This window comes from Salmo salar, chromosome ssa14 (genome assembly GCF_905237065.1).
Source record: "Salmo salar chromosome ssa14, Ssal_v3.1, whole genome shotgun sequence".
Lineage (NCBI taxonomy): Eukaryota > Metazoa > Chordata > Actinopteri > Salmoniformes > Salmonidae > Salmo > Salmo salar.
The window spans coordinates 7,696,276-7,755,985 of record NC_059455.1 but is presented as its reverse complement, the minus strand read 5'-3'; the positions used below and the strand labels follow the sequence as shown (position 1 = coordinate 7,755,985).

Genomic DNA, 59,710 nt, shown 5'->3' with positions numbered 1-59,710 from the left:
AGCAGGCTCGTTGGGCTCTGTTATTCACTCAACTCAATTTTACCATCTCCTACCGCCCTGGGTCCAAGAATGTGAAGCCTGACGTCTTCTCCCCCTGTATAGTTCCGCTGCTACACCATCTGACCATGAGACCATCCTCCCTACCTCCTGTCTAGCAGCAACACTAGTCTGGGGTATTGAGAGCCGGGTCTGCATGGCGCAGCATTCCGGGTGGGGCCCAACTAACCGGATGTTCGTCCCAGATTCGGCCCGGTCCTTGGTCCTGGAATGGGCCCATTTCTCTAAACTAACCTGTCATCCCGGCTCCCGTCGGACCCTAGAATTCATCCCCCAACATTTTTGGTGTTCCACCATGGTTCCGGACATCTCCGCATTCATCGCCGCCTGCACTGTGTGTGCACAGAACAAGACCCTGCGGCAGGCTCTAACTGGCCTCCTTCACTCCCTGTTCCTCATCGCCCCTGGTCCCATATACCCCTGAACTTTGTTACTGGTCTCCCTCCATCAGATGGCAACACCACCATCCATACTGTGGTGGATAGGTTTTCCAAAGCCGCACATTTCGTTCCCCTTCCCAAGTTACCCTCAGGCAGGAAAACGGCCCAGTTTATGGTGGAGCACGTCTTCCGGATCCATGGACTTCCGGTCGACATGGTCTCCGATCGGGATCCTCTGTTCTCGTACAGGTTCTGGAAGGCATTCTGCAACCTCATTGGGTCATCGGCCAGCCTGTCCTCCGGGTTTCATCCCCAGTCCATCGGCCAATCGGAGTGAGCCAATCAGGACCTGGAGACTGCTCTTTGCTGCCTCATCTCTGCCAACCCCACCACCTGGAGCCAACAACTTGTGTGGGTACAGTGCACCCACAACTCCCTTCCCTGCCACTGGACTCACGCCCTTCGAGTGTTCCTTGGTTTACCAGCCCACGCTCTTCCCTGAGCAAGAGGAAGAGGTCAACATACCCTCTGCCCAGATGGTCATCCGCCGCTGTCGGCGTACCTGGAAGAGAGCCCGGTCCACTCTACTTAAGACCACCTCCAGGTATCGGTGACAGGCGGATCGCCACCCCGGCTCCCCACTATCGGCCCGGGCAGAGGGTATGGCTGTCCACCCGTTATCTGCCCCTCCGGGTGGAGTCTCAAAAACGTTCCCCTCGTTTTGTTGGTACATTCCCTAAGTTCTTAGCCCCTCTGCTATTCATCTTCTGTTGCCCCGTATGCTCTGTATACATCCCACTTTCCATGTTTCTAGGATTAAACCTTTGTCTCACAGCCCTTTGTCTCCTAGTTTTTGTTTTCTAGTCTTTCCGGTGGTTCCAACCTTTCTGCATGCCCTTACCCTGAGCCTGCCTGCCGTTCTGTCCCTTTGGGACTTTACTTGGACTACGAACCTCTGCCTGCCCTTGACCTACCCTTTTGCCTGCCCCTTGGTTATAATAAATATTCTGATAACCGAACCATCTACCTCCTGTGTCTGCATCTGGGTCATATCCTGAGTCGTGATAACCAGAGCTCTTGCAGCATGAACTGACATGTTGTCCACCCAATCAAAGTATCAGATAATTTTTCACTTTCACTTACTTAGCAAGCGAATGGAGCTAGCTAGTTTAGGGATGCTAATTTAGCTAGCTGGCTATGGTTATCCAAAACTGGAGCTCTTCCAAGTCAAGGTAAGCTTTTGGTTATTCATTTATTGCTATGTATTGTGTAACTGCTAAACTGTTTGCTGCTGACTGTACACTGTACTGCATGATTGTAGCATAGTTCTAGTAGCTATGTTGACTATGTTTCATAAATTCAAAAATAGCGATTAAATATTCACTTACTTTTTGAAAATCTTCCTCTGATTTGTCATCCAAAGGGTCCCAGCTATAACATGTAGTGTCGTTTTGTTAGATAAAATCCTTCTTTATATCCCAAAAAGTCAGTTTAGTTGGCGCCATCGATTTGAGTAATCCACTCGTTCAACATGCAGAGAAAGGAATTCGAAAATCTACCCCTAAAATTGGTTTCAACAAGTCAAAATACATTTCTATTCACTCCTCAGATACCCTAAAATGTAATCAAACTATAATATTTCTTATGGAAAGAAGTATGTTCAATTGGAAACCGATTTTAGCAGGTGCGTCCTGTCTTCATGGCGCGCGCAAACACGAATTTCCAAGACTGTGTCCCTGTACTAAAACTGATATTTCGTATTTGTTTTTGAAGTTACAAGCCCCAAACCTTGAACATAGACTGCTGACACCCTGTGTAAGCCATAGGAATTGCATCCAGGGAGCTAATTTTCAATATGACCTTATACTTGCCATTCTAAGAGGATGGTCTCTCTCCCCCCAAAAAATCCTGTTGGTTTTTCTTTGGATTTTCTCGTACCATATCTATTGTGTTATATTTTCCTACATTATTTAACATTTCTACAAACTTGAACGTTTTTTCTTTCCAATGGTACCAATTATATGCATATCTTGGCTTCAGGGCCTGAGCAACAGGCAGTTTACTTTGGGCACGTCATTCAGGCGGAAATTGAGATAAAAGGGGCCTATCCCTAGTTAAATTGGTTTACATCACATTTTCAACTCTAAAGATGGATTTTGTAGATAAAATTTTGCATTATATAGCGCTAGCCAACAGCTCAGATCGGGTATAGCCAAGCCTGCATCGTTAGGTTAGGGTATAGCCTACCTACATGATGAGATTTGAATGGACAAAAGAGCAAGATTATTTTATTTGTCAAATGGCAGCCAAGCTTCGATCATCATGTCACCAGAATAAGACCCTCGATATTTATTAGAAAGGAGCATCAAGCTCATCACCATGCACTTTCACCACCCTGTAAAGTTCATCATAATTTAGAGTGAATTCGGAAAGTATTCAGACCCCTTCCCTTTTTCCACATTTTGTTACATTACAGCCTTATTCTAAAATGGATTAAATAAATCATTTCCCTCATCAATCTAAAAACAGTTTTTTAGAAATGTTTGCAAATGTATTAAAAATAAAAACAATTATAGGCAGAGATCTGGGGACCAAGAACTCAATGGTCACTCTGACAGAGCTCTAGAGTTCCTCTGTGGAGATGGGAGAACCTTCCAGAAGGACAACCATTACATTTACATTTTAGTCATTTAGCAGATGCTCTTATCCAGAGCGACTTACACTAGTGAATGCATACATTTCATCCATTTTAATTTTTTTTGTACTGGCCCCTCGTGGGAATCGAACCCACAACCCTGGCGTTGCACACACCATGCTGGCGTTGCAAACACCATGCGCTACCAACTGAGCCACATGCTCTACCAACTGAGTCACAGGGAAGACATCTCTGCAGCACTATACCAATCAGGCCTTTCAGTGGCCAGACTGAAGCCACTCCTCAGGAATTGACAACCCGCTTGGTGTTTGCCAAAAGGCACCTAAAGGACTCTCAGACAATGAAAAACAAGATGCTCTGGTCTGATGAAACCAAGATTGAACTCTTTGGCCTGAATGCCAAGCGTCACGAATGGAACCATCCCTACGGTGAGGCATGATGGTGGCAGCATCAAGCTGTGGGGATGTTTTTCAGAGGCAGGGACTGGGAGACTAGTCAGGGTCGAGGGAAAAATGAACTGAGCAAAGTACAGAGAGATCCTTGATGAAAACCTGCTACTGAGCGTTCAGGACCTCAGACTGGGGTGAAGTTCCACCTTCCAACAGGACAACGACCCTAAGCACAGAGCCAAGACCGCAGGAGTGGCTTCGGGACAAGTCTCTGAATGTCCGGACTTGAACCCGATCGAACATCTCTGGAGAAACCTGAAAATAGCTGTGCAGCGACGCTCCCCATCCAATCTGACAGAACTTGAGAGGATCTGCAGAGAAGAATGAGAGAAACTCCCCAAATACAGGTGTGCCAAGCTTGTAGCATCATACCCAAGAAGACTCGAGGCTGTAATCGCTGCCAAAGGTGTTTCAACAAAGTGCTGAGTAAAGGGTCTGAATACTTATGTAATTGTGACATTTCAGCTTTAGTTTTTTTTAATAAATGTGCGCAAAAAAAACGTTTTTGCTTTGTCATTTTGGGGTTATTGTGTATAAATGGATCAGGAAAAACCCTATTTTATCAATTTTAGAATAAGGCTGTAACATAACAAAATGTGGAAATAGTCAAGTGGTCTGAATACTGTAGCCTGATAAACTGCATTCTTTCCTGAGTCGTAGTGGGAGGACCACAACTTATCATCGCATGACTCCAAGTTTACTTCGATAAGATGGTTATTATATCAATATTTGTGCATTAATGTGTTTCCCCCCCCTGGCCAAACCCTCCCCTAACAGCGCTGGGCCAATTGTGCACCCTCCTATGGGACTCCCGATCACAGCCGGTTGTGATACAGCCCAGAATCGAACCCGGGTATGTAGTGAAGCCTCTAGCACTGCGATGCAGTGCCTTAGACCATTGCACCACTTGGGAGGCCTACTCAGAGTTTTCTAAAGCTAACTAGCTTCAGTTGGCTTCACATTCCAGCTCAGGCTTCAGCCGTACTACGACGGTGGATAATACTTGTCCGCCTGCCGTTAACTCTAGCAGGCTTGTAACTGGACTACCGTAATTTCCGGACTATTAAGCGCACCTGAATATAAGCCGCACCCACTGAATTAAAAAATATATATTATTTTGAACATAAATAATCCGCACATGTCTATAAGCCGCACGTGCCTACTGGTACATTGAAACAAATTAACTTTACACGGGCTTTAACGAAACATGGCTTGTAACAAAAATAAATAGGCTTTAACGAAACATGGCTTGTAACAAAAATAAATAGGCTTTAACGAAACACGGCTTGTAACAAAAAATAAAAAATTAGCAGTAAGCTTTAGTTGTCTTTTTGCACTGAGTCAATTCCTCACGCTGCTGTTTCCAACGTCTTATCATCGACTCATTAAGACCAAGCTCCCGTGCAGCAGCTCTATTTCCTTTTCCAACAGCCAGATCAATCGCCTTCAACTTGAAAGCTGCATCATATGCATTTCTCCGTGTCTTTGCCATGATAAGGGTGACAAAATGACTACCGTAATCAGAATGATGGGAAGTTTGAGAGCGCTCAATTTAATCTAAACAGTAAACAAAAAAGTTGTTTGACCTTAACCCGTTCGGCAATTTCATTGGTCTAATGAAAGCTTCATGCCGCCAAAAAACTGAGCATGTCACAGAATGTGTTTTTTGGAAAAAAAAATTGAAAGCGGGAAAAATCCATATATTAGCCGCGTCATTGTTTAAGCCGCGAGGTTCAAAGCCTGGGAAAAAAGTTGTGGCTTATAGTCCGGAATTTACGGAAGTAAAATGCCAAACTCTTCATTGAGACAATGCTGAAACTTCAATCCGTGGGCAAGTCAGTGCCACATTTTAATTTGCGGCAAAATATAAATGTTATTTGGCAAATTTGCGGAAAAGTTATTTGGCAAATTCTGCAGGCTATGGTGTGAAAAGGGGTTTTAGAAGTGCCATCTTTATTTTATTACTTATCGTTGTCGTGTCTTTAGCATCATTAAAGTGAAGACTTATTTTATCAAATCAATTCTCTGTAATTATTATTACATGATTAAACTAATCATGCAAATGTAATTAACTAGGAAGTCGGGGCACCAAGGAAAATCTTCAGATTACAAAGTTATAATTTTCCTAATATAACTTTTCAGATATTTTAATATCTGATCAATTAGTCTTCTAATTAATGAATTACTCTTTACCTCTTTAGTCTCATTCCAAACGTTGTAAATGGTTGGTTATCTGCACGAACCCAGCCTACACTATGAATCATCCATACATCAATTGTCTTAATCATTTATTTACTAACTAACTAAATAATCACAGAAATGCATAAACAAACAAACAAACAAACAGTAGATATGGTTACAAGGAAATGATAGGGGATGTGCCCTAGTGGGTTAAGCCAATATGGCGGCTTGGTGGACAAAAGGAAGTGGTTGTGTACTGAGAAGGGCGCGAAAGACAAAAGTCACTACACAGTTGATAAATACACTGCTCAAAAAATAAAGGGAACACTTAAACAACACAATGTAACTCCAAGTCAATCACACTTCTGTGAAATCAAACTGTCCACTTAGGAAGCAACACTGATTGACAATACATTTCACATGCTGTTGTGCAAATGGAATAGACAACAGGTGGAAATTATAGGCAATTAGCAAGACACCCCCAATAAAGTAGTGGTTCTGCAGGTGGTGACCACAGACCACTTCTCAGTTCCTATGCTTCCTGGCTGATGTTTGGTCACTTTTGAATGCTGGCGGTGCTTTCACTCTAGTGGTAGCATGAGATGGAGTCTACAACCCACACAAGTGGCTCAGGTAGTGCAGCTCATCCAGGATGGCACATCAATGCGAGCTGTGGCAAGAAGGTTTGCTGTGTCTGTCAGCGTAGTGTCTAGAGCATGGAGGCGCTACCAGGAGACAGGCCAGTACATCAGGAGACATGGAGGAGGCCGTAGGAGGGCAACAACCCAGCAGTAGAACCGCTACCTCCGCCTTTGTGCAAGGAGGAGCAGGAGGAGCACTGCCAGAGCCCTGCAAAATGACCTCCAGCAGGCCACAAATGTGCATGTGTCTGCTCAAACGGTCAGAAACAGACTCCATGAGGGTGGTATGAGGGCCTGACGTCCACAGGTGGGGGTTGTGCTTACAGCCCAACACCGTGCAGGACGTTTGGCATTTGCCAGAGAACACCAAGATTGGCAAATTCGCCACTGGCGCCCTGTGCTCTTCACAGATGAAAGCAGGTTCACATTGAGCACATGTGACAGACGTGACAGAGTCTGGAGACGCCGTGGAGAACGTTCTGCTGCCTGCAACATCCTCCAGCATGACCGGTTTGGCGGTGGGTCAGTCATGGTGTGGGGTGGCATTTCTTTGGGGGGCCGCACAGCCCTCCATGTGCTTGCCAGAGGTAGCCTGACTGCCATTAGGTACCGAGATGAGATCCTCAGACCCCTTGTGAGACCATATGCTGGTGCGGTTGGCCCTGGGTTCCTCCTAATGCAAGACAATGCTAGACCTCATGTGGCTGGAGTGTGTCAGCAGTTCCTGCAAGAGGAAGGCATTGATGCTATGGACTGGCCCGCCCGTTCCCCAGACCTGAATCCAATTGAGCACATCTGGGACATCATGTCTCTCTCCATCCACCAACGCCACGTTGCACCACAGACTGTCCAGGAGTTGGCGGATGCTTTAGTCCAGGTCTGGGAGGAGATCCCTCAGGAGACCATCCGCCACCTCATCAGGAGCATGCCCAGGCGTTGTAGGGAGGTCATACAGGCACGTGGAGGCCACACACACTACTGAGCCTCATTTTGACTTGTTTTAAGGACATTACATCAAAGTTGGATCAGCCTGTAGTGTGGTTTTCCACTTTAATTTTGAGTGTGACTCCAAATCCAGACGTCCATGGGTTGATAAATTGGATTTCCATTGATTATTTTTGTGTGATTTTGTTGTCAGCACATTCAACTATGTAAAGAAAAAAGTATTTAATAAGATTATTTCATTCATTCAGATCTAGGATGTGTTATTTTAGTCTACCCCTTATTTTTTTGAGCAGTGTATTATAATTGAAATGCTAATCCTTTGCACATGAACGGTCACTCATTCGGGAATAATTGCAATCAATATATATATTTACGCTCAGTGTGTCGTCGTGATCTCTGTTGGAATCGTCCGTCTTTCTGTTGGAAAGTTCAAAGTCTCTCTCTCTCCCATGAAGTCTTTTGTGGTTAGAATGGATACTTCAGAGTCCCATTCAGAAATGTTCTTATAGAATAGATGTTTCGGCGGTTGTCAGTCTTCACATTTCAGGTCGACATAACTTTTAGCTGCAGACTAGTAATTAGTATCGAAGATTTGCTCTTATTCTGTCGGAATTGATAGTCTCAGAGTTTCAACAACCATTACAACCTTAGCTTATAGGTTTTTATGGCCTATACCCAAACCTTCACCCCTGTGTGATCGAGGTATGATCTGAAGGGAATTCCTTCAGGTGGGGGTTATATTCGTAACAGTAGAAAAGGGCTGTCCCATGACGCCAGATCAATGTCTGTGCTCATGGGGCGGGCCAATGACTTAGTTATACTTTAAAGGGAATACAATTCTCTCACATTAACGGTTTAAAATCACATTACACAATTTCACAAATAGTTTCATCTTTACTCATTCATTTTATACAATAATTAGATGCAAGCCGCATAACGGAGGCTCCTGTATAAACAGAGTTATGGTAATGTAGCTGTATTGTCTTTCCTGAGGTCACAATCATAAAACAAAACAGACCAGTCGTAGCTGGTTTCTCCACCTCAAATGATGATGACTCTATCTTTGAGAGAGGGAGGGAATCTGATTTCATTGGTCCTCAATTCACGGCTCAGATACTTTATTCAGGATAAGTGGAGTTAGCCCTGAGTTAGCCTGTCCCAGAGCAGGTTAGTTCTGAAGGATTCGGTGAGCCATATTCTTATAACTGATTATCCTGAGTTGAACTCAGAGTTGACCGAAGTTACCTCACTAACTCTCAAACCTGATTAGTGGGATACCTCTCTGGATTCAGCCAGGTCTCATACACTAGACGTAATGAATAAAATGTAAATCCGGGACACTCACTTGTATGAAATTTTACATTTGATATGATTACATAAGACAGAAGGTGCTTTAAGGCAAAAAAGAAAGTAGGGTGGTTGGTCAGGGTGGATGGGTAGGCATATAATGTGAATATCTAGCAACCCACAAAGGTTTTGTGTTCGAATCTCATCACAGACAACATTAGCATTTTAGCACTTTACAACTCTTACTACTTTTTAGCTACTTTTCAACTACTTAGCATGCTAGCTAACCCTTCCCCTAACCTTAACCCCTTGCCTAGCTAATGTTAGCACCGAGTTTATGTTAGCATTAGCCACCTAGCTAACATTAGCTACAATTGGAATTTGTAACGTATACATTTAGCAAATTTGTAACTTATTGTACGAATTGCAATTCGTAACATATTGTACAAATTGTAATTCGTAACATCATACGAATTGTAACTCATAGCATATCATACAAAATGGATGATGGACAACAACAAATGAATAAATACAATATTATGACACGCCACTGCTAAATTAAAATAGGTGAAACACTGATGTGTGTTGTGTGTGTGTGTGTCTGTGTGTGCGCATTTTGGGTACATGTGTTGTGTGTGTGTGTGTTTGCGCCTGCGTATCTGTGTATGTTTCTAAACACAGACATGTCATGTTGCGTTGTAGTCTTTAGGGTTCATCTAAAGCCAGTTCCAGGAGAGCGGCATGCCACCTGGGGTGACAGATGGGCCATTACCATGGTGACCGAGGCCCCCATGCAAGCTCTTTCAAGTCATTGGAGCAGAACACGCCTCACAGGTTCAGTGCATCTGGCACAGTCCACTAGTTCCAGGTCAGCTCCACCGACACACCAACACAGGTAGGTAGGTAGGTAGGTAGGTAGGTAGGTAGGTAGGTAGGTAGGTAAAATGGAGAATGTAATGTAATGCATTGGACACATTCATATTTACCATTAAAGATGCATTGGTGTTGCATCTGCACTGAGCATTGATAAAGGCTCTCCCTGTAATTGGTTGTGATAAGCACACTGCAAGGAATCAATTAAATCATTTCAGATTAGTGTTAAAAATAGCCAACCAAATTGGCAGGATGTTTGTTTCTATGTTCTATTCATTCCTTTTCTATGCTGACTGCAGTACAGACTACAAGTCGGCATCCTCTTTTCTCCTTCACAGTCTTTTCTCACCACCTAGTCCTACATCATTATCCGACCCCCCTATAATCACAGATTACTGTAATAATACTGTACCCTAGTGGTATCAGATCTACCTATTTCATTTCTATACTCACAGTATGTTCCAGTGCATACAGGCCTTGGGACAGCAGACTCCTCATGCTCCCTCCATTTCATCTTCCTCTCTTGTAATCACCACAACCTCTTATGGCCTTATGAATATTTCATGGCCATCGGGTGCTTCATCTACATGCCTTACAACTGGGGCCTTTCTGACAGTAGCAGTAGCAGCACTACTAGTAAAGCATTCATCCTCACTCTCTGATTGCGTTCCAAATGGCACCCTATTCCCTATATAGTGCACTACTTTGACCAGGCCCCATAGGGCTCTAGTCAAAAGTGGTGCATTATATAGGGAATAGGGTGCCATTTGGGACGTAGAATCTATGTTCCCACAGGATTCTTTAGATTTCCTTCCCCCCAAAAAAACTGACAACTGGTTTTTAGAATAAATAATTGCAATAGCTACATCTGCAGTATTTGGGGCAAGTTGCACATGTATTCAAACAATGCATGGTTACATCAGTGTACTTAGCAATGTGAGGAAATCCTATGCTCAATGGAGGGGGTTCTGCTCATGTTACCAGAGAGGAACGACTGACTAACCAGGTAAGTATGGTATCAAACTTCCTCTCTGCCTAACACAGAACCCAAACCGGCTGCGCGCGTGCGCAATTGTGCGCCATCGTGCCATCGTGTGCCATCGTGTATAAATGTACTTTGTTCACCTACACCAAACGCAATCACGACATGCAGGTTAAAATATCATAACAAACTCTGAACCAATTACATTAATTTGGGAACAGGTCGAAAAGCATTAAACTTGCTAGCTAATTTGTCCTATTTAGCTAGCTTGCTGTTGCTAGCTAATTTGTCCTGGGATATAAACATTGAGTTGTTATTTTACCTGAAATGCACAAGCTCCTCTACTCCGACAATTAATCCACACATAAAACAGTCAACCGAATCGTTTCTAGTTATCTCTCCTCCTTCCAGGCTTTTTCATCTTTGAACTTATATGGTGATTGGCATCTAAACTTTCATAGTATTACTACAGCGACCGGCAACACAGTTTGTCTTTCAATCACCCACGTGGGTATAACCAATGAGGAGAAGGCACATGGGTACCTGCTTCTATAAACCAATGAGGAGATGGGAGAGGCAGGACTTGCAGTGCGATCTGCGTCAGAAATAGAAAGGAGTTCTATTTTAGCCCTTGGCAATGCAGACGCTTGTTGATGATTGCGAGCAGTGTGGGTGCAATAATTGAATAACATAGATTTCTACATTTATTTTGCATCGCGAGCGCACACGACGCAAGCGGTGTGGTCAGCCTATCAGACACCAGGTTCTATATATCTCCCCAGGACGCAAAACATTTTCCAAAATAATACATGTTTTTTAGATTTGCAATTCATATAAATAAATAAATCCCACACATATGAACATGGATTGACCAGACAGGGCGATGCGATACTGAGCGCCTAGCATAGCTTGAACAAACCACTGAATGAATTACTGGCTTTAAGATGTCGCCGAAGAGGATGGCTGACGTTTTACCTTCTCCTGACCAACTGTGCTATTTTGTTAGTTTATTTGCATTGTTTGTAACTTATTTTTTTACTTATTATGTACATAATGTTGCTGCTACTGTCTCTTATGACCGAAAATTACTTCTGGACATCAGAACAGCGATTACTCACTTCGAATTGGAAGAAGCTTTTTCCTTTAACGAGTCTGACGAGAAGGATATACTGCTTTCCCAGGAACAGGCCCAAATCCCCATCATTTGCGTGAAGAAAAGACAGAGAAAAAGGGGATGCAGGTCAGGCTACCTTCTGAGAATCCGTAGGCGAGCGAGTAAACTCTCACTGCCATCCGTTCTATTGGCTAACATGCAATCATTGGAAAATAAAATTGATGACCTACGATTAAGATTATCCTAACAATGGGACATTACAAACTGTAATATCTTATGTTTCACAGAGTTGTGGCTGAACGACGACAAGGATAATATAGAGCTGGTGGGATTTTCCATGCACTCACTGGCAGAACAGAGAAGCTACATCTGGTGAGACGAGGGGCGATGTCTAATATGAAAGAAGTTTTGAGGTATTGCTCGCCTGAGGTAGAGAACCTTATGATAAGCTGTAGCCCACACTATCTACCAAGAGAGTTCTCATCTACATTATTCGTAGCCGTCTATTTACCACCATAGACCGATGTTGGCACTAAGACCGCACTCAACCAACTCTATAAGGTCATAAGCAAACAAGAAAATGCTCATCCAGAAGCGGCGCTCCTAGTGGCCGGGGACTTTAATGTAGGCAAACTTAAATCAGTTTTACAAAATGTTTACAAGCATGTCACGTGCAACCAGAGGGAAAAAAACTCTACACCACCTTTACTCCACACACAGATAATCATACAAAGCTCTGACCATAATTCTATTCTCCTGATTCCAGTGACTCGCTCCACACGGAAGTGGTCAGAGGACGCGGATACTATGCTACAGGACTTTTTTGCTAGCACAGACTGGAATATGTTCCGGGATTCATCCAATGGCATTGATGAGTATACCACCTCAGTCATCGACAATGTCGTCCCCACAGTGACCGTACGTACATATCCAAACCAGAAGCCATGGATTACAGGCAACATCCGCATTGTGCTAAAGGCTAGAGCTGCCGCTTTCAAGAAGCGGGACATTAATCTGGACGCTTATAAGAAATCCTGCTATGTTCTCAGACGAATCATCAAACAAGCAAAGTGTCAATACAGGACTAAGATTGAATCCTACTACACCGGCTCTGACGCTCATCGGATGTGGCAGTGCTTGAAAACTATTACGGACTACAAAGGGAAACCCAGACATGACCTGCCCAGTAACGCGAGCCTACCAGACGAGCTAAATGCTTTTTATGCTTGCTTTGAGGCAAGCAACACTGAAGCATGTGTAACAGTATAGCTTCCGTCCCTCTCCTCGCCTTGAACCAGGGACCCTCTGCACACAGACAACAGTCACACTCGAAGCATCGTTACCCATCGTGCCACAAAAGCCACAGCCCTTGCAGAGCAAGGGGAACAACTACTTCAGGTCTCAGAGTGAGTGATGTCACCCGATTGAAACGCTATTAGCGCGCACCACCGCTAACTAACTAGCCATTTCACATCGGTTACACATGTACGAGAGCACCAGCTGTTCTGGATAACTGTGTGATAACGCTTTCGGTAGCCGATGTGAGCAAGACCTTTAAACAGGTCAACATTCACAAAGCCGTGGGGCCAGACCGATTACCAGGACGTGTACTCAAAGCATGCGTGGACCAACTGGCAAGTGTCTTCACTGACTTTTTCAACCTCTCCCTGACCGAGTCTGTAATATCTACATGTTTCAAGCAGACCACCCTGTGCAATAGGAAGCGAATGTAACCTGCCTAAATGATTACCACCCCGTGGCACTCACGTCGGTAGCCATGAAGTGCTTTGAAAGGCTGGTCATGGCTCACGTCAACAGCATCCGGATACCCTAGACCCACTCCAATTTGCATACTGTCCCAACAGATCTTACAGATGACGCGATCTCAATCGCACTCCACACTGCCCTTTCCCACCTGGACAAAACGTTGGCGATTTACGCAATAAATTACTGGGAGTTTATATATGGAGTGTGTGACTCTCTTTATTTTATAGCTTATAGCTTGCTTGGTCATGACATAAAATATTTAGAGAGACCTACGATTTTTTGCTATGTACTGTATTTTGTCTATGTAAATTAGGATAGCGTTCATCTAAAAGCCAGAGACTCAGTAAATCTAACTGTGCATATTACTGTGTGAGTCTCAACATTAGACAACTTTTGACAACTTTTAAGGTCTGAGAACATCTGACAAACTAACTTCAATCTCAGTATCTGAGAATAACAAGTATGGAAAGTATATGTTTAAGCTATTGTAATGTCAGTGATATAATTAACAAAGTTACCACATAAAGCAGAATTTGCTGAAATATTCAATGTGTATGTTGTGTATTTGCCACTATATAGGTTTGGTTTACCTTTAGCATAATCTTGACACAATGACAGAGGACGAGACAGAGCAAGAGACGCAATATTCATCTGATAAAGTCATCACTGATGCCCAAAAGGTCACAAGGTAAAGGGGAGCTGGATGGGTACCTTGCCTGTGTGTCAGACAAGATAGACTTGCTTCATTCCTTTCCATCCATAAAGAAGCTGTCTCTCAAACTGAACACAGGCCTGCCTGCCTCTGCCACCTGTGAGAATCTTTTTAGCCGTGCTGGACAGCTATTCACTGCAAAGCGAGCCAGGATAGACTTGATTCTCTTTGAAAATCAGCGCCTGCTGAAACTGAACAGCAAGCTCAGAGAGAAGTGAAGGCATTTGAACAGAAGTCCTTTGTTTTTGCTGAAGGAACACTACATAACCTAACGTACTCTGTACATTTAGCCTACAGTGCCTTCAGAAAGTATTCATACCCCTTGACTTATTCCACATTTACAGCCTCAATTCAAAATGGATAAACATTTATTTATCTTCTGACCCATTTACACACAATATCCCATAACGACAAAATGAAAATGTGTTTTTATAAATTTTAGCAAATTTATTGAAAATGAAATACAGAAATATCTAATGTATATAAGTATTGACACCCCTGAGTCAATACTTTATAAAATCAAATAAAATCAAATTTTACTGGTCACATACACATGGAGAACACCCTGTCGTTCTCCACTAACATCAAGGCGGTGACCCGATCCTGTAGGTTCATGCTCTACAACATTCGCAGAGTACGACCCTGCCTCACACAGGAAGCGGCGCAGGTCCTAATCCAGGCACTTGTCATCTCCTGTCTGGATTACTGCAACTCGCTGTTGGCTGAGCTCCCTGCCTGTGCCATTAAACCCCTACAACTCATCCAGAACGCCGCAGCCCGTCTGGTGTTCAACCTTCCCAAGTTCTCTCACGTCACCCCGCTCCTCCGCTCTCTCCACTGGCTTCCAGTTGAAGCTCGCATCTGCTACAAGACCATGGTGCTTGCCTACGGAGCTGTGAGGGGAACGGCACCTCCGTACCTTCAGGCTCTGATCAGGCCCTACACCCAAACAAGGGCACTGCGTTCATCCACCTCTGGCCTGCTCGCCTCCCTACCTCTGAGGAAGCACAGTTCCCGCTCAGCCCAGTCAAAACTGTTCGCTGCTCTGGCACCCCAATGGTGGAACAAGCTCCCTCACGACGCCAGGACAGCGGAGTCAATCACCACCTTCCGGAGACACCTGAAACCCCACCTCTTTAAGGAATACCTAGGATAGGATAAACCCCCCCCTTAAAAGATTTAGATGCACTATTGTAAAGTGGTTGTTCCACTGGATATCATAAGGTGAATGCACCAATTTGTAAGTCGCTCTGGATAAGAGCGTCTGCTAAATGACTTAAATGTAAATGTAAATGTTAATGCGAGTGTAGCGAAATGCATGTGCTTCTAGTTCCGACCATTCAGTAATATCTAACAAGTAATCTAACTATTTCACAACAACTACCTTTTACACACAAGTGTAAAGGAATGAATAACAATATGTACATACAAATATATGGACGAGCAATGGCTGAACGGCATAGGCAAGATGCAGTATATGGTATAGACTAGAGTATATACATATGAGATGAGTATTGTAGGGTATGTCAATATTATATGAAGTGGCATTGTTTAAAGTGACTAGTGATACATTTATTACATCCAATTTTTTATTATTAAAGTGGCTAGAGATTTGAATCAGTATGTTGGCAGCAGCCACTCAATGTTAGTAATGGCTGTTTAACAGTCTGATGGCCTTGAGATAGAAGCTGTTTTTCAGTCTCTCAGTCCTAGTTTTGATGCACCTGTACTGACCTCGCCTTCTGGATATTAGCGGGGTGAACAGGCAGTGGCTCAGGTGGTTGTTGTCCTTGATGATCTTTTTGGCCTTCCTGTGACATCGGGTAGTGTAGGTGTCCTGGAGGGCAGACCTCATTACCCTCTGGAGAGCTTTACGGTTGTGGACGGAGCAGTTGCCGTACAAGGCGGTGATACAGCCCGACAGGATGCTCTAAAAGTTTGTGACTGTTTTTGGTGACAAGCCAAATTTCTTCAGCCTCCTGAGGTTGAAGAGGCGCTGTTGCGCCTTCTTCACCACACTGTCTGTGTGGGTGGACCATTTCAGTTTGTCCGTGATGTGTACACCGAGTAACTTAACCTGTTATGGCTAGGGGGCAGTATTTTCACGGACGGATAAAAAACGTACTCCTGCCCAGAAACTAGAATATGCATATAATTATTTGCTTTGGATAGAAAACACTCCAAAGTTTCTAAAACTGTTTGAATTGTGTCTGTAAGTATAACAGAACTCATTTGGCAGGCCAAAACCTGAGAAGATTCTGTACAAGAAGTACCCTGTCTGACCATTTCTTGGCCTTGTTGATTATCTCTATCTATTACAGGGGATCTCTGCTCTAACGTGACACTTTCTACGGCTCACATGGACTCTCAGAAGGCGGCAAAATGCTGAATCGTGGCTTTGCAGGCTCTGGCTGAAACAAAGTAGCGCGTTTGGATAGTGGCTGGTTACAGTACTGTGAGACTCAGGCTCGTGCCCGCGTCGACCGAAAACTTTGTTTTCTTTCCTCTGTTTAGCTAAACGGAGATTCCCGGTCGGAATATTATCGCTTTTTTACGAGAAAAATGGCATAAAAATGGATTTTAAACAGCGGTTGACATGCTTCGAAGTACGGTAATGGAATATTTAGAAATCTTTTGTCACGAATTGCGCCATGCTCGCGACCCTGATTTACCATTTCGGATAGTGTCTTGGAACGCATACGAACAAAACGCCGCAATTTGGATATAACGATGGATTATTTTGGACCAAACCAACATTTGTTATTGAAGTAGCAGTCCTGGGAGTGCATTCTGACGAAGACAACAAAGGTAATGAAACTTTTGTAATAGTAAATCGGAGTTTGATCAGGGCTAAACTTGGTCGGTGTCTAAATGGCTAGCCGTGATGGCTGGGCTATCTACTGAGAATATTGCAAAATGTGCTTTCACCGAAAAGCTATTTTAAAATCGGACATATCGAGTGCATAGATGAGTTCTGTATCTATAATTCTTAAAATAATTGTTATGTTTTTTGTGAATGTTTATCGTGAGTAATTTAGTAAATTCACCGGATGTTTGCGGGGGTATGCTAGTTCTGAACGTCACATGCTAATGTAAAAAAGCTGGTTTTTGATATAAATATGAACTTGATTGAACAAAACATGCATGCATTGTATAACATATTACTATTTTACACCATTTTAAAGACAAGACTCTCGTTAATCTAACCACACTGTCCGATTTCAAAAAGGCTTTACAACGAAAGCAAAACATTAGATTATGTCAGCAGAGTACCAAGCCAGAAATAATCAGACACCCATTTTTCAAGCTAGCATATAATGTCACATAAACCCAAACCACAGCTAAATGCAGCACTAACCTTTGATGATCTTCATCAGATGACAATCCTAGGACATTATGTTATACAGTACATGCATGTTTTGTTCAATCAAGTTCATATTTATATCAAAAACCAGCTTTTTACATTAGCATGTGACTAGCATCTGACTAGCATTCCCACCGAACACTTCCGGTGAATTTACTAAATTACTCACGATAAACGTTCACAAAAAAACATAACAATTATTTTAAGAATTATAGATACAGAACTCCTTTATGCACTCACTATGTCCGATTTTAAAATAGCATTTCGGTGAAAGCACATTTTGCAATATTCTGGGTAGATAGCCCGGCCATCACAGCCTAGCTATTTTGACACCCACCAAGTGTGGTACTCACCAAACTCCGATTTACTATTAGAAAAGTTTGATTACCTTTGCCGTCTTCGTCAGAATGCACTCCCAGGACTTCTACTTCAATAACAAATGTTGGTTTGGTTCAAAATAATCCATAGTTATATCCAAATAGCGGCGTTTTGTTCGTGCGTTCAAGACACTATCCGATGGGTAAAGAAGGGTGATGCGCCCGACACGTTTCGTGACAAAAAAATCAAAATATTCCATTAACGTACTTCGAAGCATGTCAACCGCTGTTTAAAATCAATTTTTATGCTATTTTTCTCGTAAAAAAGCGATAATATTCCGACTGGGAGTGGTTGTTTTCGTTCAAAGAAAGAGAAAGTAAACATGGTGTCGGCTCGGGCACGCGCCTCCAGTCTCATTGTTCTCAGATCGACCACTTACAAAATGTGCTAATGTTTTTCAGCCAGGGCCTGCAAAGCCACCATTCAGCTTTCTGGCGCCTTCTGAGAGCCTATGGGAGCGTTAGAAAATGTCACGTCATGCCAGAGATCCCCTGTTTTGGTTAGAGATGATCAAGAAGGCCATGAAATGGTCAGAGAGAGCGCTTCCTGTTTGGAATCTTCTCAGGTTTTGGCCTGCCAAATGAGTTCTGTTATACTCACAGACACCATTCAAACAGTTTTAGAAACTTTAGGCTCTTTTCTATCCAAATCAAGCAATTATCTGCATATTCTAGTTACTGGGCAGGAGTAGTAACCAGATTAAATCGGGTACGTTTTTTATCCGGCCGTGCAAATACTGCCCCCTAGCCCCAACAGGTTAACTTTCAGGAAATCACAAGTGTAATACATCAAAATAAAGCTTAACTTGTTTTTAATCCAGCCGTCGTGTCAGATTTCAAAAAGGCTTTACGGCAAAAGCAAACCATGCGATTATCTGAGGACAGCGCCAGCACACAAAACATTACAAACTGTTACCATCCATGTAGATTAGTCACGAAAGTCAGAAATAGCAATACAATTAATCACTTACCTTTGATGATCTTCATATGGTTGCACTCACAAGACTCCATGTTACGCCATAAATGTTCGTTTTGTTTGATAAAGTCCCTCTTTATGTCCAAAAACCTCCGTTATGTTGGCGCGTTTTGTTCAGTAATCCATTGGCTCAAATGCGGTCACAACAGGCAGACGAAAAATCCAAATTGTACCAGTAAAGTTGGTAGAAACATGTCAAACAATGTTTATAATCAATCCTCAGGTTGTTTTTAGCCTAAATAATCGATAATATTTCAACCGGACAATAGCGTTGTCAATATAAAAGAAAAGAGGTTGTTTAGCCTCTTGACGTTACCCTAGGATAGGGGGCGCCACAGCGCATTTTGGAAAAAATTCGTGCCCATTTTCAACGGCCTACTAATCAGACTCAGAAGCTAGGATATGCATATAATTAATACCTGTGGATAGAAAACACCCTAAAGTTTCTAAAACTGTTTGAATGGTGTCTGTGAGTATAACAGAACTCATATGGCAGTCAAAACCCCGAGACCGATTGAACCAGGAAGTGGAATTCTGAATTGTGGACTCAACTTCACGTCGTCGCCTATTATTAACACCGTGAGATATCGTTTATTGAGCACTTCCTATTGCTTCCACAAGATGTCGCCAGTCTTTACAAAGTGTTTTGAGCCTTCTACTGTCGAAACTCAGTGAATGAGACGCGTTGGAAATTGGTCACAGCGGGAGGGCCATCACCATTATGACGCCGGCGGCCCTGTCTACCCCCACCTTTGGAAAACGTTTTGAAACACATTGAAATCGTCCCCCTCGAATCTTATTGGCTCTCTTGTTGAAACAGGCCCTGAAGATTTATGTTATACAACGTTTGACATGTTTGAACGAACCTAAATAAGAAAAAAATGCATTTTGTTGACAGAGTAGCCCCGCGCTCTTCGGAACTTTTGGTGCAGCCTTCAGAACGCGCTAACAACAACAAGCTAATGGAACATAAAGGATGAACTTTTTCGACCGAAAATACATCTGTTGTGGACCTGGGATTCCTGGAAGTGCTTTCTGATGAAGACAACTAAAGGTAAGGGATTATTGACAATATTATACAACATTAGATGTGATATGCGATTGTTCCAAGATGGCGCCGAACTGTATTTACTAGCTCATTTTCTGAGTATCGCATCCCCTTTTATCGCTAAGTGTGATTACCCAGTAAAGTTATTTTTAAATCTGGTATGACAGGTGCTTTCAAGAGATATTCATCTATAAATCTTAGAATGACAATATTACATTTTAAACATGTTTTCGAATAGTAATTCAGTAAATTGTAGCACTGTTTCATCGAATGCTTTTGACGGGATAATAGTTAGTCAACGTCAGACGCCGATGTAAAATGCTATTTTCATTTATAAATATGAACTTTATTGAACAAAAGAATGCATGCATTGTGTAACATGATGTCCTAGGTGTGTCATCTGATGAAGTTTGTAAAAGGTTAGTGCTGCATTTAGCTGTTTTTTGGTTATTTGTGATACATGTGGTTGGTCGGAAAATGGCTTTTTCAAATTATTAAATTTTGTTATGCTAATGGCGATATGATTTTTCGCTGGATTTTGATCCCGCTGACGGGATGAGACGCTGAAGAGGTTTTAATTTGTCTAGGAGCAAGACATCGGGGTCGGTGACGGGGCTGGTTTTCTTTTTGTAGTCCATGATTGACTGTAGACCCACATACCTCTCGTGTCTGAGCCGTTGAATTGCAACTCTACTTTGTCTCTATACTGATGCTTAGCTTGTTTGATTGCCTTGCGGAGAGAATAGCTACACTGTTTGTATTCGGTCATGTTTCCGGTCGCCTTGCCCTGATTAAAAGCAGTGGTTCACGCTTTCAGTTTTGCACGAATGCTGCCATCAATCCACGGTTTCTGGTTGGGGAAGGTTTTAATTGTCGCCGTGGGTACAACATCACCAATGCACTTGCTAATAAACTCGCTCACCGAATCAGCGTATACATCGATGTTGTTGTTCGACGCTATCCGGAACATATCCCAGTCCACGTGATCGAAGGAATCTTGAAGCATGGAATCAGATTAGTCGGACCAGTGTTGAACAGACCTGAGCATGGGCGTTTCCTGTTTTAGTTTCTGTCTATAGGCAGGGAGCAACAAAATGGAGTCGTGGTCAGATTTGCTGAAAGGAGGGTGAGGGAGGGCTTTGTAAACGTCGCGGAAGTTAGAGTAACAATAATCCAGAATTTTGCCAGCCCGGGTCGTGCATTCGATATGCTGATAAAATTTAGGGAGCCTGGTTTTCAGATTAGCCTTGTTAAAATCCCCAGCTACAATAAATGCAGCCTCAGGATATGTGGTTTCCAGTTTACATAGAGTCCAATGAAGTTCTTTCAGGGCCATCAAGGTGTCTGCTTGGGGGAGGATATACACGACTGTGATTATAATCAAAGAGAATTCTCTTGGTAGATAATGCGGTCAGCATTTGATTGTAAGGAATTCTAGGTCAGGTGAACAAAAGGACTTGAGTTCCTGTATGTTGTTATGATCACACCACGTCTCGTTAATCATAAGGCATACACCCCCGCCCTTCTTCTTACCAGAGAGATGAATTTGAGCCAATCAGTTGTATTGTGACAAGGTAGGGGTGGTATACAGAAGATAGCCCTATTTGACCAAGTCCATATTATGGCAAGAACAGCTCAAATAAGCAAAGAGAAATGTCAGTCCATCATTTCTTCAAGCGCAGTCGCAAAAAACATCAAGTGCTATGATGAAACTGGCTTTCATGAGGACCACCACAGGAAAAGGAAGACCCAGAGTTACCTCTGCTGCAGAGGATAAGTTCATTAGAGATAACTAGACATCAGATTGCAGCCCAAATAAGTGCTTCACAGAGTTCAAGTAACTGACACATCTCAACATCAACTGTTCAGAGGAGTCTGCGTGAATCAGGCCTTCATGGTGGAAATCTGTCCTTTGGTCTAATGAGTCCAACTTTTTGATTTTTGGTTCCAACCGCTGTGTCTTTGTGAGATGCAGAGTAGGTGAACGGATGATCTCTGCATGTGTGGTTCCTACCATGAAGCATGGAGGAGGTGTGATGGTGTGGAGGTGCTTTGCTGGTGACACTGTCTGTGATTTATTTAGAATTCAAGGCACCCTTAACCAGCATGGCTACCACAGCATTCTGCAGTGATCCGTCATCCCATCTGGTTTGCGCTTAGTGGGACTATGATTTGTTTTTCAACAGGACAATGACCCAAAACACACCTCCAGGCTGTGTAAGGGCTATTTGACCAAGAAGGACAGCGATGGAGTGCTGCATCAGATGACCTGGCCTCCACAACCAAATTGAGATGGTTTGGGATGAGATGGACCGCAGATGGAAGGAAAAGCAGCCAACAAGTGCTCAGCATATGTGGGAACTCCTTCAAGACCATTGGAAAAGCATTCCTCATGAAGCTGGTTGAGAGAATGCCAAGAGTGTGCAAAGCTGCCATCAAGGCAAAGGGTGGCTAATCTAAAATATAAATTGTATTTTGCTTTGTTTAACACTTTTTTGGTTACTACATTATTCCATATGTGTTATTTCATAGTTTTGATGTCTTCACTATTATTCAACAAAGTAGAAAAATAGTAAAAACAAAGAAAATGAATGAGTGAGTAGGTGTGTCCAAACTTTTGACTGGCACTGTAGCTCAGACCATGCATGGACATTTTTATGACATGGTGCATAGAGCTAAGATATTGAAGGTACCAGCTGAAGAAATCGTTTACCTATTGCCAGAGGCACGGCTGCATCAGATGCTGGAATGTGGCAGGGGCATTACACAGAGCGACGGGCATCCGTTCGATCTTATAGAGATCAAGAGGCGTGGTGAAGGCTGTCTTCTCTTGGTCTCTCGGATCCACCCGGACCTACCAATATCCACTGGCCAAGTCCAGCGTCGAGTTCCGCAGGGATTCTTTCAGGCAGGGCAAGGGCTCCTCTATCCTGGGTAGAGGGAAGGCATTCTTGTGAGTCAAAGCATTCAGTTTGCGATAGTCTTTCTTACCAGGGCTGCCCAGGGGCTGGCGCTTTCCTTCACCACCTGTCCAGCATACCTTGTACTGTAGTAGAGCACGGAGCTCCGCATAGAGGCTGGGAGGAATGGGTCTGTACCGTTCTCGTACTGGCGGGGCATCATCAGTCGGGATCTGGTGCAACACTTTTTGCAACCGCCGATTCCAACCATTAGCCTGTGCAATTGACGTGGGGCTGAACTACAGCAGTTTTTGTGAGACAAGGGTGGATCCCGAAAACGGTTCTTCTCACAAAAACGTCTGTAAAGTCGGAACGGTTTGAGCTACAAACTAGTCGCACAAAAATAGTTAGGAGGTAAGGGGTTCTTCTACATAGAAGATCATAGGAAATCCCAGGACATGGTGTCTATAATACTGTAATAAGCTCACATAGTTGCTGTCACAACTCCAAACTCCACACAGTTGTCACTGACTAGTTGGATATTCATTTCACACTTAGAAAACAATTTCTGTACCTACAGCATTCTTATAAATGCTTGTTTTGCTGTTGGAAGCCTCGAGGGCATTTTCATCACATCAGTGTCTAGGTGTCAAAGACAGACACTGTTTTAATTATAAAGCTTACCTTGATAATTGATAAGTTATAGGGCTGTCAACACATCACACAGCTAGCTTTTAAAGCAAATGAGACGTCATACTGAACGTGATTTGCATCTACATGATCACGTCTTGGAGATGTTACCCCACATCTAGTTTATAGCTATATCGTAATTACAATCAACATACATCTTTTTTAAATTCATTTTTGATATTCATCGACACAGCAGTGAAGAATAAAGAAGATCTGATACTTAAGTTGACAATTGGTTAATCAGCCATATTAAGGTTAATCAGCCATAATCATGCCCTATTATGTAATTGTTTGTTAGCTGCGCTTTTATGGGGACATGATTATGATTTGATTACATTATGATTTTATTTCAATATTAGATTCAATATTCATGTCTGCCATTTTTATTTTACCAGGCAAGTCAGTTAAGAACAAATTCTTATTTATAATGACGGCCTAGGAACAGTGGGTTAACCACCTTGTTCAGGGGTAGAACGACAGATTTTTACCTTGTCAGCTCAGGGATTTGATCTAGCAACCTTTCGGTTACTGGCCCAACGCTCTAACCACTAGACTACCTGCCGCCCCATTTTAAATCTAGTCTAATTTCTTATTTAATCAACTGTTCACAGTTTAACAGTGGCAGGCAGTGATCAATCACAATGCCACACTGGTAAATGTCACCTTTCTCCCAGATAGTCCAGCTGCAGGGGCTTGATTAAAAGAGCTGCCGATATTGCAGGGGCTTGACTAAAAGTGTGTGTGCCGATATTATTTACTGACAGAAATGTCTATAGAGTGGGTATCAACAAACCTTTCCATCGGTTATTTAGACAAGAGATCAAGAATAGTTTTTTTTTTTTGGACCAACTTTTTATATAGTTTTTTTCAGAAGACGGTTATAGATATAGATATAACATTAAGTCATATTAATTCAGATATATTCAAATATTCAGTTATCATATTTGCATTTCATATTTTCACATATATTCTTGTACCTGTGGTAAAAATAAAATATCAGAGAAATGCATACTAAACATTATAAGGGACACCTTCCTAATACTGAATTGTAGCTAGGGCTGGGGTGAACATGACATTTTGTCAGCCGGTGATTGTCAAATAAATAACTGCTGGTCTCTTGGTAATTGACCATTAATTAACATAAACACATTTATCATCTCCTGGTTTCCACACATAGCCTACAAGCCACTGATGCATACCTTTGGAACATTACATTTTAAAAAGTCTAATAAATTCATTTAATATAGCCTACACCATCACAATAAATCCATTTTTTTTTTACAGGTCTAAAGAAACATGATATGAAGAAAAATGTAGTCAATTTCAGAAGAACAGAATAGCATACTCTGAGTTGTCCTTATGTTAGGCCCTGATCTGGCTATGCCATATGCCTGTGGGCTACACTAGTTCATTTAGCAGACATAATTTGCTTAGAATTCCATGGCATTATTTTATATTATTTTATAGTATGAAGAATACAATTGAAAATAGCTGAACAAAATAAGAATGATATTTTATCCAAAAGATTTGATGTGCGGCTCTTTTGTGTTGAACAGTATGCTTAATTTACAGTTATTTATGTAACTGTAGTTGTGATACAAATGTTGGGCTATATGTTTAGATTTTCAATACATTCTAAGGCTCCATGATGCAACTCTAATGACGATTTGAAAAAAGTTGCATGAAAGGCATGAGCTCTGCTTTGTTTTTTTTGCACAGGCTGTACACACTTCATCAGTCTCTCATTCACAATTTGACAAGCACTTGATAATGCCTTGACATTTCCGGCTACATCCCCTTTGTGTGGCCGTAATGCCACCTAAAAAAATCCATGCCTTTTGCGGCCATTGTGCCCTTAGGTTGAATATAATAATTATAATTCATTTCTCCTGGCTGTGTGCCGAAGCACCTCTCACTCACATGGCTCTCAGTCACGTGTCCGGGTCTTTCTCACAGGCTATAAGTTACGAGGAGCATATTCCGAGGAGCATATTGATGATATTGGAATAACTGTCCACATTTACTTTTGTCAGCCAACAAGATAAGTAGGCCTAACGAACAGCAAAAGCACTAGCCTATGTCAATCTACTATCCCCCATAGTACAAAAGTTGACATATTCTGTGCGAGAAATACATTTTCCAAACATAGTCTGGGACAGTTGTGGGATGCGATAGATCCCAGATGAATACAACCACTAGCATCAAAAAACATGTTTTAAGCAATGAGCCTGATGCAACAGATGTGAACGTTTAGCTTAAAATGTTGATAAACTATAAGGCTATTTCTTCACATTATAAGCACAACAATGCCCACACGGCAGTAGGCTATAAGCGCAAATTTCCCATTAGCATGAAAACACCATTCTCAAAAGGGACCACAAATGCGATTATTATAAAAGGGAATTTTTATGGTGAAAATGATCTTCCCCTAACTTGAAACTCACAAGCCGCGTATGCATGCCAATTAGCCTCTACACCCGTTGTTAAGCGGATTAATGTTATTTACCACTTTAGTTGATACAAACCTTATCAAAATATATCGGCGTTTTGTTCGATAAAGTCGCAAAAAACAGCATGTGAAGTTTGCCTTAAACTGGGCATCATTCACAAGTGATAATATATAATTCATAAGTGATATGCTAATATCACACTATTATTGATTTTATCTTGTCTTTACATATACTGTAGGAGAGTTAAAAAGGTTATTCCATCAAACTTCAAGTTATTAGAATAGTACACAACGCAGAACAGAACAACCAGGTTAATAAGGGTCAGTGGCCAAAGCCCGCGAACAGGAATATTCCAAGTTCAGACAGAAGGGGGGAGTCAGCTCGCTCTGATCGCCAGGAACTTTACTTTTGGTGTCTATTTTTAATTGTCGCACTATTGGTGCTGACTGTTGATGTTAGGTAGGCAGCTACAGTAGCTGAATGATGTTAACATCTTCGGGTTTTGTTTCATTAAATGCATTTAATTTCATCTGGGTGCTTGCGTTACCTACTAACACCCTGGTACCCGTAGCTCCCGTTCTCCTCAGTCCGAGAAAACACTGAGAGAAAGGTATGTGTTGCAGATTACTCCTTTGTAGAAGTCCATAACGTGAAATAAATAAAACATCCCAAGATTAATGCTGTATATATTGTTATAAGTTAGTGTGAGATTATTGAAACATGTAACTTTCAGAGTTTTATTATTGTTATTAATATAGTTTACAAAGTGCTAAAAGTGCTGCTGTTGCTAGCTAGCATGCCTTTCTGTGATGCAGATGGTTAGCTGAGCTGTCGACTGGTGCTTGCGTTGCATTATGGGAGATGTAGTTTTGGCCCTCTAAGGTCTGAATGGGAAAGAGACAATTTCACGTTTTACTTGTTTGTGTTGCAGTGTTTTTGTACATGAGTTGTATTTTGGTACTGTATTTTGGTACTGTCAACACTGAAAGCACCTAGCAATGTATTGGGTATGTGTTTTACCTTTCTTCATGCTCCTGTGTAGAACAACTTGTCAGATGGTGCATTGGAGACTGATGTGTTCCTGTTCTGTCTTTTCATAATACCATTGCAGGTATGGTTCTATTGTCTAAGAATTAAGATTATACATTTGTTGTATTAAGGACTGGTTATTATTTTATACTATACATTATGGCTTTATGTATGAATGTGATTTGTGTGAGTCCGAGAAAACACTGAGAGAGAAAGAACAACTTGTCAGATGGTGCACTGATGTGTTCCTGTCCTGTCTTTTCACAATACTATTGCAGATCAACATAAAAGCCAAAAAGACAGCCGTGGTGTCGCTCTTCATTTCTTGGTTCTCCTGTGGTACATATAAGACCCGCTACAATACTAAATAATATATGTGTGAAATTTCTTATGATTTAAAATGGACCATTATCATGCACCTGTCTCGAAACAGGGGCAGCGGAAAAAAATACATGTCATATATGCAAATTGGAGGACGCTTTTCCCGTGGTTCATTTTCATGCCAGCCCGGTAGGCTATACTCTTGTTGTAAAGAGAAGCAATGTGCTTAATATTAGGAAAGTTGAGAAATAAATATAGTAGGCCTAGCCTATAGAAAGCTGACAGCCTATAGAAATGTTGCGCAACATGAGCTCATGGGCTCTCATGAAGTGTTTGATTAGATTTTCAATTACATTTGCATTGATGTCAGAGTGATTAGAGGGACAATAGAGTGCGGAGTACCAGTCAGTTAGCAAGTTTGGTAGGCTACATATGGCCATCAGCAGCATTAGAGCTTGGATAAGCCTGATTACTGTTACTAAACCGTGTAATTTGACCTGTGGAATTTGTGCGGCGGTAATATGGTCATAACAGCCATAGTTGCACCCCCTTTATGCCCTCAGAACAGCCTCAGTTTGTGGCATGGACTCTATAAGGTCTCGAAAGCGTTCCATAGGGATGCTTGCCCACTCCAACTCTGTAACTGTTTTAAAATCACCATTGGCCTCATGGTGAAATCCCTGAGGTTTCCTTCCTCTCCGCAACTGAGTTAGGAAGGACGCCTGTATCTTTGTAGTTACTGGGTTTATTGATACACCATCCAAAGTGTAATTAATAACTTCACCATGCTCAAAGGGATATTCAGTGTCTGCTTTTTTTTATTTTTACCCATCTACGAGGTGTATGACTTCTTTGCGAGGCACTGGAAAACCTCCCTGGTCTTTGTGTTTGAATCTGTGCTGGAAATTCATTACTCGACTTCATTACTTACAGATAATTGTATGTGTGTGGTACAGAGATGGGGTTATCGTTCAAAAATAATGTTAACCACTATTATTGCACACTGAGTCCGTGCAACTTATTAAGCAAATGTTTACTCCTGAACGTATTTAGGCTATCCATAACAAAGGGGTTGAATACTTATTGACTCAAGACATTTAAATGTGACATTTTTGAAATGAATTTGTAAAAATGAATATTAAAAAAATCCACTTTACGTTGTGGGGTATTGTGTATAGATCAGTGGCACAAAATCTTGATTGAATCAATTTTAAATTCAGGCTGTAACACAACAAAATGTGGGAAAAGTCAAGGGGTGTGACTACTTTATGAAGGTGCTGTAACATAATGGTTGAAGACCATTGAATATTTAAATGTATGCTCTTTAAAATGTATTTTTGTAACTTTGTCCCAAAAGCATTTAACTGCAGGGAGTCATGTAAAAATCTTCCCAGCTTGAAATAGTTTCCAATCGTTCTGATTGTGTTGTGATTGTGACGTCATGTTGTAAAACATATCACAGCTTAAAAATGCTCCCAGTCAATAATTGCAAGCGCGTCTCTTTGTGTGCATGGCTGAGAGTGATCGAGGCCACTGTGTTCTTGGGGACCTTCGATCCTGCAGAAATGTTTTGGTACCCTTCCCCAGATCTGTGCCTCGCCACAATCTTCTCTCGGAGCTCTATGTACAATTCCGTTGATCTCACTGCTTGGTTTTTGCTCTGACATGCACCGTCAACTGTGGGACCTTATGTAGACAAGTGTGTGCCTTTCCAAATCATGTTCTATCAATTCAATTTACCACAGGTGGACTCCAATCAAGTTGTAGGAACATCTCAAGGATGACCAATGGAAACAGGATGCACCTGAGCTCAATTTCAAGTCTCATAGCAAAGGGTCTGAACAAGGTACTTCAGATTATTTTTTTTTTGCCAACATTTCTAAAAACCTGTTTTCGTTTTGTTATTTTGGGGTATTATGTGTAAATTGATGAGGATTTAGTTTTATTTAAACAATTTTAGAATAAGGCTGTAATGTAACAAAATGTGGGAAAAGTCAAGGGGTCTGAATACTTCCGGAATGCACTGTGTCATACTCTGCTTCCACCGGGCATTCCACTGATTTTAAAACTCTGTCCTTCAGCAAGACTTATGCAGTTCTTCGTAATTTGTTTCAAAATAGCATAGTTAGAAAGGATTACCTACACATCCTGAGCAGCTCATGTTATAGACAGAAGCGTGCAACATGGGTTCCTTTCTTCCTGTCTTTTTCAGTGTCTAAACCAACTAGGCTCGTATTAACAATTTTATTAGTATTTACAGATGGCATACAAGTTTGTTGTTGAGGCACATGAAAGTTCACATTTTCCAGAAGGCATTTCTGCCAAAAAATGCATTATGCAAAATAAAATATTGTTTACATTCAAATGCCTCTCCTGTAGAGTAGCGACGCAAGACATACGCTTAGTTTCCTGAAATGAGTAACAGTTGTCAAAAGTACAGAGATGTGATCAATGTATTCGTTCATACAAGCACAAATGACTCCATCAGGTCAGATCTAATCCTGCTTGCCCAGTTCTGGCACCCGTATCCAGACAGAGGTTTGGTGTTTGCAGGGATGGTACAGTAAATGGGGGGCCACCTCGTCCCCCAAAAGCCTACGGGGGGCACCGCTGAGACATTTAAATGCCAAACACTTTTCGGAGGGGGAAATTTGCCAGGAGTCCATGGTTTGGAGGGATGGAGTCACACGTCACACATTCTGTGGCATGTCACAGATCACATCAGGCCCCATTAATTGTATGTCTTTTCTCAACATCCTATATACAATTGTAGGTTAATGATTTCTTAACAGATTATTTGGGCCTGACATTTATAGCATGCTAAATGGGGTTTAGTATATGACTAACAATCAAATGTAAAGACACAGATATGCAATTTGGTTGTATTATCCCTGTATCATTGTTGAGAACAGAGCATTTATTTATTAATGTGATCAGCAGATTCTTTTAACTCTTCTGCAAGCTGCTCTGTGGATGTTGTTGGTTCATCAGATTCTGATGACACTGTTACTCTGACACAAAGTCCTAGCAGAAACAGGAGAGCAGAGGAAGATAGTGCAGCCAAAGTAAGCCTTTCATTATTTGCTTTGATTGTCTTTTTTATCATTCAAAACTGTATTGATCTTCCTGAGGTTCCATCTTTGTGATGTTGGGTTGGCCTACTCCCGGTGAGTTACATAGTATGTAGGCTTTTTTCAGTCCTGCTCTTATCGACTTAAATCATCTTGGAAGATCCTAATGTGCAGCTTAGTGATATAGCCACGTGTTGGAGCAGGGCTGAAAGCAATGCTTGCACAGTAGCTCTCCAGGAGGATGGCTGGCTAACACTGAGCTCTTTCTCAATTTGTCTATCCTTGTCTCCTTGTGTCCTTGTCTCATCCTTCTGAAAACCAACTACGGAACAATGAATTAGGAGATGAGCATTGGGTCTTATTATCAAATGTGATTTGAGAAGCAGGCGAGGAATCACAAAAACATATTTTGAGAAAGAACACTGGTGTACTAGGGTCTGTTTCTGTTGTGCCTTTTGTTAGATTATTGAGGACATTCTCCAGTGAAAAGCTGGAGGGGAAAGGATCATGAACAAGTGTGCTCGGACAAAAAGCTTGACTGACCGCACCAGACGTAATACGATCAATCTAGTCATTATTATTATTTTTGGTTCATAGCAAGTCCCGCACGACATGTGAAGGAAGCATATGCAAGAGGAATAGTTTCCTTCTTTCCGTACCTGGCCGACCCCAAAAGCAAGACTGACTATGTGAGTACAAAATAAATCTGGGTCCCAATTCACTCCCTACCACAGGGAGAAGAATTGTAGGATTGTGGTTGAAAGGGAAGTGGGTTAAATGTTAACCCACACCAACACTGGCAGAAATGTTCTGAAAGTTTTAAAATGTGTGTTTCTAGGCTGTGACAGTGACATGTCGTCCATTCTTCTTATCATCCATCTTCTGCCTCCCTCCTCTCAAGGCCGCAACAAGCCGGGAAAGATGTCAGCAAGACACGCAGCTGAACATCTTGTGAAGTTCATGAAGGTCAGGCTACAATTCAACACAAATTTGCTGTAGACAAACTGTGTTGCACTATACTGATCCCCCCCTTTCCTTCACCCTCTTCCCCTTCACCCCTCTCTCCCTATAATACCTATGTGGCATTATAACACCGTAATACATATTAGAATCACTACTGTCTGGCTTGGGAGACTATTAGTAGATGTTGTGGCATGCATAAATTGGGTTCAATTTACTTTACTTTAAGAACTGTCTCTCCAAATTGGAATTCCTCTGCTCAATATTCACCTGGTTTCTCTATTTCATGCTCAAGACATAAAAACCTATGGGTTTCACTCACTACTTGACCCAATTGTACGCAATATAAACATTTTGGAAAGTGAGTTACTGTAAGGTTCCCTTGTACGATCACCAAATTCATGGTGTATCACAACCGGGTTTGGCCGGTGTAGGCCGTCATTTTCTATAAGAATTTGTTCTTAACTGTCTTGCCTAGTTAAATAAAGGTTAAATAAAATAAAAATTGTCCAAGTAACAGGTGACAACCTTGGTATTCATGGTTTATTTGGTTTTGTGTAATCTTTTAGTGCAAGATATTGCTTCCTTTTCTGTCTTGCTGAGAAAGACGACTTTCAGACAGAGTTTAGTGAAGACAGTATAGCAAACTAAAGAGATGCATGTGGAACAGTGCCAAACAATGGAGAGAAATCCCACTCTGCCCTATGGGATGGGTGATAAAATAATCTTGCCTGCTAAATTCATTACAGTACTTTTATATAAGCGAGAATTTTTCAGTTGATATCATGCATGACGTGTTTCAGGTAATGGCTTCCTGAAGTTCTCCAAGCAGCTGATTGGTCAGCCCCATTGCTGATTGGAGAGCTGACCCCGCCCCCTCGTCAGGACGCAGCTGTCTCAATTAACAACCCCAATATAAGCCAGTGTGCTGTTGCTCAGAGAAAGAGAGAGACACAGAGATTTTTGCTGAGAGAGGAGGTTGATGGCAGAGGGTTATATATATATATATATATATATATATATATATATATATATATATATATGTATGTATGTATGTTGGTTGTTTCTCAGAAAGAGAATTGGGTATGTACTGAGTTAGTTGTTGCTGAGAAAGCTTATTGTTATGTTCTGTGTTTAGTGCTCAGAGTTTTCTTTAATGTCCTGGGTTAGTGTTTTCTCAGGTTTTGTTGTAAAGTAGTTTGTACATTTGTGTTACTCTGTTTCATTTGTTCCCAGAGGGGAAGGGGAAGGCACCTAGGCAGTGCTTAGGCAAGAGGCCCGCGGGCATACATATACCGTAGTAATTTATTGTCTATGCACACTAGGAAAGACCTGGGCGGACCATCCCCTGTATTTTGGTTAGTGCACCAGGTGGTGCTAGTTAGGTAAGTAGTGGGTAGGCAGGTAAGGTAGGAGAGGGGGCTTTGATATTTAGTTTCTTTGCTTTGGTTCGGTCCAGCCCCTTTTCCCCAAACTTACCGCGTGAAGGAATAAATTCCCAGTAAACGGTATTCTCTGCCTTTTTGTCGTCCTTGCTCACACCTACACTTCCATACCTTTTTCACAACACGGAGAGTTAAGTTGTAGCAGGGTGTTGCGTTCCCTCTTTCTAGAGGCGTGCGTAACACCTAGTCATTTTACCCACACACCGCTACTTTTTTACAGTCTATGAACTAAGTAGACCAGACCGAGCTGCTACCGCATTGGCGTCTATGGAAAAGACACCATGTTAAGAAGACCAGAACTGACAATTATTTTCAGTGGTTAACCTGTCTGTGCTAGGGGGCAGTATTTTCACGGCCGGATGAAAAACGTACCCAATTTAAACAGGTTACTACTCGGGCCCAGAAACTAGAATATGCATATTATTAGTAGATTTGGATAGAAAACACTCTGAAGTTTGTAAAACTGTTTGAATGGTGTCTGTGAGTATAACAGAACTCATATGGCAGGCAAAAACCTGAGATAATTCCAAGCAGGAAGTGGAAAGTCTGAGAATTGTAGTTCTTCTTTTGATTCTCTATCGAAGCTACAGTGTCTGTGGGGGATGTTGCACTTCCTAAGGCTTCCATTGGCTGTCTAAAGCCTTCAGAAAGTGGTTTGAGCATTTTCCTGTCACTGGGCAGATAATAGGAGCTCAGTTACTGAGTGGTCTGCCTGGCAACAAAGGGAGCGGATATGCTCGGACCTGCGAGCGCACCCCTCCTTCTTTTTCTTCTTGAATGAATATGCAATTGTCCGGGAATATTTTAACGCAATTCTACGTTAAAAATACCATAAAGATTGATTTTAAACAGCGTTTGACATGCTTCTAAGTACGGTAATGGAACATTTTAACTTTTTGTCTCTCGTTCCGCACTCGCGCGTTATGCCATTGGATAAGTGATCTGTACGCATGAACAAAACGGAGGTATTTGTACATAAATATGGATTATTTCGAACAAAAACAACATTTCTTGTGGAAGTAGCAGTCCTGGGAGTGCATTCTGTCGAAGATCAGCAAAGGTAAGAGAATATTTCTAATACTAATTCTGAGTTTAGGTTGCCCCGAACTTGGCAGGTGTCTGAATAGCTCACCGTGATGGCTGAGCTATGTACTCAGAATTTTGAAAAATGTATTTTAAAAATCTGACACAGCGGTTGCATCCAGGGGTAGTCTATCTATAATTCTTAAAGTAATTGTTATATATTTTGTCAACGTTTATGATGAGTATTTTTGTAAATTGATGTGCACATTCACCGGACATTTTGGTGGGAATACATTTTCTGAACATCACGCGACAATGTAAAATGCTGCTTTTGGATATAAATATGAACTTTATCGAACAAAACATACATGTATTGTGTAACATAATGTCCTAGGAGTGTCATCTGATGAAGATCATCAAAGGTTAGTGCTTCATTTAGCTGTGTTTTTGGTTTTATTGACACATGTCCTTGCTTGGAAAATGTCCTCTCCTAACATAATCTTAATGTTTTGCTTTCGCTGTAAAGCCTTTTTGAAATCAAACAATGTGGTTGGATTAACGAGAAGTTTATCTTTAAAGTGGTGTAAAATAGTTGTATGTTTGAGAAAGTTGAATTATGACATTTTGTTGTTTTTGAATTTGCCGCCCTGATATTTCACTGGCTGTGTCCCGCAGGTGGGTAATGTTCAGAAATGTTTTCCCTCCAAACCTTCCGGTGAATGAGCACACATATTACAGAAATACTCATCATAAACTTTGATCAATATACAAGTGTTATGCACAGAATTATAGATACCCTTCTCCTAAATGCAACCACTTTGTCAGATTTCAAAAAAGGTTCACGGCGAAAGCACAATTTGCAATAATCTGAGTACAGCCCAGAAGACACCAACAACTAGCAAACAGAAACCTGCCATCTTGGAGTCAATAAAACTAAGAAATTACATTTATAAATATTCACTTACCTTTGATTATCTTCATCAGAATTCACTCCCAGGAATCCCAGCTCCACAATAAATGTTCGATAAAGTTTATCTTTATGTCCAAATACATCCATTTTGTTTGCGCGTTAGGTTCACTATCCAAATCCACAATGCGCGTGCTTACTTAGTCCAGACGAAAAGTCAAAAAAGTTATACTACAGTTTGTAGAAACATGTCAAACGATGTATACAATGAATCTTTAGGTTGTTTTTAACATATATCTTCAATAAAATTCCAACCGGATCAATCCATTCTCTTTAGGAATGACTATGAACTCAGCTCACTCCCAAAGGCGACGTGCGTGACTGAACCCATGCCTTATAATGGGACAGCTACTTCCTTGGGCTGTTTTTCCCTTCAAATTCACCATAGAATCCTCAAACAAGGTTCTAAAGACTGTTGACATCTAGTGGAAGCTTTAGGAAGTGCAATATGAACCCTAAGTCACTGTAAAGGCAATCACTTGAAAAAACTACAACCTCAGATTTCCCACTTCCTGGTTGGATTTTCCCAGGTTTTTGCCTGCCATATGAGTTCTGTTATACTCACAGACATCATTCAAACAGTTTTAGAAATGTAAGAGTGTTTTCTATCCAAATCTACTAATAATATGCATATCCTACCTCCTGGGCCCAAGTAGCAGGCAGTTTCATTTGGGTACGTTTTTCATCCGGCCGTGAAAATACTGCCCCCTATCCCTATTAATGCCCTGAGTGAACTATCTTCCTTCATTCACCATCTTTGGAGGCACCTCCACCACAGTACAAATGCATGCAAACACACAGTACGTATAAACGTACCCATTTGGACACACACAAACACACAGTCCGCATGGTCCAGGAACACCTTTCTTAATTAAGCCCTTCTATATCACTGTCAATCAAATTACTCAAAGAATGTGTTACTTTTGTGAGGAGTATAACAGGAAAAATACCAGTCAGTTAAAAATAGCGGCCAGTCTTCCCACAGATGGGCTGAAATGTGTGATGGAGTGTTGAGAGGTGCGGTAGTGACGTGAGCAGTCTGGCTCGACTAAAGTGTGAACAGGCAGGTGTAAAATCACAGAAAGGCCTCCTGAGAACTTGGAGGTGTTAACACAATAGCACAACCCACCCGCTTCCACAGCTGTGACAGAGCACCTGCACCTGCACACAAACACACACAGACAAACAGACAGACAAAGACGCACACACTCACTCTCTTATATGTTGTAGGTTTAAATAGGATTTGCCAGTGTCATATACCTCCACAACCTGTATAGTAACAGCCAAGCATTTGCTGCTCTCTAGTGGTGGTTCAGTCTCCACTATGAAGGTCAATGTTTTTCAATTTGAAAGGTATCTTATGAAATACCTTTATTTAACTGATTATATTTTGGACCATGGAATTTGTCAATATAAAATCATTGTAATGATGTGTTGTTAAGCATTAACATCACAAGGGAGGACGCCAACAGGTTGAACAAAATCATAAAGAAAGCTGGTTCTTCCATCAGCACCCACATGGACAATCTAGAGCCCATTCGGAATAAGCCGATCCTCAAGCAGCTCAAGAGCATAGAGACCAACACTAGCCACCCCCTCCACAGTATCTGTTTGGACCATTGCAGTGTAATGGTAGACAGATTTATTTTACCTAGGAGCCAAACAGAATGTTTCCACAGATCTTTTTTACCTTATGCTATGAGGGTTTTTAACATGAACACTTACAGTACCAGTCAAAAGTTTGGACACACCTACTCATTCCAGGGTTTTTCTTTATTTTTTACTATTTTCTACATTGTAGAATAATAGTGAAGACATCAAAACTATGAAATGACACAAGGAATCATGTAGTAACCAAAAAAGTGTAAAACAAATCAAAATATATTTTCTTTTTGATATTCTTCAAAGTAGCAACCCTTTGCCTTGATGGCAGCTTTGCACACTCTTGGCCTTCTCTCAACCAGCTTCATGAGGTAGTCACCTGGAATGCATTTCAATTAACATGTGTGCCTTGTTAAAAGTTAATTTGTGGAATTTCTTTCCTTAATGCGTTTGAGCCAATCAGTTGTGTTGTGACAAGGTAGGGGTGGTATACAGAAGATAGCCATATTTGGTAAAAGACCAAGTCCATATTATGGCAAGAACATCTCAAGTCAACAAAGAGAAACGGCAGTCTATCATTACTTTAAGACATGAAGGTCAGTCTGAAAAGTGTTATGATGACACTGGCTCTCATGAGGACCGCCATAGGAAAGGAAGACCCAGAGTTACTTCTGCTGCAGAGGATAAATTCATTAGAGTTAACTGCATCTCAGATTGCAGCCCAAATAAATGCTTTACAGAGTTCTGGTAACAGACACATCTCAACATCAACTGTTCAGAGGAGACTGCGTGAATCAGGCCTTCATGGTCGAATCGCTGCAAACAAACCACTACTAAAGGACACCAATAAGAAGAATAGACTTGCTTGGGCCAAGAAAGACGAGCAATGGACATTAGACCAGTGGAAATCTGTCCTTTGGTCGGATGACTCCAAATTTGAGATTTTTGGTTCCAACCGCCGTGTCTTTGTGAGACACAGAGTAGGTAAACGGATGATCTCCGCATGTGTGGCTCCCACAGTGAAGCATGGAGGAGAAGGTATGATGGTGTGGGGATGCTTGCTGGTGACAGTGTCAGTGATTTATTTAGAGTTCAAGGCACACTTAACCAACATAGCTACCACAGCATTCTGCAGCGATCCGCCAGCCCATCTGATTTGCGCTTAGTGGGACTATGATTTGTTTTTCAACAGGACAATGACCCAAAACACACCTCCAGGATGTGTAAGGGCTATTTGACCAAGAAGGAGAGTGATGCAGTGCTGCATCAGATGACCTGGCCTATATATAACACTTTTTCTGTTACTACATGATTCCATGTGTTATTTTATAGTTTGGAAAAATAGTAAAAATAAAGAAAAACCCTTGACTGAGTAGGTGTGTCCAAACTTTTGACTGGTATTGTATGTGCTGCTTTTAGTGTGTTTTTAGTTGTGTTTTATTGTGTATTTATTGGCGTTCTCTGTATTGGCTGGTGTAATCAACATTTCCCTTCTGGGGGATTAATAAAGTACTATCTTATCTATAATGACCCTATAGGTGCCTTACGATCTCTCATCATACAATAAAGTATCTACAGCAACAATGGTTAATCACCCAACAACAATATTCTTATAATACATGTTTTGTTTCCCTTGTAACACAGGATTTGGTCAAGTAATCATGGATTTTGCGAACTGATGTTTTTATTTTTAACACTATCTTATGTGATGAAACAAAGCACTTGCACTCCTTTACATTCATACCCAAAGTCAGAGCAAACGTTTTGTCTTTTAACAGGAAGTGAACTTCAAGATTATAGGCCTATGGCAGATGATTTGCCTCAGTAACTACAATTTACATTTAATACATCTTACTATCTGATTCCATTTAATATAGTAAAACCATGTGCAATAAGATTAAGAAATGGTAATGAGAAGAGAATCCAAGGTATTAGTTAGTTCTTCTCAATGAACAACTTTCAAATAGATAACAAACGTGGATGCTATAGTATTATTCTATCACATATTCCAATAGTCAGTCCGCAGGATACTGTAGAGAGAGAGAGAGATACATTTTGGCCCCTCAAAGGGGGGAAGGGCTGTTTTAGGGCAAATTGCCATGCAGCCCCAGGTGACAGAGAGCACATAAGTTTGAGGCATGGCCTACACTACCACTCTGCTGAAGTCATCTGTCCCTTCATCTGGACGTTCAATAGAAGACAGCAGGTTGAGCATGCCTCTATTTCTGGTGTCATTTTCTGCATGGTCCATTTCTGGCCACTTCAAATGCTCTGTCCAAGTCACTGTCCTCAGCAGCATCTTTAAGCGACTGCATCACAAGGGCATTTCTCCTCCTTGTATCCTCCATTCTCACTGGGTTAGCTTCAGGGAAATGTTTAATTAATTCCTTCTTCCTTTCTTTTCCTGGGGAAATCACTGAAAACATTGCATATCCAACACCTAGTGCACCGACCAGCGCTGTGGATGCCAGGATAGTGACTCTGCTCATAGTGTTACTTGGTCCGCTCGGTTTTGCACATAACACAACTACTTCGATTTTTTTTCTTCTATGTTTTGTTTTCTATGTTATCAATCACTGTTGTGTTTTTCCTTCAGCAGTGCACAATGTCCACCCAGAGGTTTTGTAAGTGGCTTTATTTTGGTCTGTTGACAGTTACAATGCATTCTGGGACGGGAACAGAACGGAAGCTGCCTGGCACAAAAAGCATCCACTGTCAGCTGTGTGATCCAAGCAAGAGTAAGAAGAACTAGCAAGAACAAGAATGTGATCGCTGTGATTCCCTTTCAAAATAAAAGTCCTGCGATGAAACTGGTACAAAATGTTACAAATTGTCAAAATGACATATGCTTAACAGAGTTGGAATATTCTTATTCAACAAAGTAATTATTTAATTAATTTTACAATTATTATTATGGTATTGGTTCTCCATGTTCCATATGCATATCAGTGAGTAATAAACATAATAGGATCTAAAATATGTAGATGTTTTTCAATCTGTAGAGAGGTTAAATGCCGGTAATGTAATTAAAGAGATTCTCCAGTACTTTTGCATACTTTTTAGCCAGTAGTTCTGAAAGTAGTGCTCACGAGCCAAAAGTGGCCCCCGAAAATCGCATACTATGTCACATGCAGATATGTGCACCATGTCATTGGTCTCTCTCACTCTGCTCTGTGTGCATCTTGCTAGCTGTCGCTCTAATGTTGAGGAGCTAAGCTCATTGGCTATGAACACAAATTGCTAGTGGGGGAAGAATGTTGGGAAAATGGCGTAGCACTGCTTCCAGAAAAATAGTTCCTTTCAAAATAGAGATTCTGTGGCTAATTGAGGTAATACAATAATTCTGCTCATAGATTATGCATATATGAACTGCACATTGACACATCCAGCCCAAAGCGGGAGGTTTAATGGACCCATCTTGCACACATCATTTATGGTAATTAGATTTGACATTTCACTCAAGAGCCTCAAAAACCCTTTTTAACATGGTAACCAGGGTACCATTAATGTGTGGCGGACCTCTCCAAATGCCTTTCTGATAAGCAAAGAGAGACTGAAAGGAAAGGCTGCTTTTCAAGGCTACTTTTCAAGCATGTCCATTTTCATGTCCATTCCTTGTGTGAGAGCAGCCCATGTACATTATATTGTATTCACTGCAGATTATACAGTATATGCCACCTAAACCTGCTTTTCCACTGAGCAAGCAAGGTCTTATACGTTGTTGTGGTTTATTATGTTTTAGTTCAATAATCACTGACAAGCAACGTCCCACCACACGCCTACATACACTGAGTGTATAAAACATTAAGAACACCAGCGCTTTCCATGACATAGACTGATCAGGTGAAAGCTTTGATCCCTGTTAAATCCACTTCAATCAGTGTAGGTGAAGGGGAGGAGACAGGTTAAAGAAGGATTTTTAAGCCTTGAGAAATTGAGACATGGATTGTGTATGTGTGCCATTCAGAGGGTGAATAGGCAAGACAAAAGATTTAAGTGCCTTTGAACGGGGTATGGTAGTAGGTGCCAGGCGCACAAGTTTGAGTGAATCAAGAACTGCAACACTGCAGGGTTTTTCGTGCTCAACAATTTCCCGTGTGTATCAAGAATGGTCCACCACCCGAAGGACATCCAGCCAACTTGACACAGCTGTGGGAAGCATTTGCGTCAACATTGGGCCAGTATCCCTGTGGAATATTGGGAAGGTGTTCCTAATGTTTTGTACACTTAGTGTACATAGAGTATACAACACATAAGATGTAAATCATACATCTGATAAATCTGTGGACTGTAGAAAGAAGTTCAAGGTATGCTTGATCTATACTTTTCTGGCACATTGTTTCAGGGGAAAAACATTTTTTAAATTGTGATTATTTTTCTCTGGTGAGAAATCATTGGATTGGTGAGCCTTAAAGAGTGGTTCTGGCAGCCGTCCTTGAGCGTTATTCCTGTTTAGTTTTAGGCTGGGTTTCTGTACAGCACTTTGTGACATCAGCTGATGTCAAAAGGGCTTTATAAATACATTCAATTGATTGATTGATTTATTGATTGATTGATTGATTGATTGATTATGGGTGTAGACAAAGAGAGCTCTCCAGTAGGTACCAAAACTTTCAAAGGCCCTTTTCTCAAAAGTGAGTTTACAAGTTTATCAACTTTCAAAGCAGAATTACTTTCCCATTGTTCCTAAAAAATGCAGTGTATGATATACCATTTTGTAGCTCTGAGTCTCTACTTTTATCCAATGTAAAAAACCCAATTTCAAATTTTGCTACATAAGACCGATTTGAGCTGGTCAATCACATATTGTCACGGGTGTTGTTAGGCCTGAGACAAAGTCAATAGTCGACCGTGCCAATATACCCTCCAGACACTGGCTTCGAGGGCATTATCACTTGGATTTCATGGATTTCACCATGAGACCAATGGTGACTTTAAAACAGTTAGAGTTTAATGGCTGTTATAGGAAAAATCTGAGGATGGATCAACAACATTGTTACTCCACACTACTAACCTAAAGGAAAGAGTGAAAAGAAGGAAGCCTTTAGAATGACAATATTCCAAAACATGCATCCTGTTTGCAACAAGGCACTAAAGTAAAACTTTATGTCGTCAATACAAAGTGTTATGTTTGGGGCAATTCCAACACAAAACATCACTTAGTACCACTCCTCGTATTTTCAATCATGGTGGTGGTTGCATCATGTTATGGGTATGCTTGTCATCGGCAAGGACTAGGGAGTTTTTTAGGATAAAAAGAAAAGGAATATAGCTAAGTACAGGCAAAATCCTAGAGGAAAACCTGTTCATCTACTTTCCAACAGACACTGGGAGACAAATTCACCTTTCAGCAGGACAATAACAAGGCCAAATATTCACTGGAATTGCTTACCAAGATGACAATGAATGTTCATGAGTGGCCTAGTTATAGTTTTGACTTAAATCGGCTTGAAAATCTATGGCCAGACTTGAAAATGGCTGTCTAGCAATGATCAACAACCAACTTGACAGAGCTTGAAGAAGACATAAAATAGTTGATCAATAGTGCTGTAGCAGTATTGTTTAATAATGTGCTATTGAAATCATCAAGAGTGATGGAGTGCTGCATCAGATGACTTGGTCTCCACAATCCCCCGACCTCAACCAAATTAAGATGGTTTGGGATGAGTCGAACCGCAGAGTGAAGGAAAAGTAGCCAACAAGTGCTCAGCATATGTGGGAACTCCTTCAAGACTGTTGGAAAAACATTGTAAAGCTGGTTGAGAGAATGCCAAGAGTGTGCAAAGCTGTCATCCATGTAAAAGGTTTTCTAATTGAAGAATCTCAAATATAACATATTTTGACTTGTTTAACACTTTTTTGGTTACTACATGATTCCACATGTGTTATTTCATAGTTTTGATGTCTTCACTATTATTCTACAATGTAGAAAATAGTAAAAATATAGAAAAACCCTTGAATTAGTAGGTGTTCTAAAACTTTTGACCGGTAGTGTATGTCCACAAGCCTACCTCAACATTCAAGACGGAGAACACACTTCTCAAGATGTCACCAAAGCAGGTTCCCGCCTTTCTAGGGAGTTTTTCCTAGACACCGTCATTCTACATCTGCATTGCTTGCTGTTTGGGGTTTTAGGCTGGGTTTCTGTATAGCACTTTGTAACATCGACTGATGTAAAAAGGGCTTTATAAATACATTTGATTGATTGATTGATTGATTGATTGAGAAAGGGACCAGTGGAAAATACTACTAAGCTATGTTTTAGGGAATCGTCTCAGAGCCCAATGTATGATTATGTGCTTATGTTCAGTGTCAGGAGAATTTTCCCAAATAGAACATGATAAGTCCACTCTGTCAGATGTCAAAGGCTTCCCATGTCCTTCATCCAGCCAATACTAGCAGATGTTATAATGTTGTGCAGCCTTAAAACTCATTCTATAAGACCAAGACACAAGTGGTTTCTGAGCAAAGAACAAAATGCATGTTTCATCATTTTTTGTGACCTATAGTAGGAAAGGATTAACAAGAGTTAAGTTAAGTATTTATTCAAATAGCTGCAGTTCATTCAAAGTATTTCCACCTCTACGTTGTGATAATAATTTTGCCTCGGATACAAATCCAGTCTCCTAAAGTTAATATAAATTAAGTCATTGAGAAAAATAGTAAATGGTTATACAGTATAAACAGTATATAGTGAAAAATATAGTTCTCATGTAATCAAACAAATATCATGTTTACAATAGAAAAATACACACATTGACCCAAAAAATTTCACCATCTACCAGCTGATAGAAATACTGACTCAGAGGAATACTGTTAGGCATAGCGTGGTTAATGGAAAGAACTATGATCTTTTTGGCAGGTTAAATATATGTTTTCTTGTAGGCTTCATGTAGGTTATCTTGAAGGTTTCTGGTTTCTGGAGGAATAATCCCTAGCCAGCAGCATTCTAAAGAAACAAGAATCAACACTGTGTCTACTGCACTTTTAATCAGATTTAAAGCTATCTGGTTACTTGGACATTGTTTACTGCGAGAAACTAAGCAAAACAGTGTTACCCAGACCATGAGGTGAGACTACCAAAGGATAGGTTTCCAAAACGGGTATTTAGTGTTATAAAATCCTCAGTTCAGTTTTTACTCTGAAATGTGCTGCTATATTCTTTCATGATTTCAATAGCACATTATTATGCATTAATGCTACAGCACTATTGATTTAATATTTACATTTACATCATGGTAACCATTTGTCCTTTCAGATTTTTCTTTCACAACAATATCGAAAGTGGTAAATCGACTCTAAAATTATTAAAATTAACACTGTCTATTGCCCCACAATACATGTTTATACCTTCGAAAGTGTAAGCTTTTTAAAACTGCAATATGTAACTTTTGGGGCGACTCAACCTAATTCACATAAAAATGGGAGTTACTGTATCTGTAATTTCATTGAAAGCAAGTCTAAGAAGCAGTATATCTGTTGTATATGCACTATTTCTATGCTTCCGGTTAAGTTTAGCTTTTGCATCTTTTACTTTCAGTTTTGTACAAACTTCAAACATCTGAAAATACAATCTTTTTGGATATGGAAAATATATTTCACAGCGGTTTAGTTGGTACAATGATTCAATACACTATAATTGCTTGTTTTGTCACAAACTGAAATTAGGTGAAGTATTAGAATGTTAACAACCAGAAAATGGCATAGTGCACTTTTAACATTTTCACAGAGTTTATGTAACTCTGTAAAGTTGGCCAACAGTGATTATTATTGCCTTCACTCTACATTGGTGTTAAGTGTTAAATCGATTCCATCTTAGTATTTTATTTTTTTACTTACTACCATTTAACATTAGGGTGTAAACACTTCTTATATAAATGATATGTAATTCAAGGGACCAGAGTGGCCCTGGTCCAGACGGTGAAGGGTAAAGTTGTCCCTAGACGCTGATCTTGGGTCAGTTTTGCGTTTTCCCCACTAATGGTTAAGGTTATGATTGGCGGAGGGGAAGCCTAGATCAAGAGAAACTTCACCTTGGAGTGATCTAGACATTGTTTGGCAGGGACACTTTGACAGTCTTTATTTCTGAGATGTGGGAGGACTTTTGGATGATGCAGCTGGTGGTGGTAGTCCCTGTGGTGCAGCACTGCCCCTGGGCCAGTTTAGTCAGAGCCATGGCAGCATGGATCTCTCGCCACTCTGCCTCCTCCCTCCTCTGGCCTCTCTCACTTTTTCCCTCACTGTGAACAACATAAAGGAGAGATTTAGAGATTTAGAGCCTTGACCGTATCATTAATGCACACTCCCCAAGATGAAATCATCATTCACAACAGTGAGACTTCCTACTAACAGACAACAGCATGTATTAATAGAAATGCATCTGCCTAGACTGCCATTATTTGCTCATCCCAATGTGGGTGTGCCACAACGAAATGTTGCATTATTACATGTTTATGAATAATACAAAATCTTTATGCTGGACTGTGAAGTGAATATGTATTCTTTCTTATGCATCTAGACCACTTATACTCGATATAAAGAATGGTATGCTGTATAGAAGGGGTCCATAAACAGACAAATAAACATACTCTTACCTGTCACATCTAGTTGATGCATAGTTCACTGTGTCTGAAAACATGGATAGAAAAAAGACAGAATTACATTTATTGTACAGGAAAGGCCAAAAAATATGTAAGTATGGAGTTTTCTGGAATCTATATTTATTTACATACAGTACCAGTCAAAAGTTTGCACACATTGTAGAATAATGAAGACATCATAACTATGAAATAACACATATGGAATGATGTAGTAACCAATGAGTAGGTGTGTCCAAACGTTTGACTGGCACTGTATGTTTGTGTGTTTGTTGGCATTGTGTTTTCTATTGGCATTGTGTTTTCAGTTTCTGTGTGCATTACAGTATTTGTGTGTGTGTGTGTGTGTGTGTGTGTGTGTGTGTGTGTGTGTGTGTGTGTGTGTGTGTGTTTGTGTGTGTGCACATGTGCACTTTAACTGTGCCAGAGGGCCTTAACTCACTGAAGTACTCCAGTCTGGCTGCTCATAAGCACTCCGGCCAAAACAAATGCAATTATATTTCTCCTGTGCCTTTTCAGATGGAAAAATACAATATCTGTGCAGTGTCATGAACGCAGACACTCTGTTTCCAGGTCTCCAGAGCTCGTTTGCATCCATAAAGTTATTTCACTGTTTTTCAATCCACCCTCTCCCTTAATGTTTGGCTGACTACTGCAGATCATCATACATCATAGAAATGTGTATGGGAGTATTGTGTGAATGAGTGACATGTACTCCCTCTATAGATCTTTAGTGGCAGTGTCTCACCTTCTGGGTGTCTTTGGTTCCACTAAACATATTGATTTGAGCTCAAATGTTGGTTTATCAATCTACAAAATGCACTTTGTTTACAGTTTGGGTGTTATCATCATTCTTTAAGATTCGGTTTATAAATGAGTAAGAAATAGTGTGTTGATTTGCATGTTTGCTCTCACGTTTTTCATGTGAACACAGCAGTAGGGCTATCTTTTTGTTGAGTCAAGTCAGACGGACCAAAATATATTTCTCTTCAGGGAGCTATGAGCAGGAAAATTAGAGGCCAATTGCGAGCATACAAAATGCTGCTTTCAATATTCGCTGCCTGAAACATCTCAGACTCCTATTTCTATAACAAGGCCGAGGCCAAGAGCAACTATAGGCAGACAATAAATCATTTGACGCCTCTCACATTTTGCTACTGAATGTCTCTACTCTTTTTTGGTGGTTCTGACATTCATGTTTTAAAAAATAAAACAGTACTTTCTGGAAACCTATCACTAAATAAAAATGCACATGTAAATCATTATGGGGAAATTGGACTGTGTTTGTCTCTGCGTCATTTATGTTTTACAAGAATTCTCCATTCATTTTACTGAAATAGTGTTTTGTACAAGACCTTAAAAATCATGTTAGCGTCTCTCAGACCAAGTCTGACCTGGGACATCAACTACAACAAATATTAAATTCCTTGGCTTACTCTGAAAATAACATTTCCATTCTGATCATAGAAGTCATGAACTCATAAAGTAGTGTTGCACAACCCTGGACTTCAAGGGGATGCAGTGGCAGATAGTTTTCACTTGCCCTCAAAAGTTAGTCAGAGCTGCATTGGCACTACAGATCGAAATCAGTTGCTAATTGAGAGACAGATTGAAACCAAGCTACCAAGAATTATAACTGTTCATCTAGGGTATCAGAAAACGAGGAACTTCTGTCTCAGCATGAATGTTTTCATTTTGCAACAAACTAGGTAAAAAAGTGTGCAGTGTCCTCACTCCATATAAAACATGAATCCAGTAAGATTTATTAGTCTCTGGCTCCTTGAAGGGAAAGACCACTTGTTATAGTTTAACAGCATATTTCAACGTCAAGTTCCCCAGTGTGTAGACGCTTTCTGAAGACTTTCACTTGGCAGGCAGATTTAGTGTTTGATGACCTGTCGTTATATTGGACATCCAAGAAACAACACTAATTAGCAGGCGTAGTGACTCTTTTACCCCTCCCTAGTGCAGTGTAAAAAAGCGTTAACGTTCTGAGTTCTTTCGAGACTGCATCAAGGTTCAGCACTGCTCTCCACTCCCATTCCAGAGAAGCTCTAAGCACCCTCTAAATACTCCAGGGACACACCAAAAAAATTGCTGTGTGCCTGTACAGAAATCTGAAATGTTTCTTGATATCTGAATGTAATGTTCTGTTCTACCAAGTTTCTATTGGTAGCCTACCCTAAAACGAGGTATTTTGTGACATAGGCTAATGAGGTAAGAAATTAATGTGATATATACTGTAATATGTTTATAAACCAATTTGAGAAACTATACTTGCAACTTTGAGTGTGAATATAGTTATTTGAACTTCCAGAAGCAAGTCTGTGGTGCTTTAGTAACAGGGTCTAAGCAAAAATCCACATTGAAACGCCATTTGTACCAGAAACTTTGGCAAAGGTCCTTATGTCTCACCTTGGGGACAATAAAATCTCAGACATTCTGTAATTGACCCTGAGATCTGCTATTTTCCACCATGGCAAGGAAACAACGCACTCTAGAATATGGATCATGGAAATCCTAGGACCAATGAAGTAGTCTACTACTTCGTCTTTGGCTAAACAAGATCAAGGATTTTATAAGCAATGGATTTAGATGTCAGCACAAGTTCCTATTAGCTGTTGCTTTGGTTCCAGGACCTTTCTGGAGTTTAGAGTTGTCAACCTGATTTAGGGCAGTGCTCCTAACTTCAGGTCCTGAAGTGCACCCAAGTGTCAAACATATCTCCCTCTAACCTAGTTGTGTCTTGTTAAAGCTTTCAACATTGACAGATAAGACCAACTGAATGAACAGAAGTTCTGCAAACCTAAAGCGGAAAATCTTAAAGCTGCAATATAACTTTTTGGGCGACACGACCAAATTCACATAGAAATGTGAGTTATAGATCTGTTATGTTCGTTGAAAGCACATCTATGAAGCGGTAGATCTGTTCTATGTATGCTATATCTATGCTTTTTGTTTCTCAAAATAATTTTCACTTGGTTAATAATACAAATCGGAATAAAAATGATAAACATCTAAAAGCTAAAATGCCACCAATGCGAGAGCACCAACCTCTGCCATATGGACACGTTGGTTCACCATGAGCCATTGGCAGCTAAATAAATGAGACAGCCTAGGCCAATGTAGCAGTAGGTGTCACGGTTGTTGTCGGTGAAGGAGGACCAAAACGCAGCAGGTATGTGCAGGCTCATCTTGATGTTTATTTGCTTTCAAAATGAACGTACAAAAATACCAAAACACGAACGATCAACAAAAACAGTCTGGTAAGGCACAAGGCGAAACACAGAACAATCTCCCACAAAATACAAGACAAACACACCCAACTAATATAGGACTTCCAATCAAAGGCAACACCAAACAGCTGCCTTCAATTGGAAGTCCAACCCCAATTAACTCAACATAGAACCAGACACACTAGACTAAACATAGAAATACATAAACCAAAACCCGGAAATACTAAATCAAACACCCTTTTAACAAACACACCACCCCGAACCACATAAAACGAATACCCTCTGCCACGTCCTGACCAAACTACAATACTAATTAACCCTTATACTGGCCAGGACAGTACCCCCCCCCTTAAAGGTGCTAACCCCGGAAGCACCTTAAAAAAAATAAAAAAAACAACCCCAAAACAACAAAACCAAAATTCCCCTCTACTAAAGGGAGGGAAGGGAGGGTGGCTGCCGTCAACGACGGCGCTGTGCTACACCCCCCCTCCCCAACCCAACCAATATCTAGAGGTGGCTCTGGTTCCGGCCGTTCCAGGCTGTCGGGCCACTCCGGCATCGCCGGGGGGCAGTCGGGCCACTCCGGCATAGCCGGGGGGCAGTCGGGCCACTCCGGCGTCGCCGGGGGCAGTCGGGCCACTCTGGCGTCGCCGGGGGCAGTCGGGCCACTCTGGCGTCGCCGGGGGGCAGTCGGGCCACTCTGGCGTCGCCGGGGGGCAGTCGGGCCACTCTGGCGTCGCCGGGGGGCAGTCGGGCCACTCTGGCGTCGCCGGGGGGCAGTCGGGCCACTCTGGCGTCGCCGGGGGCAGTCGGGCCACTCTGGCGTCGCCGGGGGGCAGTCGGGCCACTCTGGCGTCGCCGGGGGGCAGTCGGGCCACTCTGGCGTCGCCGGGGGGCAGTCGGGCCACTCTGGCGTCGCCGGGGGGCAGTCGGGCCACTCTGGCAGGTCGGGGCAGTCGGGCCACTCGGGGCAGTCGGGCCACTCGGGGCAGTTCAGGGCAGTCTGGCAGTTCAGGGCAGTCTGGCCACTCCGGCAGTTCAGCGCAGTCTGGGCAGCTCCGATGACGACTGTTGACTGGCGGGCAGCTCCGATGACGACTGTTGACTGGCGGGCAGCTCCGATGACGACTGTTGACTGGCGGGCAGCTCCGATGACGACTGTTGACTGGCGGGCAGCTCCGATGACGACTGTTGACTGGCGGGCAGCTCCGACGACTGTTGACTGGTGAGGCTGGGTTTACGCACTTGAAGCCTGGTGCGTGGTGCTGGTACTGGGCTTACCAGATTTTGAACACGCACCTCCAGGCTAGTGCGGGGAGCGGGAACAGGACGAGTCGGACTGGGTTGACGCACTTCCGGGTTCGCACGAGAGACAGGAGCAGGAAACCCAGGGCTATGGAGGCGCACAGTCGGTCTAGAACTTACCTCCTGCACAACCCGCCTTGGCTTGATGGAACTAGTAGCCCTGTACGAGCGCGGTGCTCGTACAGGGCAGACTGGGCTGTGCAGGGGCCTGATGGTAGCCGTGCGTAGAGCGGGAGTTGGGTAGCCTGGTCCTCGGAGGCGTACCGGCGACCAGATGCGCTGCGCAGGCATCCTCCTACCAGGCTGGATGCCCGCTCTAGCACGGCACCTGCGAGGGGCTGGAATAACGCGCACCGGACTGTGCGTGCGTATGGGTGAGATAGTGCGCTCCTCAGCGAAACATAGCGCTCTCCACCCCATACGCTCCTCCATATAACCACGGGTAGCTGGCTTCCGGCTCTTCCTACGCCTAGCCAAACTACCCGTGTGCCCCCCCCAAAAAATGTCTTGGGGGTGCCTCTCGTGCTTCTCCCTCAGCGCGTCCATGGCCTCGTACCTCCGCCTCTCTGCCTTGGCTGCCTCAATTTCCCACTGCGGGCGGCGATAATCCCCAGCCTGGTGCCAAGGTCCGGCCCCGTCCAGAACTTCCTCCCAGGTCCACTTCTCCCGCCAGTCCAACTCGAAGTCCCTCTGCTCCTTCCTCTGCTGCTTGGTCCATTGTTGGTGGGAGATTCTGTCACGGCTGTTGTCGGTGAAGGAGGACCAAAACGCAGCAGGTATGTGCAGGCTCATCTTGATGTTTATTTGCTTTCAAAATGAACGTACAAAAATACCAAAATACGAACGATCAACAAAAACAGTCTGGTAAGGCACAAGGCGAAACACAGAACAATCTCCCACAAAATACAAGACAAACACACCCAACTAATATAGGACTTCCAATCAAAGGCAACACCAAACAGCTGCCTTCAATTGGAAGTCCAACCCCAATTAACTCAACATAGAACCAGACACACTAGACTAAACATAGAAATACCTAAACATAAACCAAAACCCGGAAATACTAAATCAAACACCCTTTTAACAAACACACCACCCCGAACCACATAAAACGAATACCCTCTGCCACATCCTGACCAAACTACAATACTAATTAACCCTTATACTGGCCAGGACGTGACAGTAGGCCTATAACTTCTATTGTCAACTAAGTAAAAATGCATAAACCTGACAAATAAAAACTTAAAATATCCTGATGAAAATGCAGGTTATTTTATCTCTCTATACTCCGCCTGTCTGTCACCCTTTCTATCTGTCTTACTAGGTCCAGCCCAATGACTGTATATGAAGGTCCAGCCCTAAGCTTGCGAACTTGCAACATTGTATCAACTAGCCTATTCCGCCCTAAGAGTTTCCACACCAATGAGCTCCGGACAGACACAGCTGTTTTTGCGCAAAAGGAAACGTGTTCAGGTAGGCTAATTTATGAGGTTTCCACTGGATATATGGGATCCTCGGAGCATGACATTTTGCTCTTTCGCACCGAAGCCTGGTGATTATCGAGGGGGAGAGTGTTGGAAAGATTTTTCAAATACTGTGAGGAAATATTGTTCACAACGGATACATTTTTTTTAAACTAACTTTATTGAAAAAATTACTGAGAACCTCAGCTTATTAGTGGTGGTGAGTTAAGACAATCAGAAATCAGACATCCAGTTAGCCTATGTGTGCTAATGCTCGCACGCTCCATCAACATTAAGAGGACAGAAAAACCAGACACATGCTCATTGCTCACATGGAGCGCTTCAAACAAAATACAATGAAAACATTGACAAAACTCGTAAATGATGGTATGAAATAAACCAAAACTTGTTTCTCACAAGTGTAGCATGTGACGTTTTCACTCCAACTTCACAGAAAATGACTATAGGCCTAATTAATCGATGCATTAACAGAAATGAATGTAACCAAATGATGGGGATTAACGATAAATTTACTGGTGACATGTAATGGGGAATTTATGAAAATAAACAATCAAAGGGCAAACAATTAACACAAAACAATAATGTGCAAGAACTGGCAGGAGACAGCTGAGCCATTCTGGGGAGAGACTTGCCTATATCTTTGCCACACACACCCCTCTCCTTCTTCTTGTCTCAACATTTCAAATTATACTGAAGACACATTATCTTCACATATTTTAGATGCATTGCGTTTAACTGACAGCCGCATCTTAATAATCAGCTAGACCCATTGCCACTCGCGCTGCCCAAATTGAGGGCCTCCCAACTAGGCATAGGCCTACACGCTTGTGGTTTGAAACAATACAGCTTTAAAATAAGCTAATGAAGTCATGCTCTCTGGTGAAGTATTTTGAATAATTTTATTTCTGTATACAGTAGACAGGAGTAATTATATATTTTTGGCAAATGTATTTCCGTTTACTTTAGGCTGCAGTGATACGGTTGCCAAATCTTTTCCTATGCTTAGGCTACTCCTCACAGCACCCTTCTATGCTAAATATCTTCCCATGGCTATGCCTCCACCTCATGGCAAAATTTGCAGAGCTGCATGAAATTTGTTATAAAATTGCAAAATCTTCTCTCCGCCTCATAGCAAAATGTGAAGAAATGCAGCAAACTTGCTTTAAAACAGCAAAATGTTCTCTAAACGCCATGGCAAATTGTGCAGAATTGCACAAAATTAACTCTAAAATGTAACATTGTGGCCCCCACCCCCATCAGAGTTGCCCATCCCTGGTTTAGACGATACAATGATTCTCTACATAATGACTGCTTGTTTGGTCACGTAAACTAAAATTAGGCAAACTATTCGAATTTTAGCAACCAGGAAATGGTGGAGCTATTTCTGCATATTCTACCGTTAACCCTTGAAGTAAGCTAGTTGGTTAGCGTTACGCCAAGTCACTGAGCCACAACCGAGTCCAGTCGTTGTAAAGCTACAGTACGTTAGCTAGTATGTCTGCATATGACATCTCTTATATCCTGCGTATGGCAGCGTTCTGTAGACTTCGTTTAGCGTTTCAAGTAAAGTGTCTCCAAAGAATAAGACATCTCTTACCCATATGGTAGAGAGAGTTTGCCTCTGCCTCAGAGGAAGAAGGCGAGACGAGGTCGTCGTCACACTCGTTGGAGCTGAACGACCCTGAGTGGTTCCTCAGGTGGGACTTTGTGACGTCATCAGGGGTTGCCATCACGTGTCGTAGGGTGTCGTTAAGGTACCGGTTCAGCAAGCTGCTCTTGTACTTGGGGGGTGGAGAGACATAGTCGTCACTGAAGGCAGGATCAGTCCCGTTCTCCTGTTTGATGGCACTCTTAAGTGAGGGCCTGGAGAGCTCTGATTGGCTAGCTGGAGTTTGTAAGTGACACTCATCATCTGCAAAAAAATGTAATAATAATAATAATGTTGGTCCTCCGTCAACTGCCTTTGGTCTCCAAAAGAGGCTGAACATCTCAAACATACATTTTTAAGTTTCAACTGCAGTGTTAAAAGGTCAGCAACTCTATTAGTAAAAAAAATACACAGAGAGTTGATTTTGCATAACATAAATTCAGTGGTGTAAAGTACTTAAGTAAAAAATACTTTAAAGTACTACTTAAGTATTTTTGGGGGTATCTGTACTTTACTATTTATATTTCTGGCAACTTTTACTTTACTTCACTACATTACGAAAGAAAATAATGTACTTTTCACTCCATACATTTTCCCTGACACCCAAAAGTACTCGAATTCACACACTTATCAACAGAATGTCCCTTGTCATCCCTACTGCATCTGATCTGGCAGACTCACTAAACACAAATGCTTAGTTGGTAAAATATGTCTGAGTGAGTGTGCCCCTGGCTATCCATCAATGGAGAAAAAAAATAACATTGTGCTATCTGGTTTGCATAATATAAGGAATTTGAAATCATTTATACTTTTACTTTTGATACTTAAGTACATCTTAGCAATTCCATTTACTTTTGAGACTTAAGTATTTTTAAAACCAAATACTTTTAGACTTTTACTCAATTAGTATTTTATTGTGTGACTTTTACTTTTACTTGAGTCATTTTCTATTAAGGTATCTTTACTTTTTCTCAAGTATGACAATTTAGTACTTTTTCCACCACTGCATAAATTCACACCCTACAGTGTTATTGTAGCGTGAATTTTTTTGCTAATGGCTGGTGTTCATTTTCAACTTTTTACAGAGTTACAGAAATTAAAAAAGTGTAACATTAACTCTGTGTGGTATGGGACACTATAGACACTTGGGTAGTGTTAAAATGGACACTTAGAATTGTTGCGATTACATCCCCAGCTATAACCCTGCTTAGCCTACCCTCAGTCTCTCTTACCCTCAGAGTTGGTGTCTTCACTGCTGACACTCATTCTCTCAGCGTTGCCCTGGATGTATTTATTGTAGAGTTTGATCCGTAGAGCCCAACTCAAGTCTGGCTGACTCACTGTGTTCTTCAACCTCCGCCGGGCATTGGCAAACCAGTTTGAGACCTGCAACATAAGCATAAAGAAATTAAAAAAGGAACATTAATTTGATGAATTTCAGAACTTCAACTTGTCAGCTAAAAAAATGTCTGACTGGCTTCTGCTTTTACTTCCATGGTAGTATCCATATGACCAAACCCAAACCTTGCTTTGAGGGGTGTGTGGTTTGCCTCAGCTCACCTGTACTAAAGTCATGCGGGACCCCAGGGCAAGCAGGACCTTCTCTGTCTTGGTGGGGTAGGGGTTGTCCTTGTGTTTGTACAGCCACTGCTTAAGAGGCCTTGCCATGTCCTGAAGCGCCTGGCGCTTGTGGCAAACTTTGACCCCGCCCAGACAAGACCTGTGTGTAAGGTGATATATGATAGAACTAATCTTCTGATGGGAGAGGAGTTGTCATCATTTCATGGTTTATTACAAGGATAAGGTTGCAATACCTGATATATCAGGAACGGACTAGGACCAAAAATCAGCCCACGCATTGCACTAACTTTGCTGATAACTTAGTTGAAAAATTTACTTTCTACGAATGTGATATGTATAGTTGTCTCTTAGCAATCTTAAGATTCATGCACTAGCTGTAAGTCGCTCTGGATAAAAGTGTCTGCTAAATTACTAAAATGTAAACGTTATGTAAATGTATTTTTGGTGGGAATCCATAGATGTCACTGTTGGGCTGTGTAAGCAAAAGTTTGCTCTCAGGTTTGCTCTCTAAAGTTTGCTCTCAGTGATAGGTCAGGTTCCTTAAATAAACAGATATAACCTGGTTCTCCCAATTATTTCGAACATGCTTTTTGATCATGATCATATCTGTCATCTCCTTGCAATTTGAATAAGTAATGTCTAACATACACAACACTTACAATTTATTTTCCATATGACAAGATTTTTGCAGCATTACAGACAATGTTCAATATATTGAATCAAATATAAAGTGTTTTTTGTGTGAATTATTTTATAAATGCAAATATGGGGCTGCACTGAAGATATTTAAGCTGTGTAAAAATACATCGAATTAATTACCACGTTTCCATCCAAAGTTTTTATGAGAGTAAAGTCATATGGTATATAACAAATCACGACAGCTGTGATGGAAACAGGAGATGTCGGTACAATTTTATAAACGCCAATAGAGAATTTGTTTGTTCGACATGATGGGATCTTTTTGTGTCTGTAAAATTAGTTAATGTGAGAAATGGTGGTGGAAGCACCTTTATGCGCAAATATTGATATAATAACCAGAAGTAAACTTGGAGTCACTCGATGATATGGTGTGTGTTCCACTACGACTTGGGAAACCGTGCAGTTTATTAGGCTACAGATTAAATCAATTATGAGGAACTTCACAGGGTGATGAAAGTGCATGGTGATGGAGCTTGATGCTCGTTTACAATAAATATTGATTGAGGGTCTTATTCTGGTGACATGACGATCGATACTTGACTACCATTTGACAAATAGAAATATTCTCGCTCTTATCCATAATAATCTCATCAGTATCTGTATCCGTGAACTGTTGGCTAGAGTGCACGTGCCAAGACCGGTCTTGGCCATTTGCTATATAACTCAAACAGTTTTTATGACAAAACTTTCATTAGAGTTGAACATGCACGGGAAACATGTTGAACTTTATATTTTTATTCGGTACATGAAAACTTAAGCGAAAAAGTACATTTTGTGTGCACTACATTTAGAGGAAACCCACCACTGGTGGGAAAATGTGCAGAATTGGACGGAAACCTAGCTACAGGGTTTTTTTATTTTGCCGTTTGTAAATTGCGATGTATATGACAAAAAAATAGAAATTGTGCTTACCCATACCTGCTATATTTAACAACAGGGTTGTCTTCTATTGCCTCTTGGCATGGATGTAAGTCTGTATGCTGTCTATCTGTTACCAGACAGTCCACACCATTTCTCCTGCGCTCCTCCAAAATATTTTGTTGATTTGACCTCTTCACAACAGTGTTGTTCATCTTTTGATTGCTCGTTTTATCCAAACGTCAGACGCAACTGCAGAAGTTCAAATCCGAATACATGTAGTAGCTTTCCATCCTCACTGAGACATACAAGCAGAGAAGTAACCCAGAGGTCTCGTTGCGCTCAGGACTTAAGCCACCTGTCCAAAAGACAGCTCATCTGGAGGAGCCCCTTGGAACCAAACCATTACAAACCAGACACTGATGCCAGTCTTGCCTTTACCAATGAGAGAGTGTTGTCTGGGTAGTTCAAGTAACCTGCTCTCCTGTGTCTAACTGGCTGGCTATGGCTCTTTCAACATCCAATTAAAGTCAACCGATTTCTCTGCTCTGAGGAGGTAGCTGTTCACTGTATGTCGTACCAAGACTTGGGATGAATACCATGCAACAAGAACACCAATAGATGAACTAGCGTGTATGGATTGTGACAGGGATCAGCACATCTTGGGCACTTTACTGAGATTTTTTTAAGTTTGTAAGCATTAAGAATGTAGGCTATCATACATTATTAAGTCATCTGACACATGCTCCCGATATTTGCTTCATAAGGATCATGAAACCTTGTGTTTTTCCTCAACTCCCATGTCTGCAGATAATATACGTTTTACGAAGGGATTCTGGAAATGTATAGGTGTAATGACACGGTTTCTAATGTCTACTGAAACCCCTCAGCTGTGTTTTGCATTAGCTCAACTGGGTCTATAACTGGAGATCAACATAAATCATCATGAGTGAGAGGTAGTTATGTTAGGCGCTCACAATGAAGACAGTAGAAAAGGAACCATTTTACGGAACACTTTACATTAAGTTGCCCTTACACCTGTGTAGTAACACTGTAATTGCACTAGAAACAATTTGTAACATGTTGTTAGATAGTACCAAAGTAATTACATAGTAATAGAGTTGAGCGGTTGTTGTAAGAGTAATAGGGGATGGTTCGTAATTTCACATGTAACTAAAGTACTATGTAAGATCAGTGTTACTGTAATAACAGCATTACTACTCAGGGGTAAGAGTAACTTAATGTAGTGTTACCAGACATTTGAAAAATATATATATACTTTCTTTTACATCGGTGCGCCGACCCCACCCCAAGCAACAGTGTGTGTGCATTAGTGAGAGTGAGTGAGATAGAGAAGAGGGAGTGTAAATATAGTGGTGAGCACACTTATGTGTAAAAAAAAAATGAAGCAGCACTATAATTGATAGTCAGCTGTGCGGTGATGAAAACTCGCTCTAACAGAGACATTTGACTGTCCATAAGTTACTTTATGACAACCTTCAGGCTCTGTGCCCAGCACAATGTTGGGCACTTAACTTTTACAGTAATCCCTCAAATGAAAAAGAGTCAAATAAAGGCCTCCAAATACTCCCAACACAAGCAGAAAATGTGTTTTTCTCAATCTCAAATCTGTATTGCAGACAGCGCATACCTTCCACTGCAGTTTGACGCTAAAATAAAGTTTTATACCCTATTGAACACCAGATTACCAAAACACTACACGGTCCCTGTCTCTGCAGTAGGCTACTTATCACACACACTTGGAATGATACGGCAGCTTGTACCAAAGTATAGGTAGACTTCCCATGACACTCAACCACACACATAATTCAGCAACAACAGGGAAGGTTCGGTTTAAACATCTCAAAGCTGAAAAACACATGCAGCATCTCCCATCAGGTACCATACATTTCACCCATGCATTCCTTAGCGGTAGTCCGAGAATATTACATGGCATCACAGCTCATAAAGTCCTGTCCCTTAGCGATACATTAGGCTGCTCTTTCTTCATTCAGTAGCTTGGAGACCTGTGGAATAAACACATTGGGAATTGACTTTGTCTTGTTTAGGTAGCTTGGAGCTGTTATGTTCCACAATAAAACGGAGAAGATTGGTTACCTTACTTTTTTTAAACTGTCTGTATGCTTTGAGAGCGATAAGGACCTATCCTGCTCGGACACGGTTACATTATTGTGTCTACAAGGGTCAGAGTCAATTTCATTTCAACTCGTTCAATTCTGAAAATGTAACTAAATGTAACATGTCCAATTGCCCTCTATTCTTAGTTAGGATCCTGAAAGAAGTATGACATCGTACACTTTTAGCTTGGGAAATATTGCACGTTTACAAATTAGGAATCGATCATATCACTGTGTATATTTAACTGTACTGAAATCAATGGTTCTAATGTCCAGTCTACTTTATAGAGGCATTATAAAGGCTCATACACACTTATAACAAGTTATAAAGCATTATACCTGGATGCTTAAAGTAAAGTATTGCCCTGGCCATTCCTTTGTTCTCTAAAATAGATCATAGGTGAACTGCGAGCCACTGTAAACAAAGAATAGAAGGATTTTCATTTGATCATTACACTCTTTTTAATAGGATTGTTATGATGTCAGAGGGTGCCTGTGGATGCTCAATGCGGTTATAAAATTATATTGCCACGCTCAGATGGATCCATGGCTAGTGTCTAGCAGCAAGGCTGCCACGGACAGTGTCCAAAAGTCTGGTATTAGACGGTCGGCAAGATTAGGAACCATAAACCACTATTTCCTCATCAAATAATTTAGCCGTTGAAAACATCCAACAGTAAGCCTGTATCTTTAATTTAGCAATATTTGCATTAAATCACATGATTTCCATTGTAATAGTTGCCTTGTAATAGTTGACTTGAGGGCAAGACAACACATTTTTTTCTTAACATTTTTATTTCAATGCTTCTGGACGATTCAGCCATATTTTCATCAAACAATCAACAATCTTATACAATTACTAAATTCCTAACTCCTAAGTGAGCAGGACCAATTACAGTAAGGTCCGTGATTTGGTAATCTCAGTCTAATTCTACTTGTCGAGACTAAAGTATGGCTTTTTATGTTCCTAATAACTCCTACAAGCTGACCACCTAGCTAGCGTTGCAAAGTACATGCTATTAAGTCATGGCACCAACACTGCTCGCGCAAGTCAATGAGCATCTGCGTAGCCAGGCGCTAAAATAGAACTTGGTTATATTTGTGACGCTTGACGCACTGGAAGTCCCACCTCTCCAATCTCCTCATTGGTTTTTAGGAGCATATACCCACCTGGGTGATTGAAAGACGAACTGAAGTCCACACTCCAGTCCAGTTGGTGGTTGTAATACACCTTAAAGTTGGTTGCCAACCATCATATAAAGTCCAAAGAAGAAGAAGCCTGAAGGAGGAGAGATTACTAAACTCAGCAAAAAAAGAAACGGCCCTTTTTCAGGACCCTGTCTTTCAAAGATAATTAATAAAAATCAAAATAACTTCACAACTCTTCATTGTAAAGGGTTTAAACACTGTTTCCCATGCTTGTTCAGTAAACCATAAACAATCAATGAACATGCACCTGTGGAACGGTCGTTAAGACACTAACAGCTTACAGACGGTAGGCAATTAAGGTCACAGTTATGAAAACTTCGGACACGAAAGAGGCCTTTCTACTGACTCTGAAAAACACCAAAAGAAATATGCCCAGGGTCCCTGCTCATCTGTGTGAATGTGCCTTAGGCATGCTGCCAGGAGGCATGAGGACTGCAGATGTGGCCAGGGCAATAAATTGCAATGTCCGTACTGTGAGATGCCTTAGACAGTGCTACAGGGAGACAGGATGGACAGCTGATCGTCCTCGCAGTGGCAGACAATGTGTACAACACCTGCACAGGATTGGTACATCCGAACATCACACCTGCGGGACAGGTACAGGATGGCAACAACAACTGCCCAAGTTACACCAGGAACGCACAATCCTTCCATCAGTGCTCAGACTGTAGGCTGAGAGAGGCTGGAC

General features: G+C 41.5%; 1 protein-coding gene and 1 long non-coding RNA gene across 3 annotated transcripts; one reads left to right on the top strand and one right to left on the bottom strand.

Moving 5' to 3' along the window:
• The first annotated feature begins 29,091 nt into the window (after window positions 1-29,091).
• LOC106568694 (uncharacterized) lies at window positions 29,092-32,240 on the top strand. The gene is made up of 4 exons (XR_001320377.2): window positions 29,092-30,264; window positions 30,868-30,959; window positions 31,172-31,236; window positions 32,034-32,240. It is a non-coding gene; the product is annotated as an uncharacterized lncRNA (long non-coding RNA).
• Window positions 32,241-42,796: 10,556 nt separating this feature from the next.
• On the bottom strand, window positions 42,797-56,119 carry LOC106568797 (homeobox protein Mohawk). 2 transcript variants are annotated; one of them, XM_014139460.2, is made up of 6 exons: window positions 55,730-56,119; window positions 54,098-54,257; window positions 53,770-53,923; window positions 52,487-52,801; window positions 44,862-44,895; window positions 42,797-44,507 (listed from the first exon to the last, which is right to left on the bottom strand). In XM_014139460.2, the coding sequence occupies exons 1-6, from the start codon at window positions 55,888-55,890 to the stop codon at window positions 44,312-44,314; spliced, it is 1,020 nt and encodes a 339-aa protein (XP_013994935.1). In that variant the 5' UTR covers window positions 55,891-56,119; the 3' UTR covers window positions 42,797-44,311. The 2 variants fall into 2 exon arrangements, with proteins under 2 accessions (XP_013994935.1, XP_045549792.1); XM_045693836.1 differs by having other exon boundaries at window positions 55,736-56,119.
• Between the last annotated feature and the right edge of the window lie 3,591 nt (window positions 56,120-59,710).

Coding starts and splice junctions, on each gene's coding strand:
- LOC106568797 (XM_014139460.2), bottom strand. CDS start 55,890: ATGAACAACACTGTTGTGAAGAGGTCAAATCAACAAAATATTTTGGAG. Junction 54,258..55,729: donor GTTAAATATAGCAGGTATGG/GTAAGCACAATT, acceptor CCTTACACACAG/GTCTTGTCTGGGCGGGGTCA. Junction 52,802..53,769: donor TGAAGACACCAACTCTGAGG/GTAAGAGAGACT, acceptor ATTTTTTTGCAG/ATGATGAGTGTCACTTACAA.